The sequence below is a fragment of the Cololabis saira genome, chromosome 14 (assembly GCF_033807715.1).
Source record: "Cololabis saira isolate AMF1-May2022 chromosome 14, fColSai1.1, whole genome shotgun sequence".
NCBI classification, from domain to species: Eukaryota; Metazoa; Chordata; class Actinopteri; order Beloniformes; family Belonidae; genus Cololabis; species Cololabis saira.
Genome location: NC_084600.1, coordinates 8,013,771 through 8,079,546, shown reverse-complemented (window position 1 = coordinate 8,079,546; position 65,776 = coordinate 8,013,771). Strand labels below are relative to the sequence as shown.

The following is a 65,776-nucleotide window of genomic DNA, read 5'->3' as shown; positions in this document are numbered from 1 at the left end:
CGCCTCCCTAGGGAGGAGTTCCAGGCATGTCCCTCCTCCCTAGGGAGGTGTTCCAGGCATGTCCCTCCGGGAGGAGACCCCGGGGAAGACCCAGGACACGCTGGAGAGACTATGGCCCTGTCCCAATACTCCCCCTACCCCTCGTTTTCATCCCTACCCTTAAATTTTGCGCGTTCCCGTGAGGGTAGTGGTGTCCCAATTCCTCTTTCCACCTAGGGGGAGTGGAGAAAACGAGGGGTAGTGACTATGAATTGTCCCTACGTAGCAAGTGTTTTGCGATCCTCACTAGTTTTCTAGGCACAAAAAAATTTCCCAGAATGCTTTTCGTCGTCATTTGCAGACTGAATCCAAAAAAAAAACATGGCGGACATTTCTTATTGTTTAGTGAATAAAATAAATATATTGAGTTAGTTTCTGCATAAAAATGAGTTTTGATTACATTTCTAGCGAGAAATATATATTTTACTTTCATAATATTCACTCAGTGAATATACATAATCACTTTTTTGCCCGTTTTTTGCAACCTCGCCATAATAAAGGCTGATTTATGGTTCCGCGTTACACCAACGCAGAGCCTACGGCGTAGGTTACGGATTAGCATTTAACACGGAACCATAAATCAGCTCCCGAAACCGGCAGGCAGGCAGGCAGAAATCCCGAAATTTTCGGAGCAAATTTCTTAACAGGCATTCATCTATTAAACCAACATTTATCTTCCTAAATGATTTATTTCAGCAGCGGTAAGTCCACAGAGCTGCAGGGTTCTCCCCGGGACGACGGCGCAGGTTGACCTGGCGATCACGTCTGTACGTGATCTGCTGCTGCTGCTGCGCCCCGGTCTCATCATCGCTGAAAACATCAGATCAAATTTCTTAATAGTATTAATTTTTTTTTTTATTAATAATTAATAATATTTGGATAAACTGAGCCCAGGGGCAGCACGGTGGCTTAGTGTTTAGCACTGTTGCCTCACAGCAAGAAGGTCCCCGGTTCGACTCCCAGGCCCGGCAGGGGCCTTTCTGTGTGGAGTTTGCATGTTCTCCCCGTGCTTGCATGGGTTCTCTCCGGGTACTCCGGCTTCCTCCCACAGTCCAAAAACATGCATATTAGGTTAATTGATGATTCTAAATTGCCCGTAGGTGTGAGCGTGAGTGTGATTGTGAGCATGGTTTGTGTGTCTATATGTGGCCCTGTGATGGACTGGTGACCTGTCCAGGGTGTAACCCCTGCCTCTCACCTAAAATGAGCTGGGATAGGCTCCAGCAGACCCCTGTGACCCCGCAAGGGATAAAGCGGGTAAGATAATGGATGGATGGATGGAGCCCAGGTTGGGGATCTTAACGGTTACTTTTACGCCTGAAAAAATATAACTTAATAAAATGTCATATTAACAGCGCTACAGCTGAAATTAAAACAGCTTTTGGCTCTCAGCTTCCTGATTAGGAGTAGGGATGAAAACGAGGGGTAGGGGGTGTATTGGGACAGGCCCCTGGGAAGATTTCAAGTGCCCTAAAATCTGTCCCTTCTTTTTTAGGGGTAGTGAAGAAAAGAAGGGCGAGTGAAAGAAAGTAGGGCTAGTGAAGAAAAGTAGAGGGTGTATTGGGATTGGGCCTATGTCTCTCGCCTGGCCTGGGAACGTCTCGGACTCCCCTCGGAAGAGCTGGAGGAAGTGTCTGGGGTCAAGGTCTGGGCATCTTTGTTGAGACTGCTGCCCCCGCGACCCGGGAACGGATAAGCGGACGAAGATGGATGGATTGATGGATGGGTTGCAGTCTAACACTGAACACGCCTGCAGTGTAATGACTGGGAAAACCTTTCTTGCTACCTGTTGGTAGCAAGAAACATGCTTTGTTTTACATTTTACATGTCTTGGTGACCTCAGATTTTCTGTATGTGATCAGAGTTGCAGCACCAAAATGTTTTACTTGCAGGGATGGGTATTAAAGACAATACTTTCTTTGAAATTTGACTGTAGAATTTATTTTTTTACAATGTTTCTCCTACAGTTCTAAATTCTAGTTGTTTATTGGCTTTAGATCCCTGCTTAAATAGCAGGGAACTTTTTAACACTGTATTTAAAAGTCCTATATAAATAGTTTATCATTATTATTATTGTTATTATTATTATTATTATTATAATAACCTAAAAACTCAATATTGTCAACTTTTACGTCAGACCAGTTAAGCATTTGCTATCATGTGTAAAACCTGTTCTAATATGTGTAAATATATCACAATGTTGACAAAATAGGTAGGTGTTAGAGGCAGTATTATGGCTGACAGTGACATGGTCTTACCGATGTTTATCAAAGATGGGAGATCAGTGTTTAGTTTTTTTTTTTTTTATATATATATTTTATCCTGGTTTTTTCCCCATTTCATCACCCAGTGCTCCTACCTAACAGTCCTGTGCATTGCCATCCTCTACCAACCCCGGGAGGGCCCCGCACTGAGCTCAGGTCCCGCATCTTTTCACCAGACAGGGTGGGGATTCTCCGGCCGGACGTAGCGCGTAGCGTGGAAGGATCACGTTATTCCGGCCGGATCCTCCCCACCCGGCGCCCCGGTTGGCCAGAGGGGGCATGTACTGTGTGCATGTTTTTGTGAGGGTAGCTCCCATTAGCTACCCAAGGGAACACGGGGAGAACATGCAAACTCCACACAGAAAGATCCTTTCGCCAACCCCACCCAGGGTGTGGGCACTGAAGTCATGGGGGAACTAACTTCAGCGCTATCATGGGGGAACTAACTTCAGCGCCCACAGCGTCCCCGGCGGGAATCGAACCCAGGACCTTCTTGCTGTGAGACGGCTGCACTACCTGCTGCGCCACCGTGCCCCTTAGTGTTTAGTTAATGAAGACAAAAAAACCTACAAACCAGATGCAGTCCAAATACGTCTGACCCCCTGAAAATGCAGGTGCATTGTTTAACATGGATGTTATTTCTAAATGCTAAATGACAGTTATTTGTTAAAACTCAAGTCTCTACTCTGATCTCATCTTGATTGTTTTACTTCAAATCCATTTTGATGGTGTATCGAGCCAAAATCCTAAAAACGAACTACTTCTAACGGCATATTAACAAATTAAATAAATCATGATGTGATAATAAACATGAATTAAAGCTGCAAGCAGCGATGAACGGGCCCTCGCACTCATGGCCACCGCCCCCCATAAGCATATCAGACATGACACCAGCCACGACTTCCTATGTCAAACCATTCAAAAGTTATAGCAGAAAATAGAGACAACCAATCAGAAGAAGGGGCGGGACTAATTCAGGCCAATGAAGGTCAAGGACCCAATACAGAGTCTGATGACACCACCCACGAGTCTTCATGTCAAACCATTCAAAAGTTATAACAAAAAATAGGGACAACCAATCAGAAGAAGGGGCAGGGCTAATTCAGGCCAATGAAGCCTAGCGTCGCCACGGTAACGCTTTTGAAAGAGAAAAGTAATGCGCGTAGTCACAGGATGGAGACGCACATTTTGATTTATAACACACCTGGGTGCACGTTACGGTTCGGGCCGTATTAATTGCCGAAGGAAGGCATACATTTCGCCAAAATGACACAATTAATTCAAAATGGCCGACTTCCTGTTCGGTTTCTCAACATGACGCCCAGAGACTTTTCTTTAAGTTGCGCCATGATACAGGTGTGTGCCGATTTTCGTGCATGTACGACAAACCGCATTGTGGGGCTTGAGGCACAAAGTTTTCCGGGGGGCGCTGTTGAGCCATTTTGCCACGCCCATTAATGCAAACCATTAAATATCAAATTTTTCGCCAGGCCTGGCTTGCGTGCAAAATTTGGTGACTTTTTGGGCAAGTTTAGGGGGGCAAAAAGGCCCTCCTTTCGTCAGAAGAAAGAAAAAAGAAAGAAAGAAAAATTCCTACACATACAATAGGGCCTTCGCACTGTAAGTGCTCGGGCCCTAATTATCTTGAGTTTACACTGTCAAAAAGAAAAGTAAAAGGTAATAGAAAGATCACTACTTTGTTTCTTTTCATATAATACAACAGTTTTTTTATTCTGGAGCTATGGATTTGATTTAAAACACATTATTTAAGATCAAGTGTTTCTGATGCAGTACACACCATCTCTTATGAATACATCACTTAATCACAACTAAATTCCATGTCTGAGATTATACTAGACATCTTCCCTGTACAAATAAGATTCTGAGTATTTATAATGTTTTGGTTTAAAGTGATAAACAATATTAACGCTAATGACACATTCAGTTTTGTTGCGTAAAGCGTCACTCTTGAAGCAGCGCAAACAAACACCTGAAGGAGAAGCGTCGGTGGTTGGGGACAGAGCTGCTGTCCTAGTCATCTGTCGTTACTGATGATGACAGACGTTCCTATGCATCGCGGGGTGTCCCTGGAAGTCGAGCCGGAGGACCCCAGCTGGTTACTGCAAGGACAGTGGTACAGCGTGAAGGGGCTGATGTTAACACAGTCATGTTTGTCCAGGACTGGAGGGACACTCATAGACATGGATTGACCTGGACCCACCCCAGTCCTGGTTGCCTTTGTTCTGTCCTCCTCAGCAAACTGAAGCTGCATCCCCCTAGCAGCTCCACACCACTGGAATTGGTCAGAAGATTGTGGATGTCCCACAGCTGGGTGACCAGAGGGAGTCTCCATCACACCGAACCTTCTCTGATCTACAATTGTCCTGACAGACCGATCTATAGTCTGGAACCAGCCATCCTGTGGACCTCCATCTTGAACCAAACCAGGGAGCACAGGGCTGACCAGGATCTGGGCCCCCTGAACTTCTTCAGCGCCACTTGTTTTATTTCTGATGGCCTGGTTTAAGAACTGATGTTCATTCTTGAAGGTATGACTGTGTTGACAAGATTCAGACTCCTTTCTGAGGATGAGCCTGCCCTGACCATGAGGTTCCTCCTTCAGACAGGTAGAGGGATGGTTCCTACCACAATCATCTGAGTACAGGGGGTCAGCTGCTGCTCCAGGCTCTAAGGAGAAAAAAACTGACAGATTTAGACCAAAACTGTTTCTGCTGCTCTGGAACACTCCTTATACACCACCATGAGACTACATACTAAGGTATTTGTTTTTAAATGAAATGTGATCTGATTTCCATAAGTCACAATAAAAGATTGCCACAATATGATTAGGAATGAGTTTTTTAGATAAACCCTTACCAATATATTTTTTGGACGCTGCAGAACTTTGGTTGCTCCATCCAGAGTTTTTGCTGAGCAGAGATCCCATGATCTGCTGAGAGGAAGCCAAGGAAGGAAGTTGCTGTTTGGAGGAGTGTTGGACGCTCGGGTTGTATGGAGAACTCCAGGACACCTGACCTGCTTCAGGAGCTAAGATCGAGCTTTTCTCTCTCCAGGATCCCATTAGATACATAGATCTCTTCTTCCCAGAGGAGAAGCTGGAGTGATCCGGCCGGAGGACGCTGGAGATCTGCTGATTACCAATAAACACACAAAAACAACTTCTTTCATTGATATTCTCAGAGTAGTCAGTTTCTTCTGGATCCAGTTGAGACTAGTTCCAGTTCAGAAGATTTTAAGACCCAGAAGAAATACATTTCTACTACATCACTTCTTCTTCCCATTATTCAGTGAAGTCTGAACTTTAATGTCTGCAGAGCATTAACAATACATAGCGCTCTTTTTTTCCATTCATCCACGTTCTTGACAGTTTGTCTCAACAACGGGGAAGTAGGAAATATTGCAGTTCGCCCACTCACAACAAGGATCTGGATCCAGACCTACTGTATAGTTCCTCTACACACCACTAGGGTCTGATCCAGGCCTGCAATTCATCAACTGGCCCCTAGGGTTTGGATCCAACAGAAAGTTAGCCAGAACTGGAACCTTTTTGGTGGAAAAGACCAACAGGATCCCAACATATTAGTTGGTCTACTGACGGAGATGTTGGTTGGTGACGAGTATAACAGTATAGCAGTTATTTTATTTACTCTGTAAATCTGTTGTGGAGAGTTTAATCTGCAGTCATCTGTTGGGGGGGGGCATCAGAGTCAGTTACTTAAAACTGAACAAACTGATAAAGAAGGTTGGATTTTTCTAGGAACTGTTCTGGAGCCTTTGGAGATGGTAGTAGAAGGATACTTCATAAAATGAAAAGCATCATTCATCCTTCCATCCATTTTCTATACCAGCTTAATTGTCTAAAACAGTGGTTCCCAACCTTTTTTCCTTGGAGCCCCCTCTACTTGTGTCTAAGAGCAGCCGGGCCCCCCGACCCGTACGTACTAGCACCAATAGAGTGAAGTGATTCGTTTAAAATCTTTCATTGAAAAAAATTAATATTACCTATGTTTTTTTGATACATTTCTCTTTGGTTTACCCTGTACAGATACAATTTTTTTTTCTCACCTACAAATATACATTTTGTGTAACCAATGTATAAAAAACAAACAAAACCATAAAATAATTTCTGAAAAATCTGTCTTTTAATATGAGAACAAAATATTTCAACGTTTTTTCTTCAACAACCTGTCAGAGTAATAGTATGAATAAATAAAATACTGAGTGGGTTTATACAGACTTGGATTACAGTATTCCATTAGGTGTGTTATGATTTTTTTATTTATTTAACATGCGCAAATATAATTTTTACAACTGCATATCTTCAAAGCAGACAAAGATTCGCGCCCCCCCAGAGATCTCTGGCGCCCCCCCAGGGGGGGCCCGGATCCCAGGTTGGGAGACACTGGTCTAAAGCACAGGTACTGGGCTCCAGTCCTGGAGGGCTGCTGCTCTGCATGTTGAAGATGTTTCCTTTCATCAACAGAACTGCTTCAAATTAACATTTAGCTCGTCATCAAGTAATGCACAAGTCTGTTAATGACACAGTCATTTGTATCAGCTGAAGAACCTAAGCCTCCATAAGAAGAACCCTGAGCATCATCTTCACCACACAGTGGTTTAGCAACAGTCTTCAGTCAGAAGCTTCATCAGATCTGCTGAAACACGGACCACTGTAGGAGATATTTCAGACCACAGCCAGAACTATCTAAAATAACTATTTGAAGAAACTTAAATAATGACAGTTGGTACAGCGGATAATTTCCCTTTAGGGTTAATAAAGTCTTATCGAACTGAACTGAATTTTTCCATTGTAGCTAGTCTATGAACTGGATTTGAGCAGGTAACTTACCTGAGGATATGGAGTTGCTCTAACTTTGGTCTTCAGCTTGAGGGATTTGGTTCGGAGGTGTTTCTGGTGGTACAGTGTTGAATTCAGACTGATAGCAGGTGCAGATGATCGAGTCTGGTCATCAGAGAGCTGCAGCTCCTCACACTCGATGTCGCTGCAGAAAAAATAGAACTCAGCTTTTGACTAGGTGAAACAGCTGAGGTCTGACAGGTGGAAGACCAGAAGGAGTCATGGACTCACGTCAGGACATAGTTGATACTGACGATGCAGTGAGGCCTGGACGACCGACTGTTGTTAACGATGGTTGCGTAGCTCTGCACCCACACCCAGCCCCCACGCTTGGATAACAGGCGGTAGTACTTGGTGGTGACCTGGCCCTTCACTAGTACTATTGTGAACACAAAAATCACATAAATGGTCACAACAGCCTTTAATGTCTTTGCATACTCTGAATTAGCCTATTAGCGTAGTATGTGGTAAATTCAACCCCATAAAACCTGTGAACATCCATCTTAGCTGCTTTCCATAGTCTTTCGTCCTCAAAAAAAAATCTCTCTGGATATATTAATTTAGCCATGCGTAAGGCTTGCTGTGAGGGTCAATGGCGAGTAAAATACTTTATCTGCGGTAGACATACTCGGTATGGAAGGACAGAATAAGATCACTGCCACAAAAAATACAATTATACTCTGCTAGCTGATAACTAAACCTAATGGAAGAATGTATTAAGAAGAATGTAACGGTCCAAGTCCAGAACCCTGTGGAACATCAGGACCACGAATTATGGGATTGTTATTATAAACTTCAGTGCTGAAGTGATTGAGCTGGTTCCACATTTCAATTCCAATTAAACCCTGAGCATCATTTTCACAACACAGTGGTTTAGCAACAGTCTTCCCAGCACTAAATGATTATTTTGCCAAAATGTTACAGTATGATGGTGATTTTGTGGATGTTAATCAACTGCGGAGGGTTGTTTTGTCATGAGTTCACATCTCATTCTAATGCAGCTACAGGTTTTTTTAAGCATTAGGGTTCTTTTTGTTTGTTTTTTTACTCACCATTCTGGTTTTTCTTTGACCTTCTAGTTAACCTTATACACATGTGTTCCTTAATTAAAGGCACATTAATTAAGACAAATGCAGTAGAGACGTTTTTTGTACAAGTTTCACTTAATTGTATTTAGTGAATTGTAATTAATTATATTTTAATTAATTGGTTCCACATTTCTGACGTCTTAATGGGTCTTCATGATTAGTTAACATATTCATTTTTACAAAATGACTGTTGTAGGCATGCAGTCATCAAGAGTGACCTGTTAAAAGTGTTCAAACTCTTAAAAATTATAGGAACTTCTATATCGAGTGCCTCAGCTAAAGGTCATTCCTTTTTTTTAAATGAGTGAAAACACACTTGTGTAACATATGTAGACATGAAAAGCTGACAAAAGAAATCCAGACTCAGAAAGGGAAAACCCCCAACTCTACATACATTTCCATTGAAGGATAGACTTGTTCGTTTTTATATATATATATATATATATATATATATATATATATATATATATATATATATATATATATATATATATATATATATATATATATATATATATATATATGTATATAGATCAAGGACCGCTACGTCGCCCGGATCTGCGTCACCGGGGCCCCGCCCTGGAGCCAGGCCTGGGGTTGGGGCTCGTAGGCGAGTGCCTGGTGGCCGGGTCTTTGTCCGTGGGACCCGGCCGGGCTCAGCCCGAAACGGCGACGTGGGCCAGCTTTCCTGTAGGCCCACCACCCGCAGGAAGGACCGTGAGAGGCCTGAGCCATGTGGACTGGGTAGCAGTCGTGGCGGGGCCTCGACGACCCAATCCCTGGACCGAAACCTTCGCAGTGGGGACATGGAATGTCACCTCGCTGGGGGGGGAGGAGACGGAGCTTGTGCGTGAGGTTGAGAGATACCGGCTAGAGATAGTCGGGCTCACCTCCACACATAGCTTGGGCTCCGGAACCCAGCTCCTTGAAAGGGGCTGGACCCTCCACTACTCTGGACTTGCCCAGGGTGAGAGGCGGCGAGCTGGTGTGGGCTTGTTTATAGCCCCTCAGCTCAGTCACCATGTGTTGGAGTTCACCCCGGTGAACGAGAGGGTCGTTTCCCTGCGCCTTCGGGTCGGGAAAAGGTCTCTCACTGTTGTTTGTGCCTACGGGCCGAACAGCAGTGCGGAGTACCCGACCTTCTTGGAGTCCCTGGGTGGACTACTGGATAGTGCTCCAACTGGGGACTCCATTGTTCTACTGGGGGACTTCAACGCTCACGTGGGCAATGACAGTGATACCTGGAGAGGCGTGATTGGGCGGAACGGCCTCCCCGATCTGAACCTGAGTGGTGTTTTGTTGTTGGACTTCTGTGCTAGTCACAGTTTGTCCATAACGAACACCATGTTCAAGCATAAGGGTGTCCATCAGTGCACGTGGCACCAGGACACCCTAGGCCGGAGGTCAATGATCGACTTTGTTGTTGTTTCATCTGACCTTTGGCCGCATGTCTTGGACACTCGGGTGAAGAGAGGGGCTGAGCTGTCAACTGATCACCACCTTGGTGGTGAGTTGGGTGTGATGGCGGAGGAGGAGGTTGGACAGACCGGGCAGACCCAAACGGATTGTGAGGGTCTGTTGGGAACGTCTGGCTGAGCCCTCTGTTAGGGACATCTTCAACTCCCACCTCCGAGAGAACTTCTCTCAGATCCCGGGGGAGGCGGGGGACATCGAGTCCGAGTGGACCATGTCCTCTGCCTCCATTGTCGACGCAGCGCTAGAAGTTGTGGACGCAAGGTCTCCGGTGCCTTGTAAAAATAAAAACATGGGGGCCATCCTTATATTTCTCAGTGGAAAATGCATTATTTTAAGGTAATTTTGACATATAAAAGCATTCTGATCATATTTCTAGTGAGGAATGTACATTGAAATTTCACAATATTTGTTCAGTTGCTGTATATGATCTTTGGTTTGTTAGTTATTACGATGAATCTTTCAGGTCTAAGGATAAAATTGTTACAGTTTTAAGTTTTCTGTCATTGCTATTCAATTCAATTCAGTTTTATTTGTATAGCGTCTAACACAACAGATGTTGTCTCTAGACGCTTTCCAGAGACCCAGAACATGAACCCCCGAGCAATTATTACATAAAGAATGGCAGGTAAAAACTCCCATAGTGGGAGAAAAGCCTTAAGCCAAACAGTGGCAAGAAAAACTCCCCTTTAGGAGGGAAGAAACCTTGAGCAGGACCAGGCTCATAAGGGGGGAGACTGGGGGGTCGGGGACGTCAGCAGCACACAGCAGGCATGTGGAAGCAGCAGTGGGATGACCAGAGGGGGGGGGGGAGGGACCGCAGGCAGGTGGAAGCTATGCTGGTTGCTAAGTGCGCCGCTATGGACGAAACCAAGTGGCTTGTATGCTATTTGATTTATACTTTACATTATGTAGTTATATGAGCTGTTAAGATATTTGTGTTATTTTGTGTAACTGTTGATAATATTATTACAATACTAAATACTAAATACTAAATAAAACTGATTTTAGTGCCCAGGGGATTACACATTTATCCTTCTTTGAATTTCGCCCCCCCTGTGTTTTTGTGAGAATGAGTTGCTTCAGGATGAACCTTCAGGTGCTTAGTCTGTAAGATTGTTGGGTTTAAAAGCTTGACTTTTTGTTACTTTGCTGAAATATTGTTCACTTTTTGTTTTTTTGTTTGCATGGCCGGAGCTGTTTGCAGGCTGGAGCTTCAGGAGCTGCGTGCTAGCCTGCGGGCCCCACCGCTGAATTATGGTTCTGTGTTAAATCAACGCAGAGCCTACGCTGTAGGGTACGCGGGAGTCTCTCCGTAGCCTACGCCGTAGCCTGACATGCACCTCCCAAAAAATGTAACTACAGGCCTCGAACATGTTCGAGGCGATGCAGACCCAACGTAGACCGAGAGGGGTGTGATTGGTTTGCTTGGTAGCAACGCATTTCCGGTTCCAGTTTGTGAAGCAGTAGTGAACTTTCTCTTTTCTTCGTGTGTGTGTGATTTTTTATATTTTTTGGGTTGTTTTCGTTTTTTGCACATTAGTTGTCCTTATCTCTTTGATTCACTGTGACCGGAAAAGCCGGAAGTTAAACAAAGTATCAATTAGAGCTCTGGGGGGGTACTGCACCGTGGCGAAATGGAGTGACAGAGAAGTCTGAAGGGTTCACGACGGCGTCACGGCAACGGCGTAGGCTCTACCTTAAATCAGGCTTTAGTTTCATCTGAGTTATCATTTGGGGGAGGGAGGGGGGGCATTTCTTCCTGTTATAGCACTGTGGGTAATGTCTTGCCTGATACAGGAACACGAGGTTGGGACCACCAACTAGTCCACTAACCCATCTTATTATCTTATCATTATCATCTTATCCCATCTAACCCATCTTATCATTAGAGATATATGGGACTCACATAAATGGTGAGAATAGCGTAGATGAAAAACATCACAAGTGTGAACGTGATGGTAGAGGGTCTTCTCGATAAGGTCCTGAGGCTCGTAGCCCGTCAGCTCGGCTACCCTGGATCCAACACACAAGAGGAAGGGAACAAGTTTGGAGGTGTTTTTAAATAATCTGCTGAACCTTAACACTTAACATATTATTATGTAATATTCATACAGTTCCAACCAGAAGTTCAGATACTGTTAATTAAAGGAAACACTTTATTTTTCCTCCATGTCTAACTGTAAGGTTGAAGGAATTGTCCTGATAGTGGTCAGATTCCCTATGTTTTTTATATGTAAATTGTCAGAATAATAAGAGAGAACATGTTAGAGAGTTTTATTTTTTACTTTTTTTCAAAACCAGCAATTACCATGTCCATGTGGTAGAATTAACTTTATACCATTTAACTTGGCTCAAACATCTTGGTTAGCCCTCCACAAGCTGGACTTTTGATCTAATCCTCCTGACAAGCTGATCTGACTCCGGTTTATGGGTCTTCTTGCTCTCTTGTGCCTTTCTTTGCCAGATTGAACTCAGGGCTTTGTGTTTCCACACCATGTTGTCCTTAACTAGTTTGGAGGTTTGTTTGGATCATTGTCCATGTGGAAAATCTGCCCACACCCTTAATTGTCATGATGCTGACTATCTGGTGAAGTCCACCAGTCTGTCCTGCAGCAAAGCAGCCCCACATCATGATGCTGCCACCTCTGTGCATCACAGCTGGAATCTGTGTGTGAGGTCTGTGAGTGTCGCTCTTTGTTCTCCAAATATAACAATGATAATTATAAACAAGAATTTTAGGTTCAGTGTCACCAGACCACAAGACACATCTCAAAAAGTCCAGATCGATACTCATTACAGCTGTACACTGTCTTCTTTCTGGCAGTTCGGGAAGCAGTCTCTCCCTACCTGGTCTTTCAGCTCATGTCAGTGCAGAATGTGTGCTACTATGGATAATGATCCTCTCCTGGTTTCAGCAGCATCTTGACTTTGGTGGTTGTTCTGGGGTTCCATTCCACATTTCACACCAGACCTCGTTCATCTCTGGGACCGAGATGTTTCTCCTTCCTGAAAACCATGATGGCTGTTTGCTGCCATGTTTTTGATTTGAACAGACATCTGAAAACTTTACCCAAGGATGAACCAGACTGGTGGAGGCCCACCATTCTTTCCCTTATGACTTGACTGGTTTGGACTGGTTTCTTTTGATTTTCCCATGCTGACATGTAAGGAGGGCCTTGAGTTTGATGGGTGTGCCTTAAAAATGCATCCATAGTTGTCTCTGGTTACCTCAGATAATGTCAGTAAGCTTATCAGAAGCTCCCAATTCCAAAACAGCATCATTTGGACTTCTCCAGTCTGCTTAAGACCACAGTCATCTCAGTGGATGTGAAGTTCTAAATTTGAGGAGGGTCATAAAAAATATTCTCTGAACAAATTAAGACTCATTTCCTGACATTTTACCAATTAAAAACGTATTAAGGAATCTTAGCTGACCTAAACCAGGAATGGTTTCATCAACTATGTTAGCCTCCTCAGGATGCAAATTTTCTTTCTGTTTCTTAAATATTATGACATAGACAAGAAAACATGTGATGTCCACATATGTGTACACCAGGTTAATGTTACTGTATTGTTCGGCATAAGTAACTGATTACATTGAAGACTTTTAAGATTTATCATTTCCACATCAAGACAATGTTGCTATCATGGTTCTCTTCCATCGTTTTCCCTGCTCAGTCAAATGTGTCCTACCTCATGTCCAGAAAGATGAGTTTCAGATCCAAGCTGGCCCGAAACATGAACATGTTGCTGTGGAGTTTGATCTCAGTGATCCCACTGGGAGGCAAAGAGTGGCCGACAGCCACCAGACCCACAGTCTGGTAACAGGACTCATACAGTGCCACATCCATCACGTACTGGCGTATTTTCAGGTAGCCACTGCAGTGGATAACCTGGGAACAACATAGGTACAAAGTCATTACATTCAAACCCCTGATTCCAAGATTTTACAAATCTAACAGCAGTGGGTTCAAACCACAGTCCATCGAAGAAGAGTTATTCAAACCACCGTGATGTCACCTGCAGGGCTCTGAAGAGGGCTTTTGGAGACTCGTTTTTGGTCATACTGCACAATGGCACTTTGCAAATGAGTAGAAAAACAAGTCTTTTTCAGTTACAGTTAGTTGTTGTAGCTATTTCCATCCATGCAGTCATCATTTTGACCTGTTTACTCCTGTTCAGGGTTACAGGGATCCGCTGGAGTCTATCCCAGCTCTCTTCAAGTGACCTCTACAGGTACACTTGGACAGGTCAAGAGTCTTTGCCATGGCAACAGGCATCGCTATAGACAGGCAACCATATGACCATGAAGAACAACTCAGACCCAAAGAATACAACTAATAAACACAGTTCAACATACCTTATATCCTCCACAGGTCAATCCTGCATTTCGTTTGGCAAGAACACACTTCATCCTCAGGAAGAATGAGCGCTCAATTTCATACTCTGTTGAAGAAAACAAATGTCACACAGGTCACCGACATGTCATAGATATGCACTGTTACGACCATGGGCCACAGTCATGATCATTCCTTCTATGCCAAGAGATGGACTCTCCAAGGATTGTATGGTCTGTATTGCAGCTGGCGTCCATGTAAAGCAGGTGTTTCAGCGCTGGTTTGGGATTGGCTCCTCCTGTTGCTGCCTCCTGCCAAGTGATTGGAGGCTGTCCTGTGCTTTCACCAAATGTACCCACAATTCCTATGAGCTGCATCCTTTCTAAAGGATGCCTTCATGACGCTGTCATTCACGGACAGCTGTCTTTTACGCAACAGCTTGTTCTTTTTGCCATGAACGTTTTCTGTTAGCTTAGCACTCCTGTTTTGTGATTTGTGTTAAGTTTGTTCCTTTGAGGTGTACCTCTGAGTTTCGATTGCCTGGGTTGTGTTATTCTTTACCTTTTTTTAAATAAAACACCCCATCTCAAGATTTTACATCTGTTTTATCTATTTTTTATTTACGTTGCAACCTGTACTGTAAGTCCTACCTGAGCCTGAGTCACAGATGTCTGACCCATCACAGATGTCTGAAACATCACAGCCATTGCTGACACGTAACATATACAACTGCTACATCAGACATCACACAAATGTTACAGACATTACTGAAATGTCATTGACATAAGATGGTAAGATGTTTTACAACATCTTACCATCACATGGTAAAGAGTCTTACCTCTGGATCCCAACAGGAGCGGAAGCATGCCACTGTGAATCGCAGCCGTTCTAGTAAATGAGAGGGGTCCCACCTGAAGTGCAGCATTGCAGTTTAGAAGTATCCCGGAAGCAAACAAGCACTCTGCTTGGCTAAAACTATACACATAGGGCCGGATTTACTAAGATCCTAAATAAAGAGTACTAAATTGCGTGTGCACTGAAAAAGTTTGCACGTGCTGTTGTTGTGTGTTTTGCGGGTGATCAACTAAGAATGCTTGCGCAATTGATAACAGGTGCAAACCGCAGTATTTAAATGAGGTGTTTTACGGTTTTTGCCATGGAGAGTCTGGATGGAAAGCAGGATAGTCGCAAGCGCAAAATGAAATTTGACGAGTTGGAGTTAGAGATATTAGTGGAAGAGGCAAATAAATACATTCATGAACTACAGCAAAGAAATTTAAACATTACCAAAAGAAACGCAATATGGGAGAAAATCTGCGATAGAATAAATGCAGTTGGTAAGACAAAAAGAACGGCAGATGAGGTTAAAAGAAGGTGGCAAGATATAAGGCGAAGAACTAAAGAAAAAATGGCCTTTAATAAAACTTGTGCAACCATTTTTAAAATAGCATGCAGCAGAATAAAGACTCTCTCTCTGCGTATTCTTTGATTTTGGCGATGTCGCCTCCTTGCCACAATAACAGCAGCCATCGGTCCGTAATGCTGGGCAGATTAGCACCTTCCTTTCAAACGTATTAAATACAGACGCAATCACAATCCCCGCAATAACTTTCAGGCTTGGTAAATCTCATTGCGTGTGGTAAATGAACCTATTTGCATTTTCCCCTCCCAGTATTTAGCGCTTTCTGGCGGGTACGCCCCATATTGATTATTTATCAGGGCAAAAGTACTAAATGAACAGCGTGTGCTATTTTGCTCATTTGAGAGGCGCAGTCCTCTTTGCACACTGTTAGTAGATCAGCTTGCACATTGGTTTGCGGGTGATGTCAAGTTTGCACACGTTTTTACGCACGCAAACCTTTAGTAAATCAGGCCCTTAGTCTGCTCAGTGCTGAACCACAGATAAGCTGTGTCAATTTTGTCAGACATGAGTGTTAGGATTTTATGAAATTGTTTAAGAGTTTGAAGGGTCTTTCTACAAGATTCTACACTGGTGGTTTTTCTCTATTTGCAGAGTCATCTCCTATTCAGGAGTTCAGCTATAGTTCAGCTGTTTTCTCTAGTCCCAGAGTCAGCCCCTGTTTTATGGCTAGGCTTTTTTCTCTAGTTGCAGGGTTTATGACTATGCTGTTAAAATAGTTAAGATATTTACTCTTCGTTAAGCGAAGACAATGAAGAGAAACAGATATTTTGATACTGATGGGTCTCACCCCTTATCTGGGTTGACATCCTAAGTAGGAAGCAATGAACAGGGACACTAAAGGTCTGATATGTTTGGCAGATGGGGTTCACGTACAAAGAACAACTCCCTTTTTAGTATAAATAGGGCTGGATTGATGACCACCGTGTGCATTTCTCTCCTGCCTATGTGGTTTGAGAGAAGTATACCTGCGGTCGGAAAAACATTGTGCATGATATAGTAAAAGCTTGTAATAACTTTGATTCTGTTCACTGGTTTTCTTATGGTGCACCAGACAAACAAACACGAAGGATCTTTCATGAGAATAGCATTGACAATGTAGTGGATTTTCAATATGAAGCACACAAGTGGGCTCATAACCATGTTAACCTATGGAGGCTGTTGGTAAAAAAGAGTTGTTTTAGAAGAGATTTGAACCATTAATAACACTAGACTCTCAGTTATCCAGGTCACGCTATCTTAAAGGCTTGAATATAGTTAAATAGACTACTTCTGCTTTTGTTCTTGGAGAGGTTTTTCATTCTATCCTGAAGATGTCTTTGTTCAGATAGTCTGCTGTGGATTCAACACTGCTCAGTTTGTGCTTTGGTGTTTTGTCTTCCAGAGGAACCAGTTTTTGGGTTGAATGGTGGCTTGGTGGTTAGCACTGTTGCCTCACAGCAAGAAGGTTCCCGGTTGGACTCCCTGGCCTGGCGGGGTCTTTCTGTGTGGAGTTTGGATGTTCTCCCGGTACTTGCGTGGGTTCCTGCCGGGTACTCCGGCTTCCTCCCACAGTCCAAAAACATGCATAGTAGGTTAATTGATAATTGTAAATTGCTCGTAGGTGTGAGTGTGAGTATGTCTGGTTGTCTGTCTCTATATAAAGCCCTGTGATGGACTTGCAACCTGTCCCCCTGTGGACCCCTGCCTCTCACCTGTTATTAGCTGGGATAGGTTCTAGCAGACCCCTGTGACCCTGCAAAGGATAAAGTCTCTTTTCTGTTTAGTCCTGTAGTGCATGTTCTATTTCTTAGCTTAGGCCCAGTTTGGATCTCCATAGGTTTCAAGTTCTGTCTTGATGTTCTTGCATTCCTTTTCTTTTTCCTCTGTCTTACAGGAATATTCTTAGCCTGATGGTGTACAGTAGACCTCTCATGACGTTTGTGTTCCAGAGGGTCGTTTGTCTCAAACCTAACATGTTGTTCTCTGCTTCCTTTTTTGGTGAACTATTTTGGAGCATATTTTACGAATTTTTAAACCAGGAATCTGGTTAGCTGGTCTCTCAATGCAATTGACCAAATGTTCTCGAAGAGAAGACTGGGCTAATCGTGCTACGATGGGATGTTTGCCGCCGTATACACAATGGACACTCCTGGTGGAAGTGGAGGGTCATGTGTCTGTCCATACTTACGGCAGAGGATGTTGAAGATGTCTACATTATTATTTTTGATAACAGGATTTCTGCTTTTTGGAGCTGGTGGTTACCTGGTATATTGACAAATTCGGAAAACTGGCTGCGTGGCCTGGGTAAGGGATGCGTGCTATCAACACTCAGACTCAGACATTGTCTGAGCAAAAACGTAAATTGGATGTGATTGTTGAAGAAAATCGCAGTCTTGCTGCTCATTGGCTCTGTTCCTAAAGCTCTCCCACAGGGGCCTAAGGATGATCCCGAACTATGTGCCTCTTCTTCCAGGGGACCCAGGGGTCAGTCAGCACCCATCTGAGCTGTGAAAGTCTTCTTTCTCCATGACGCCATGTTAGAAGTGGTCACAAGACGCCAGAAAACATATGCATTGATAAGAGTAGAGCTGAGACAGTTTCAGGTACCTCCAGAGAAGTGACGGTGTGGCTGCCTTTGTAGACACAAAACAGCTGTCATCTCATCATGGTCTGATGGATGGATGTACTCAAAGATACTGTTTCCTGTCAGCTCCACCTGAAAATCACACATTTACAGCAAGTGTGCGATGAGACAGAGAAACCTGCTTAATCCACATGGAAATCATCTTCTGTCCACCAGTTGCAGCTGCAACAGCCTTCATGACTGGTTCAGATGAAGTCACCTGTGGATGATCTGGAGCACCTGACAGAAGAAAGTCTTACCTGGGACAGGCCGAGGAGGACAGATGCTGTTTCTGAGATGTAAATTATTTTTCCATCAGACGCGATGACAAAAACAAAGCCTTCCAGAGTCTGAGAACAGAGAAACAATGATCCAGTTTGCAGATGTTAGTAAACAGAGTTCAGTCATACCTAGAAGATGTCCTGTTCTGACGGCTCCATGTGTTTCTATGGTTACTAAAGAAAATTTCTGAGAATTTTCAGACTTTTAACGGCAAATAGTTCAGATTTATTAATATTTAGTTTATATTTACAGCGTCAACACTCCTTCTAAACTTCCACAGTTCACTCTGACTGCTGAAAATCAATATTTGGAATAAATCCTGATTGATGGAAGTCCATTTTTGCTGTATTAGTGCATTTTGTGTTGTGATTGAATCGAATCGAATCGAATCGAATCGAATCGAATCGAATCGAATTGAATTGAATCCTCAGAAGGAAACAGTCCTGGAGCTAGCTGGTCACTCGTGAAGTTCCAGTATCAGTTTCCTTCGTCGTGACGACATCCACTGCCAATCCAGGAAAGGGGAACACACAGAGACACACGTCAAGCACTGGATATCTGCAACAAAAAAAACACAGACAATACACGAAACCGGCACGGAGCCGACCAAAGCACGAACAGCAATCGACCCAAATCTTGAGATCTGATCGCAGTCTGAGCTAAGCTACCGCTACCGCTACCTAACCCCAAAAACTACAGAGCAAGCATGCAGGTGAACAAGCCAGTGCGTATGTCTATGTGTGTGTATGCGTGTATGTATATGATCATGCGTGTGTGTGTGTGTGTGTGTGTGTGTGTGTGTGTGTATATGTGTGTGTGCGTGCGTGTGTTTGTACATGTCTTTGTGGCTATGTGTGTGTGTGTGTATGTATATGTTTGTGTGGCTGTGTATGTGTGTGTATATGTATGTGACTGAGTGGCTATATGTGTGTGTGTGTGTGTGTGTGTGTGTGTGTGTGTGTGTGTGTGTGTGTGTATATATGTCTGTGTAGCTATGTGTATGTATGTGTGTGTGTGTGTGTGTGTGTGTGTGTGTGTGTGTGTGTGTGTGTGTGTGTGTGTGTGGGGGGGGGGGGGGGGGGGGGGTAATAAACCAAACAAAGCTCCACCTGAAGTGTATCTATAGTGGGGGAGGGGGGGAGCAACCCCGCCACCCTCGAGACCAGAGGCCGACAAGGAAGAACCCGGAACCCAGGCCACCAGCAACCCCACAGAGGGGAGAAGTAGGAGGGAGGCAATCCACCGCCTGCGAGCCCCCCCCCCCCGGCGGCAGCTGAGGGGGCCCGCGGGCGGGGACCCCACGGCGCGGGAAGAAGCAGCCAGAGATCCTGCGGCGGCGGAGCGCGACCCAGGCAATCCCCGGCCACCCGGTCCGGGCCGGAGACGTGGCCAGGAGGCCCTCACCCTCCAGGCCAATGACCCCCCACCTGGCCCCCTGCCCAGCCTGCCCGGAGAGACAGACAGCCCCGGCCGCCGACGTGGGCAGGTGCACCCGCCCCCACGAAAGTGGCCCTCCAAGACCAGAGGGGCGCCCCGCCGCGGAGGCAGCGGGGGGGACCGGAGACGGGCCCGGAGAGAGGGAACCCCCCAACAGGGCGATACCCGCGTGGGCCCGACAACGGAGGGCCCCAGACCCAGGCATCCCATTCATTCATCCATTCACCTATCCGATACCTATACTAATAATAAGATATACTATACATAATAATAATAATAATAATTAAAGCTGCAAGCAGCGATGAACGGGCCCTCGCACTCACGGCCACCGCCCCCCATAAGCATATCAGAAATGACACCACCCACGACTTCCTATGTCAAACCATTCAAAAGTTATAGCAGAAAATAGGGACAACCAATCAGAAGAAGGGGCGGGGCTAATTCAGGCCAATGAAGGTCAAGGACTCCATACAGAATCTGATGACACCACCCACGACTCTCTATGTCAAACCATTCAAAAGTTATAGCAGAATATCGGGACAACCAATCAGAAGAAGGGGCGGGGCTAATTAAGGCCAACGAAGCTTAAGAACTCAGTACAAAGTCCCATGACACCACCCACGACTTCCTATGTCAAACCATTAAAAAGTTATAGCAGAAAAAAGGGACAACCAATCAGAAGAAGGGGCGGGGCTAATTCAGGCCAATGGAGGTCAAGGACTCCATAAAGAATCTGATGACACCAGCCACGACTCTCTATGTCAAACCATTCCAAAGTTATAGCAGAAAATCGGGACAACCAATCAGAAGAAGGGGCGGGGCTAATTAAGGCCAACGAAGCTTAAGGACTCATTACAGAGTCCCATGACACCACCCACGACTTCCTATGTCAAACCATTCAAAAGTTATGGCAGAGAAAAGTATTCTAGGGGGCGCTGTTGAGCCGTTAGGCCACGCCCATTAATGCAAACCATGAAATATCAAATTTATCGCCAAGTCTGTCTTGCATGCAAAATTTGGTGACTTTTGGAGAACTATCAAATATGGACCAATCAGATTTCAAAATGGCCGACTTCCTGTTCGGTTTCGGCCATGGCTCCAAGAGACTTTTCTTTAAGTTGTGCCATGATACAGGTGTCTAGCGATTTTCGTGCATGTACGTCAAACCGTATTGTGGGACTTGAGGCACAAAGTTTTCCGGGGGGCGCTGTTGAGCCATTTTGCAACGCCCATTAATGCAAACCATGAAATATAAAATTTATCGCCAGGCCTGGCTTGCATGCCAAATTTGGTGCCTTTTGGGGAACTATCAAATATGGACCAATCAGATGAAGGGGGGGTGCGCTTGTTGGCGTCTAGCGTCGCCACGGTAACACTTTTGAAAGAGAAAAGTAATGCGCGTAGTCGCAGGATGGAGACGCACATTTTGATGTATAACACATCTGGGTTCATGATACGGTTCGGGCCGTATTAATTCTCGAAGGAATGGCATTTATTGCTCTAAAATTACGCGATTAATTCAGAATGTTCAAAATGGCCGACTTCCTGTTCGGATTCGGCCATGGCGCCAAGAGACTTTTCTTTAAGTTGCGACATGATACAGGTGTGTACCGATTTTCGTTCATGTACGTCAAACCGTATTATGGGGCTTGAGGCGCAAAGTTTTTTCTGTTTGAACCAATCAGATGAAGGGTGGGCGCGCTTTTTGGCGTCTAGCGTCGCCACAGTAACGCTTTTGAAAGAGAAAAGTAATGCGTGGTGTCAGAGGATGGAGATGGACATTTTGATGTATAACACACCTGGGTGCACGTTACGGTTCGGGCCGTATTAACTGCCGAAGGAAGGCATACATTTCGCCAAAATGACACAATTAATTCAAAATGGCCGACTTCCTGTTCGGTTTCTCAACATGACGCCCAGAGACTTTTCTTTAAGTTGCGCCATGATACAGGTGTGTGCCGATTTTCGTGCATGTACGACAAACCGCATTGTGGGGCTTGAGGCACAAAGTTTTCCGGGGGGCGCTGTTGAGCCATTTTGCCACGCCCATTAATGCAAACCATTAAATATCAAATTTTTCGCCAGGCCTGACTTGCATGCAAAATATGGTGACTTTTTGGGCACGTTTAGGGGGGCAAAAAGGCCTTCCTTTTGTCAGAAAAATAATAATAATTAAAGCTGCAAGCAGCGATGAACGGGCCCTCGCACTCACGGCCACCGCCCCCTATAAGCATATCAGAAATGACACCACCCACGAATTCCTATGTCAAACCATTCAAAAGTTATAGCAGAAAAAAGGGACAACCAATCAGAAGAAGGGGCGGGGCTAATTCAGGCCAATGAAGCTTAAGAACTCATTACAGAGTCCCATGACACCACCCACGACTTCCTATGTCAAACCATTAAAAAGTTATAGCAGAAAAAAGGGACAACCAATCAGAAGAAGGGGCGGGGCTAATTCAGGCCAATGAAGGTCAAGGACTCCATAAAGAATCTGATGACACCAGACACGACTCTCTATGTCAAACCATTCCAAAGTTATAGCAGAAAATCGGGACAACCAATCAGAAGAAGGGGCGGGGCTAATTAAGGCCAACGAAGCTCAAGGACTCCATACAGAATCTGATGACACCACCCACGACTCTCTATGTCAAACCATTCAAAAGTTATAGCAGAAAATCGGGACAACCAATCAGAAGAAGGGGCGGGGTTAATTAAGGCCAACGAAGCTCAAAGACTCCATACAGAGTCCCATGACACCACCCACAACTTCCTATGTCAAACCATTCAAAAGTTATGGCAGAGAAAAGTATTCTAGGGGGCGCTGTTGAGCCGTTAGGCCATGCCCGTTAATGCAAATCATGAAATATCAAATTTATCGCCAAGTCTGTATTGCATGCCAAATTTGGTGACTTTTGGAGAACTATCAAATATGGACCAATCAGATTTCAAAATGGCCGACTTCCTGTTCGGTTTCGGCCATGGCTCCAAGAGACTTTTCTTTAAGTTGTGCCATGATACAGGTGTGTAGCGATTTTCGTGCATGTACGTCAAACCGTATTGTAGGGCTTGAGGCACAAAGTTTTCCGGGGGGCGCTGTTGAGCCATTTTGCCACGCCCATTAATGCAAACCATGAAATATCAAATTTATCGCCAGGCCTGGCTTGCATGCCAATTTTGGTGCCTTTTGGGGAACTATCAAATATGGACCAATCAGATGAAGGGGGGGCACGCTTTTTGGCGTCTAGCGTCGCCACGGTAACACTTTTGAAAGAGAAGAGTAATGCGTGTAGTCGCAGGATGGAGACGCACATTTGTACGTATAACACATCTGGGTTCACGATACGGTTCGGGCCGTATTAATTCTCGAAGGAATGGCATATATTGCTCCAAAATTACGTGATTAATTCAGAATGTTCAAAATGGCCCACTTCCTGTTCGGTTTCGGCCATGGCGCCAAGAGACTTTTCTTTAAGTTGCGACATGATACAGGTGTGTACCGATTTTCGTTCATGTACGTCACACCATATTCTGGGGCTTGAGGCGCAAAGTTTTTTCGGTCTGAACCAACCAGATGAAGGGTGGGCGCGCTTTTTGGCGTCTAGCGTCGCCACGGTAATGCTTTTGAAAGAGAAAAGTAATGCGTGTTGTCGCAGGATGGAGACGCACATTTTGATGTATAACACACTTGGGGGCACGTTACGGTTCAGGCCGTATTAACTGCCGAAGGAATGGCATAAATTGCGCCAAAGTGACACGATTAATTCAAAATGGCCGACTTCCTGTTCGGTTTCGGGCATGACTCCAAGAGACTTTTCTTTAAGTTGCCCCATGATACAGGTGTGTCCCGATTTTCGTGCATGTACGACAAACCGTATCGTGGGGCTTGAGGCACAAAGTTTTCCGGGGGGCGCTGTTGAGCCATTTTGCCAGTCCCATTAATGCAAACCATAAAATATCAAATTTTTCGCCAGGCCTGGTTTGCATGCAAAATTTGGTGACTTTTTGGGCACGTTTAGGGGGGCAAAAAGGCCTTCCTTTTGTCAGAAAAATAATAATAATAAAAAAAAAAATAATACAAAGAATTCCTGCAAATACAATAGGGCCTTCGCACTGAAGGTGCTCGGGCCCTAATTAAAGCTGCAAGCAGCAATGAACGGGCCCTCGCACTCACGGCCACCGCCCCCCATAAGTATCAGAGATGACACCACCCACGACTTCCTATGTCAAACCATTGAAAAGTTATAGCAGAAAAAAGGGACAACCAATCAGAAGAAGGGGCGGGGCTAATTAAGGCCAACGAAGCTTAAGGACTCATTACAGAGTCCCATGACACCACCCACAACTCTCTATGTCAAACCATTCAAAAGTTATGGCAGAGAAAAATATTCTAGGGGGCGCTGTTGAGCCGTTAGGCCACGCCCATTAATGCAAACCATGAAATATCAAATGTATCGCCAAGTCTGGCTTGCATGCAAAATTTGTTGACTTTTGGAGAACTATCAAATATGGACCAATCACATGAAGGGGGGGCGCGCCTTTTGGCGTCTAGCGTCGCCACGGTAACACTTTTGAAAGAGAAAAGTAATGCGTGGTGTCGCAGGATGAAGACGCACATTTTGATGTTTAAACACACCTGGGGGCACGTTACGGTTCGGGCTGAATTAACTGCCGAAGGAATGGCATAAATTTCGCCAAAATGACACAATGTATTCAAAATGGCCGACATCCTGTTCGGTTTCGGCCATGGCTCCAGGAGACTTTTCTTTAAGTTGTGCCATGATACAGGTGTGTAGCGATTTTCGTGCATGTACGTCAAACCGTATTGTGGGGCTTGAGGCACAAAGTTTTCCGGGGGGCGCTGTTGAGCCATTTTGCCACGCCCATTAATGCAAACCATGAAATATCAAATTTATCGCCAGGCCTGGCTTGCATGCAAAATTTGGTGACTTTTGGAGAACTATCAAATATGGACCAATCAGATGAAGGGGGGGCGCGCCTTTTGGCGTCTAGCGTCGCCACGGTAACACTTTTGAAAGAGAAAAGTAATGCGCGTAGTCGCAGGATGGAGACGCACATTTTGATGTATAACACATCTGGGTTCACGATACGGTTCGGGCCGTATTAATTCTCGAAGGAATGGCATATATTGCTCCAAAATTACGCGATTAATTCAGAATGTTCAAAATGGCCGACTTCCTGTTCGGTTTCGGCCATGGCTCCAAGAGACTTTTCTTTAAGTTGCGACATGATACAGGTGTGTACCGATTTTCGTTCATGTACGTCAAACCGTATTATGGGGCTTGAGGCACAAAGTTTTTTCTGTCTGAACCAATCAGATGAAGGGTGGGCGTGCTCTTTGGCGTCTAGCGTCGCCACGGTAACGCTTTTGATAGAGAAAAGTAATGCGTGGTGTCGGAGGATGGAGACGCACATTTTGATGTATAACACACTTGGGGGCACGTTACGGTTCGGGCCGTATTAACTGCCGAAGGAATGGCATGAATTTCGCCAAAATGACACGATTAATTCAAAATGGCCGACATCCTGTTCGGTTTCGGGCATGACTCCCAGAGACTTTTCTTTAAGTTGTGCCATGATACAGGTGTGTACCGATTTTCGTGCATGTACGTCAAACCGTATCGTGGGGCTTGAGGCACAAAGTTTTCCGGGGGGCGCTGTTGAGCCATTTTGCCACTCCCATTAATGCAAACCATAAAATATCAAATTTTTCGCCAGGCCTGGTTTGCGTGCAAAATTTGGTGACTTTTTGGGCACGTTTAGGGGGGCAAAAAGGCCTTCCTTTTGTCAGAAAAATAATAATAATAACTAGAAAATTTCGGGAAATTTTGATATGGGCATGCCCTACCGCCCATTCGTCCCCTCTCGCCGCTTTGGTTTGGGGCTGTAGTGGTTGTGTTTAGGGTGGTTCTATGTCAGTTTGAGGTGTTTTTACGCTTGTATTTCATTCATTCCTGTGCTCCCAATAGTTATTAATGGGGCGCGCTTTTTGGCATCTAGCGTTGCCACGGTAACGCTTTTGACTGAGAATAGTAATGCCCATCGAGGCAAGATGGAGACGCATCTAACGATGTATGCCATGCATGGGTGCACGTTCCGGTTCAGGCTACGTTAACGGATAGGTTTTTTTTTCACCGTGGTAAAAAACCCCATCTGAATGAATGGGGCCATTAGGCCTGGATTTTGACATAAAATTTCCTTAAATCCCAGCTTCATGAAATTTGAGTATGTTGAAGTCCACAGCGTGCCGAGTCAGGAGACATTTGTACGATATCTCTACGATAACCTGTTGCCTAGCAACAAGCGTCCAAATTCAAACAGAAATAAAAAAAAAAATGAAAGGTCAATATCGCAAAAACTGTAATAATTAGCATAATGAGGTTGTAGGGTCCGTTAGTGCCAATTGGGCCGAGTGTTTAAAAGTTTCAACCATGTCTCTACGATAAAGTTCGGCCGAGCAATAAGCGTCCGAATTTTCGCCTTTTTTTTTGGCTTTTTGGCATCTAGCGTTGCCACGGTAACACTTTTGACTTAAAAAAGTAATGACCATTGAGGCACGATGGAGACGCATCCAACGATGTATGCCATGCATGGCTGCACATTGCAGTCAGGGCAGCATTAACAGATTGTTTATTCACATGGTCCCCCATACAAATGCATTGGTTTTTGTTGCCATGGTAACAAGCCCCATAGGATAGAATGGGACAATTTGGCTTTAATATCTCAAAAGCTGTAAACGACAGCGTAATGAGACCTCAGTATGTTGTAGTCCACATCAAGCTGAGTCTTTTAACGTTGGAACCAAGTCTCTGCGATACCGCGTTGCCGCGCAACAAGCATCCGAAGTTCCGTTAGCATCAAAATGAGCAATGTGGAATATCTCAAAAACCATAATAGTGAGCATGACGAGACTAAAATATGTTGCAGTACAAAGCGTCCCGGGTTGGTCAATGTTGTAATGATGTCTGTACGATAAACCGTTGCCTAGCAACAAGCGTCCAAAATAAAAGGGATTTTTTTTTTAAATTGAAAGTTAAATATCGCAAAAACCGTAATAACTAGAATGATGAAGTTGTATGGTCCTTTAAAGACTATCGGGCCGAGTGTTTCAAAGTTTGAACGATGTCTCTACGATAAAGTTCGGCCGAGCAATAAGCGTGGGAATTTTCGCCTTTTTTTTTGCTTTTTGGCAACTAGCGTTGCCACGGTAACCCCTATTACTGAGAAAAGTAATACCCATCGAATCACGATGGAGACGCTTCCAACGATGTATGCCATGCATGGGTGCATGTTGCGGTTCGGGCCGTATTAACGGACGAAAAAAAGTGCGGAATAAGAATAATAAGAAAAGGGAAACCTTTTCTGTATACCAATATATCGCCTTCATTTTCATGTTTTTCCTCATTTTTTCGGCGTGTTTTAGTTTTTGGAGATTTTTTTTTTCCACATCAGAGCGGGGTCATGCTGTACACCCGCTGGTGTGACGTGGGACTTTTGCGACTTTAGCTTGTTAGCAAAATGCTAGCAACATTGCCCTTTGGGCCATTCTGGACGATTGCAATATGGTCATGCCATTACTTGGCATGCCCATAATTAAAGCTGCAAGCAGCAATGAACGGGCCCTCGCACTCACGGCCACCGCCCCCCATAGGCATATCAGAAATGACACCACCCACGACATCCTATGTCAAACCATTGAAAAGTTATAGCAGAAAAAAGGGACAACCAATCAGAAGAAGGGGCGGGGCTAATTCAGGCCAATGAAGGTCAAGGGCTCCATAAAGAATCTGATGACACCACCCACGACTCTCTATGTCAAACCATTCCAAAGTTATAGCAGAAAATCGGGACAACCAATCAGAAGAAGGGGTGGGGCTAATTAAGGCTAACGAAGCTTAAGGACTCATTACAGAGTCCCATGGCACCACCCACGACTTCCTATGTCAAACCATTCAAAAGTTATAGCAGAAAAAAGGGACAACCAATCAGAAGAAGGGGCGGGGCTAATTCAGGCCAATGAAGGTCAAGGGCTCCATAAAGAATCTGATGACATCACCCACGACTCTCTATGTCAAACCATTCCAAAGTTATAGCAGGAAATCGGGACAACCAATCAGAAGAAGGGGCGGGGCTAATTAAGGCCAACGAAGCTTGAGGACTCATTACAGAGTCCCATGACACCACCCACGACTCTCTATGTCAAACCATTCAAAAGTTATGGCAGAGAAAAGTATTCTAGGGGGCGCTGTTGAGCCGTTAGGCCACGCCCATTAATGCAAGCCATGAAATATCAAATTTATCACCAGGCCTGGCTTGCATGCAAAATTTGGTGACTTTTGGAGAACTATCAAATATGGACCAATCAGATGAAGGGGGGGCGCGCCTTTTGGCGTCTAGCGTCGCCACGGTAACACTTTTGAAAGAGAAAAGTAATGCGCGTAGTCGCAGGATGGAGACGCACATTTTGATGTATAACACACTTGGGGAAACGTTACGGTTCGGGCTGAATTAACTGCCGAAGGAATGGCATAAATTTCGCCAAAATGACACGATTAATTCAAAATGGCCGACATCCTGTTCGGTTTCGGGCATGACCCCAAGAGACTTTTGTTTAAGTTGCGCCATGATACAGGTGTGTACCGATTTCCGTGCATGTACGTCTAACAGTATTGTGGGGCTTGAGGCACAAAGTTTTCAAGGGGGCGCTGTTGAGCCATTTTGCCACGCCCATTAATGCAAACCATTAAATACCAAATTTTTCGCCAGGCCTGGCTTGGGTGCAAGATTTGGTGCCTTTTGGGGAACTATCAAATATGGACCAATCACATGAAGGGGGGGTGCGCTTGTTGGCGTCTAGCGTCGCCACGGTAACACTTTGGAAAGAGAAAAGTAATGCGTGTAGTCGCAGGATGGAGACGCACATTTTGATGTATAACACATCTGGGTTCACGATACGGTTCGGGCTGAATTAATTCTCGAAGGAATGGCATATATTGCTCCAAAATTACGCGATTAATGCAGAATGTTCAAAATGGCCGACTTCCTGTTTGGTTTCGGCCATGGCGCCAAGAGACTTTTCTTTTAGTTGCGACATGATACAGGTGTGTACCGATTTTCGTTCATGTACGTCAAAGCGTATTATGGGGCTTGAGGCGCAAAGTTTTTTCTGTCTGAACCAAATAGATGAAGGGTGGGCACGCTTTTTGGCGTCTAGCGTCGCCACGGTAACGCTTTCGAAAGAGAAAAGTAATGCGTGGGGTCGGAGGATGGAGACGCGCATTTTGATGAATAACACACTTGGGGGAACGTTACGGTTCGGGCTGAATTAACTGCCGAAGGAAGGCATAAATTTCGCCAAAATGACACGATTAATTCAAAATGGCCGACTTCCTGTTCGGTTTCTCGACATGACGCCAGGAGACTTTTCTTTAAGTTGCGCCATGATACAGGTGTGTACCGATTTTCGTGCATGTACGTCAAACCGTATCGTGGGGCTTGAGGCACAAAGTTTTCAAGGGGGCGCTGTTGAGCCATTTTGCCACGCCCATTAATGCAAACTATTAAATATCAAATTTTTCGCCAGGCCTGACTTGCATGCAAAATTTGGTGACTTTTTGGGCACGTTTAGGGGGGCAAAAAGGCCTTCCTTTTGTCAGGAAAATAATAATAATAATTAAAGCTGCAAGCAGCGATGAACGGGCCCTCGCACTCACGGCCACCTCCCCCATTAGCATATCAGAAAAGACACCACCCACGACTTCCTATGTCAAACCATTCAAAAGTTATAGCAGAAAAAAGGGACAACCAATCAGAAGAAGGGGCGGGGCTAATTCAGGCCAATGAAGGTCAAGGACTCCATAAAGAATCTGATGACCCCACCCACGACTCCCTATGTCAAACCATTCCAAAGTTATAGCAGAAAATCGGGACAACCAATCAGAAGAAGGGGCGGGGTTAATTAAAGCCAACTAAGCTTAAGGACTCATTACAGAGACCCATGACACCACCCACGACTCTCTATGTTAAACCATTCAAAAGTTATAGCAGAAAAAAGGGACAACCAATCAGAAGAAGAGGCGGGGCTAATTCTGGCCAATGAAGGTCAAGGACTCCATAAAGAATCTGATGACACCACCCACGACTCTCTATGTCAAACCATTCCAATGTTATAGCAGGAAATCGGGACAACCAATCAGAAGAAGGGGCGGGGCTAATTAAGGCCAACGAAGCTTAAGGACTCATTACAGAGTCCCATGACACCACCCACAACTTCCTATGTCAAACCATTCAAAAGTTATGGCAGAGAAAAATATTCTATGGGGCGCTGTTGAGCCGTTAGGCCACGCCCATTAATGCAAACCATGAAATATCAAATGTATCGCCAAGTCTGGCTTGCATGCAAAATTTGTTGACTTTTGGAGAACTATCAAATATGGACCAATCACATGAAGGGGGGGCGCGCCTTTTGGCGTCTAGCGTCGCCACGGTAACACTTTTGAAAGAGAAAAGTAATGCGTGGTGTCGCAGGATGAAGACGCACATTTTGATGTTTAAACACACCTGGGGGCACGTTACGGTTCGGGCTGAATTAACTGCCGAAGGAATGGCATAAATTTCGCCAAAATGACACAATGTATTCAAAATGGCCAACATCCTGTTCGGTTTCGGCCATGGCTCCAGGAGACTTTTCTTTAAGTTGTGCCATGATACAGGTGTGTAGCGATTTTCGTGCATGTACGTCAAACCGTATTGTGGGGTTTGAGGCACAAAGTTTTCCGGGGGGCGCTGTTGAGCCATTTTGCCACGCCCATTAATGCAAACCATGAAATATCAAATGTATCGCCAGGCCTGTCTTACATGCCAAATTTGGTGCCTTTTGGGGAACTATCAAATATGGACCAATCAGATGAAGGGGGGGTGCGCTTGTTGGCGACTAGCGTCGCCACGGTAAGACTTTTCAAAGAGAAAAGTAATGCGTGTAGTCGCAGGATGGAGACGCACATTTTGATGTATAACACATCTGGGTTCACAATACGGTTCGGGCTGAATTAACTCTCGAAGGAATGGCATATATTGCTACAAAATTACACAATTAATTCAGAATGTTCAAAATGGCCGACTTCCTGTTCGGTTTCGGCCATGGCGCCAAGAGACTTTTCTTTTAGTTGCGACATGATACAGGAGTGTACCAATTTTCGTTCATGTACGTCAAACCGTATTATGGGGCTTGAGGCGCAAAGTTTTTTCTGTCTGAACCAACCAGATGAAGGGTGGGCGCGCTTTTTGGCGTCTAGCGTCGCCACGGTAACGCTTTTGAAAGAGAAAAGTAATGCGTGGTGTCGGAGGATGGAGACGAACATTTTGATGTATAACACACCTCGGTGCACGTTACGGTTCGGGCTGAATTAACTGCCGAAGGAATGGCATAAATTTCGCCAAAGTGACACGATTAATTCAAAATGGCCGACTTCCTGTTCGGTTTCGGGCATGACGCCAAGAGACTTTTCTTTAAGTTGTCCCATGATACAGGTGTGTACCGATTTTCGTGCATGTACGTCAAACCGTATCGTGGGGCTTGAGGCACAAAGTTTTCAAGGGGGCGCTGTTGAGCCATTTTGCCACGCCCATTAATGCAAACCATTAAATATCAAATTTTTCGCCAGGCCTGACTTAGGTGCAAAATTTGGTGACTTTTTAAGCATGTTAAGGGGGGCAAAAAGGCCATCACTTTGTCAGAAGAAAAATAATAATAATTAAAGCTGCAAGCAGCGATGAACGGGCCCTCGCACTCACTGCCACCGCCCCCATAAGCATATCAGAAATGACACCATCCACGACTTCCTATGTCAAACCATTCAAAAGTTATAGCAGAAAATCGGGACGACCAATCAGAAGAAGGGGCGGGGCTAATTTTCACCAATTATGGTCAAGGACTCAATACTGAGTCCCATGACACCACCCACGACTCTTTATGTCAAACCTTTCAAAAGTTATGGCAGAGAAAAGTATTCTAGGGGGCGCTGTTGAGCCGTTAGGCAACGCCCATTAATGCAAACCATGAAATATCAAATTTATCACCAGGCCTGGCCTGCATGCAAAATTTGGTGACTTTTGGAGAACTATCAAATATGGACCGATCAGATGAAGGGAAGGCGCGCTTTTTCGCGTCTAGCGTCGCCACGGTAACACTTTTGAAAAGGAAAAGTAATGTGCGTCGTCGCAGGACAGAGACGCACATTTTGATGTAAAAAAAAAAAAAAAATTGCTGACAAAATTTTCGGCATCCAGCCAGGATCGAACTCCCGACCTCTGGCACCAAAGACCGATATGCTCTGGGTGAGCTATGTCTCAGCCATTCCTTTCGCTTTGACTTACTGGGTTACGAGAGACCAACATAGCAATAAAATGTGTGGAACTTTTTTTCCTAATTTTTAAATATTTGTAAGGTATAAATATTAGTAAAACACTACAATTTCATTTATTACTCTTTCTGTAACCAAGGTTCTAACCGGGCTGAGCACGGGACTATTTCTGACGTCACCACATTACAACAGCTGATCGGTCGGGGGGCGGGGCCGTCATCACCCTACTCGCCACTGATTGGTCGGGGGGCGGGGCCGTCATCACCCTACTCGCCCCTGATTGGTCGGGGGGCGGGGCCGGCAGACGTTTGAATCAGGAAGCGGGAGTCAAACCATTAAAAAGTTATAGCAGAAAAAAGGGACAACCAATCAGAAGAAGGGGCGGGGCTAATTAAGGCCAACGAAGCTTAAGGATTCATTACAGAGTCCCATGACACCACCCACAACTTCCTATGTCAAACCATTCAAAAGTTATGGCAGATAAAAGTATTCTAGGGGGCGCTGTTGAGCCGTTAGGCCACGCCCATTAATGCAACCCATGAAATATCAAATTTATCGCCAAGTCTGGCTTGCATGCAAAATTTGGTGACTTTTGGAGAACTATCAAATATGGACCAATCACATGAAGGGGGGGCGCGCCTTTTGGCGTCTAGCGTCGCCACGGTAACACTTTTGAAAGAGAAAAGTAATGCGTGGTGTTGCAGGATGTAGACGCACATTTTGATGTATAACACACCTGGGTGCACGTTACGGTTCGGGCTGAATTAACTGCCGAAGGAATGGCATAAATTTCGCCAAAATGACACAATTTATTCAAAATGGCCGGCATCCTGTTCGGTTTCGGCCATGGCTCCAAGAGACTTTTCTTTAAGTTGTGCCATGATACAGGTGTGTACCGATTTTCGTGCATGTACGTCAAACCGTATTGTGGGGCTTGAGGCACAAAATTTTCCGGGGGGCGCTGTTGAGCCATTTTGCCACGCCCATTAATGCAAACCATGAAATATCAAATTTATCGCCAGGCATGGCTTGCATGCCAAATTTGGTGCCTTTTGGGGAACTATCAAATATGGACCAATCAGATGAAGGGGGGGTGCGCTTGTTGGCGTCTAGCGTCGCCACGGTAACACTTTCGAAAGAGAAAAGTAATGCGTGTAGTCGCAGGATGGAGACGCACATTTTGATGTATAACACACCTGGGTTCACGATACGGTTCGGGCTGAATTAACTCTCGAAGGAATGGCATATATTGCTCCAAAATTACGCAATTAATTCAGAATGTTCAAAATGGACGACTTCCTGTTCGGTTTCGGCCATGGCGCCAAGAGACTTTTCTTTAAGTTGTGTACTGATACAGGTGTGTACCGATTTTCGTTCATATACGTCAAACCGTATTATGGGGCTTGAGGCACAAAGTTTTTTCTGTCGAACCAACCAGATGAAGGGTGGGCGCGCTTTTTGGCGTCTAGCGCCGCCACGGTAACGCTTTTCAAAGAGAAAAGTAATGCGTGTTGTCGCAGGATGGAGACGCACATTTTGATGTATAACACACCTGGGTGCACGTTACGGTTCGGGCTGAATTAACTTTCGAAGGAATGGCATAAATTTCGCCAAAATGACACGACTAATTCAAAATGGCCGACCTCCTGTTCGGTTTCGGGCATGATCCCAAGAGACTTTTGTTTAAGTTGTCCCATGATACAGGTGTGTACCGATTTTCGTGCATGGACGTCAAACCGTATCGTGGGGCTTGAGGCACAAAGTTTTCAAGGGGGCGCTGTTGAGCCATTTTGCCACGCCCATTAATGCAAACCTTTAAATATCAAATTTTTCGCCAGGCCTGACTAGGGTGCAAAATTTGGTGACTTTTTGGGCATGTTAAGGGGGGCAAAAAGGCCTTCACTTTGTCAGGAAAATAATAATAATAATAATAATAATAAAAATTCCTGCAAATACAATAGGGCCTTCGCTCTGAAGGTGCTCGGGCCCTAATAATATTAATTAATAAAAATTCCTGCAAATACAATAGGGCCTTCGCACTGCAAGTGCTCGGGCCCTAATAATAAAAATTCCTACAGATACAATAGGGCCTTCGCACTGAAGGTGCTCGGGCCCTAATAAAAAAAATAATACAAAGAATTCCTGCAAATACAATAGGGCCTTCGCACTGAAGGTGCTCGGGCCCTAATAACGCGAAGAATTCCTACAGATACAATAGGGCCTTCGCACTGAAGGTGCTCGGGCCCTAATAACGCGAAGAATTCCTACAGATACAATAGGGCCTTCGCACTGAAGGTGCTCGGGCCCTAATAATAACCATCTTTGTATAATATAATATTGATAAATTATTAAGTTTTGTTGTCCTGCCAAGGCTCAAATCCTCCATGGCAGGACCCTTCCACACCACATTCTCACCGACACAGACACACAGTCATGCACCGTTTCCCCCTCCCCGGGGGGGTCCAGCACCGCCAGAATGCACCCCAGGTTGCACGGCGAGCCCCGCCAGGCCCGGGCATCACAACCCACCTATCCCAGGCCGGCGAGGGAACGCGGGTGATGTGGGACCCCCTCTCGCCCCTGGTGTTGAGTGCATGTGATTAATGCCATAAAAACAGGGCCAGGAGGGCCAAGTATCGATTTGAAACCGACCCCCCCCCCCCCGAACTACGTGTCCTTGTCAAATGTATTTATTAAGTGTTGAATGTGCAGTGTCTACATTGCTGTTAAAACTGTGAGGCGGGGAGTGCCGGGCCACGCGAGACAATGCCCCCCACGACCCGGACCCCCCGCCCCTTCGCCTATGTGCGTATGAATCGTGTAGGGGGGGAAGGAGGGGGAGCCAGGAAGCAGGACCAGCAGAGCCGGCCCTAGTAAGACACCCACGTTCCCCCACCGGCCATCCAGTAGACCCACCGGCCATCCAGTAGACACGAATGACGAATGACTGTTTCCATGAAGTCTTTTCAGCTGCAGATCAGTGATATACAGTAATATATTTCATATGTGAACAATTTTCAACACAGTTGACTGTTAGAAATTCTGCTTTTAAAGTTCAGACAAACCTGAGCTTTGGGAACTTCAGCTGTCATTTAGGATCTTACGTCCTGTCTCTTATCTAAACTTTAACCTTTCATAAACTCTATTTTATCTACTATTTAAGATTCTTCGTGTTTTAGTTTTAGTTCACACAACCTGTTTAAGTTAAACCTGTGAACTTACTCTAATTCAAATATGGGGACTGTAAATACATTCAAAATCTTGTCTTCACATCAAAGGTATAGAGCTTGTAAAGAGTGATCTGCTTTACAAAATGTCACCCAAACAAAAGAACTATTTAATGATATACTTATTAATTTTATGTAACATCTTTTCACACCATATTTATTGCATTGGGATCTCCTTTTGCTTTTTTTTGCTGGTCCTTCTGTGTTGTAGTCTGGTTCCATGGTTGTTGCGGTTTGGGTTCCCTCAGTGGTCCACACTTGGCGTCCCTTGGTGGCGGAGCAGGGGCAGGGTTCTGGGGCTCCTCTGTGGTGATGCTCAGGGTTTGGCTCGGTGCTGTCCGTCAGTCTTTGTCACTGCCAGGATGTCTCCACTGCCTGGTGGGGGTCTGCCTGTGCTGGGCGCCCCCAACCCACGCCAGGGGTTGCAGGGAAGTCGGCCATTTTGAATTAATCGTGTAATTTTGGCGCAATTTATGCCATTTCTTCGGCTGCTTCTTTGCCCGAACCGTAACGTGCACCAAGGTGTGTTATACATCAAAATGTGCGTCTCGATCCTGCAAATATGGGCATAACTTTCCTCAGTCAAAAGCGTTTTCTGGCATAACTTTTGAATGGTATGACATAAAGACTTGTGGGTGGGTTTCATCGGACTCGGTTTTGAGTCCTTGACCATAATTGGTGCAAATTAGCCCCACCCCTTTTTCTGATTGATCAATATTTGATATTCCCTATTCTCTGCCATAACTTTTGAACAGGTTGTGATAAATACATGTGGGTGGTGTCATCGGACTCGGTATTGAGTACTTGACCTTCATTGGCCTGAATTAGCCCCGCCCCTTCATAACTTTTCTCAGTCAAAAGCGACGTGGCGACGATAGATGCCAAAAAGCTTGCCCCCCCCCCTTTTTCTGATTGGTCAATATTTGATAGTCCCTATTTTGTGCAATATCTTTTGAATGGTTTGACATAAAGACTCGTGAGTGGTGTCATCCGTTAAAGCCTGATTTATGGTTCTGCGTCAAATCGACTCCGTGCACACGCCGTCACCGTGACGCCGTCACTGTGACGCTGTTGGGAACCCTTTGGACTTCTCCGTCACTCCATTTCGCCGCGGTGCAGTACCCCCCGTGACCACTAATTTGTGATCTTTTCCTGAATGGTTTATCCGACTTTTTCCGGTCACAGTGAATCAAAGAGACAACTATTGTGCAAAAAAACTAAACAAAACATACACATCACACATACACAAAGAAAAGAGCGCTGCAAGTTCACGACTGCTTCAAACCGGAAACCGGAAATGCGTTGCTACCAAGCGAACCAATCACAGCCCTCTCCGTTTGCGTGTGGTCTGCGTTGCCTCGACGCGTAGTTACAATTTTCGGGAGGTACGCGTCAGTGACAGCATGTGGTACGCGTCGACCCGTACCCTACGTCGTAGGCACGGCGTCGTTTTGACGCAGAACCATAACGCCCCCCCCTTCATCTGGTTGGTCCATACTTGATAGTTCCTACTTTCTGCCATAACTTTTGAATGGTTTGACATAAAGACTCGTGGGTGGTGTCATCAGACTCGGTTTTGAGTCCTTGATTATAATTGCTGCAATCGTGGGTGGTGTCATCCGTTAAATGTCCAGGCCTTAAGACATCTACATGCAAGTCATACAAGCGCTTCCACTGCAGTACGCCTGAACGTGCACAAGGGTGCGAGGGCCCGTTCATCGCTGCTTGCAGCTTTAATTTTTATTTGTGTTTGAAATTAGGATAAGATAAGAAAAAGGCACAAAGCATCAGGTTGATTCAGCACATAGCAACATATCGATCAGAGCTTTCACAGGAGTGAGTGGAAAGGTTTACTGAAGTGTACTGACTTGTAGAAGTTGGGATCCTAGGTCCTTTGCTAAGCTGTCCACAGGACTGATCCTGGCTGACTGACCCCATCCGTCACCCAGACCTGCAGAGAGAGATGTTTTGAGCCTTTAAATCATTAGGTAATATTTGGTTCATAAACAGTCAGTAATGGCACCTGTGAGAATAACATCTTCTGCAACTATTGTTGGCCACTCTGAAGAAGAAGGCATTGGTGGGAGGAGGGAAGCTCTGATCCTTCAACCAGAGTACTGATGAGGATTAGGAGGAGGGATCATAGTATTTTAATTTAAGTTTCTTTTCATTGTCTTCTTAAATCCAGGAAAGAATTTGAAATTCTTCTTTTTAAGTCCTCGAAGACCCACATCATTCTTACCTTTAAGACCTCATAGTTCCATCTTAGGTATCTTGAATCATCGATTTAGGCCTAGACAAGGGGTGTCCAAAGTCTCCTGCAGGACCACTCTCCTGCATGTTTTAGATGTTGTCTTGGATCAACACACCTATTTGAGGATCGACCCCTGGCCTTGACTGTAGGCCTCCCATTAACCACTAGGCTCTTTCCTTTTTTTTTTTTACCTTTTCTGCACACATATTAATGGTTGATACCATGCCGGTAAAGACCTAAGCCTAATATGTGCATTATTACATTATTTAATATATATACATATATATACGCATACATACGCATACACATACATATATATACACATACAAACCCAGTAACTTTTTTTTGTTTTTTTTTGGGGGGGGGGGGCATCCACTGCTAACCCAGGAAGCAAGAACACATGGAGGCCTCACGTTGAGCACTGGAAATCTACAACAAAAACCCCACACGAAACTCAAAACTGACACAGAGCCGACCAAAACACAAGCAGCAATCGACCCAAATCTCGAGATCTGATCACAGTCTGAGCTAAGCTACCGCTAACTAACACGCTAACTGTGTGTGTGTGTGTGTGAGTGTGTGTGTGTGTGTGTGTGTGTGTGTGTGTGTGTGTGTGTGTGTGTGTGTGTGTGTGTATGTGTGTGTGTGTGTATACGTGCGTGTGTATGTACATGTCTGTGTGGCTATGTGTGTGTGTGTGTGTGTGTGTGTGTGTGTGTGTGTGTGTGTGTGTGTGTGTGTGTGTGTGTGTGTGTCTATGTGTGTGTGTGTGTGTGTGTGTGTGTGTGTATGTGTGCATGTATGAATATATGTATATGTGTGTGTGTGTGTGTGTGTGTGTTTGTGTGTGTGTATATGTGTGTGTGTATATATGTGTGTGTGTGTGTGTGTGTGTGTGTGTGTGTGTATATGTGTGTGTGTGTGTGTGTGTGTGTGTGTGTGTGTGTGTGTGTGTGTGTGTGTGTGTGTGTGTGTGTGTGTGTGTCTATGTGTGTGTGTGTGTGTATAAGCACTAGGCTCTTTCCTAACTTTTCTCTTTACTCTTCATCTTCATACATGTCATGTTTATTTCTCATTCATTTATATTAGCTATACCCGGATACCCTCCCTGGTTGTGATTTATCAAGCACCAACAATCCTTTCTGGTGCTCTCAGATATCTATTATATCTTTTTTTTTTAATTTTCATAATACACTAAAATTGTTCATCCACCCATCCATCCATTATCTATACTTCATTATTTAACTCAGTCAGGTGAAAACTAGTCAGGTGAAAACTAAGAATTAACCCAAGGTGATATGTATATATAATCAACTCAACTTGATAAAGAGAATGCAAAAAATGGTTTTGACTGAATGTCTTAATTTCTTCTATTTTATGAAAATACTTTCACTGTTGTTCAATAATATTCAAAATATTTAGATAATAAAAATAACACCTTTACAGTGGTTACGGAAGAAGATAGGAAAATTATGTCTTCACCAAAATCATATTCTTATTTACTCGCCAATTATTTCACAATATTGAATTTTGGAAATGCAATTAAATGTATTTGTTTTCAAAGAAAAGATGACATCAGGCACTACATTATAGTTTGGCTGAAGAAACATGAATGAACATGGCTGGAATCGCATCCCTACATGTAAAAAAAGGATGATGTCACCCATCATCTGACCAAAGAATCGGTCACAATTATTCAGTCTGACATTAACATGGTAATAATATAATTTAATGTAATAACAACATGGCAATATCCCTACAAACCTCGCATCATCTCTGGACTCACTGACTTTCTCTCCAAAACATCTAACATTTACAGGTTCTCATTCCTGATCCTTCCTTATCACTCCCAAAAAACTTCATTTTGACTTCTGCGGCTTCCAACTCTGCCGGCCTTTTATCACACATTTGCTGACACTTTTCTCCAGCCATTCCAATCTGCTTGAACACATTTCTTCACCTCTTCTCAAGACTCTGTTGCTCTGAACTGTTGATCTTAAGTACTTAAAATCTTCCACCTTCTTTATTTCTGCTCCCTGTTACCCTACCATTCCACTTGGGTTCCTCTCATTCACACATGTACTCTGTCTTGCTGCAGCTAACCTTCATTCCTTTCCTTTTCAGGGCATACCCCCACCTCTGAGCTAATCCTCCACCTCCACCTTTAACACCTCTGTCACACATACAGCACAACTCACCACTGTCTTACAGCCCCCTATATCCTGCACCATACCACCATACTTCTACCACCATACTTCTCTGCCACTTCAGACTTCCTCATAAAATACCAAATCTCCTCTGGTCTGCTCTACCCTGTCATATGCTTTCTCAAGATGTACAAAGACACACGTTTATATAGTCATCTCTGTTGTACATCCACGTGTTAGTGGATGTACAACATCACTCTTAACATAAGTACACAGTCAGTACACAGATCTCTTAGTTCTCCAGCTAATGTTAGGAAATTACCTGTTGAAAGAAATTACCTGAGTTTAGCAATTGTCTTAAACTGGAAAAGAGACTAAACATGTTTGACCTTAGCATCAAAACTAATGTTATAGTCAATCAGGTCATTCCAAAACCTTGATTATTTTATTTTTCATGTTGAATATCTCATGTATGAAGATCAAAAGGGGGAATCAGTTGAATAAAATAATTCATAACTAAACTGCATATGTTGATCAACGTAATATGTGTATGTGCTAAGCTTGCTTTGAGTTTACTCTGAATAATACTGAAAGGAACAGGCTGTACCAGGCGAGATAACAGGTTTCATCCTCCTGACCTTGAAAATGCAGTAAAGCCTAAGTCTCTCCCACAGAGTGGCCAGAACTCAGCGGGGCGGGCTGATTCTCCCTCTGCAGAGGCCAAACTGTATTCTGAGTCTTCTGTTCTCCTTTAACTTTTCCAGCTCGATCAACAGATTCGGGGTGATCAGGTTCGATCACAACATTCATTATTCTGATGTAGATTTGCTGCTATGTTTGGGATCATTTCCTGTCACATGATCCAATTTCAGCCAAGCTTTATTTGTAGGACAGATGTCCTCACATTTGTCTCTAGAAGACTCTAGACTCTAGACTATAGAGATAATGCTCAATGACTGACAGGCATAGGCGTTTCTAGTCTGTTTTTGGGGGTGGTGCAACACCCCTAAAACAAAAGATTTTGGATGTATGTCCATGAATGTCAAAACCAATACAGTATGTGGTTTAAACATAATATTTTAACAACAAAGTACAGCAGCACCCCCCATGCTTCCAAAATGGTTTGATCCATCCCATCCCTCCCACCTTCCCCTGTCCCCTGTGCACTTCAGAGAGCGTTAGCAGCATTTTTCCAGTGTGAGGTTGAAGTTACCTGGCCTAAACCAGGATAATGTGACATATTTCTTTACTTTTACCACCAAATACCAACACGTTATAATCGTCACCAGTCTTTATTGCTGCTGCATTTAATTGTAGATCACTGTTTATGTTGTTAGGTAGGAGTTAGCTGATGTTGTTTCTTGCTAGGAAATGTTACAGGTGGTCAGGCAACCACTGTCCTTTAACTGATCAGCTAACTGACTGAACTGAACTGAACAGTTATACCTATTATATATGTTATACTATTATACTGTGTGTGTGTGTGTGTGTGTGTGTGTGTGTGTGTGTGTGTGTGTGTGTGTGTGTGTGTGTGTGTGTGTGTGTGTGTGTGTGTGTGGACAGACAGACGGAAAGCCTTATCCTTATATATATATATATATATATATATATATATATATATATATATATATATATATATATATATATATATATATATATATATATATATACAGAGTTCTAAATTCAGAGGAAAAGAACATGTGTTTTCCTTTTTTATTTAGTAATGCAGTATGTTGATATTTATAAACTTTATTACGATAACGTTTTTCAGAAAGTTTACCTCGTAAAACTGTAAATTAAGGTAATAGAGTGATCAGAATCCATTGATTACATAGAAGGTAACGAAAAGCGAAAAAATGATAACTCAAGCTGTTAATGCTTTCTCCTCTGTTACTTATTTCCAGTAGTGTTTTATGACTGTCAGTTACTTCGACCAATAAACTCTGATTTCAAAACTCTGGTTTGTTTGACTTCTGTGGCAAGAAGTAACTAGATTTCATCTTTGATTTCATCAAAGATAATAGGTGTTGTTAAAATTGCTTTAAATCAATGATTTGGTTGGTTATATAATGTGTGCATGTCATTAACGATAAAGGAGAGGAGAGCAGCAGAACAGACGAGATGGAATCATAATGAAACATCTGACAGATGAAGCAATGAGCAAGTTTGCCTCAAAAACAGCAAAATAAGCAAAGTACTTGCAACAAAACAGTCAAGCATGTAACTGCTTTATTTCATTTAGTTATGCCATTCATTTTTTGAAGTTACTCAGTGTGCAGGGCCTGATATCTGTTACTAATTTGTCTCTACTAAATTAAGAACTACACAGTTCAGGAGTGAAAATCCAAACTTCTTTGTTTAATTAAATGTATTTAAATGTAATTTTGTGGGAATAATTTAAACTCGTTATTCTCATTATTTCATGCTATTTCATTTTCTTTACAGTTATTTGGAACAACAATGGACTGATTATGAGTTCCAAACTTTATTAGAGTGGAAGATCAAAATATATTTTCTATAAACTTCTGTTTAATTTCAGACATGTAGAGGTAACTTTTAGGAACAAACCAGAGGTTGGTTCTCCACCGGGAAAGGGTGGCATGCCTTCTCCGGGTGGGTGGAGAAGTCCTGCCTCAGGTGGAGGAGTTCAAGTATCTCGGGATCTTGTTCACGAGTGAGGGAACGATGGAGCGGGAGATTGACAGATGGATCGGTGCAGCGTCCGCAGTTATGCGGTCGATGTACCGGACCGTCGTGGTGAAGAAGGAGCTGAGTCGAAAGGCGAAGCTCTCGATTTACCGGTCAATCTACGCACCTACCCTCACCTATGGTCATGAACTTTGGGTAGTGACCGAAAGGACAAGATCGCGGATACAAGCGGCCGAGATGAGTTTCCTCCGCAGGGTGGCTGGACGCTCCCTTAGAGATAGGGTGAGGAGTTCGGACACCCGGGAGGAGCCGCTACTCCTTCACATTGAGAGGAGTCAGCTGAGGTGGCTTGGACATCTGTACCGGATCCTCCTGGACGCCTCCCTAGGGAGGTGTTCCAGGCATGTCCCTCCGGGAGGAGACCCCGGGGAAGACCCAGGACACGCTGGAGAGACTGTGTGTCTCGGCTGGCCTGGGAACGCCTTGGACTCCCCTTGGAAGAGCTGGAGGAAGAGCTGGAGGAAGAGCCGGGGAAAGAGCTGGAGGAAGAGCCGGGGGAAGAGCTGGAGGAAGAACTGGAGGAAGAGCTGGAGGAAGAGCTGGAGGAAGAGCTGGAAGAAGAGCTGGAGGAAGTGTCTGGGGTGAAGGAAGTCTGGGCATCTCTGTTGAGACTGCTGCCCCCGCGACCCGGCTCCGGATAAGCGGCGGAAAATGGATGGATAGATGGAACCAGAGGTATGATCCGCTTTTAGACTGAAGAGTTTTAATTTAAGAATTTTCTGTTCAACTCAGTCTCAGACTCAATGTAAAGTTTTTGTAACTACAACCGATCCCCTGATCCTCCTGAAATATTAAAAGTGATAGAGTGAAAGAAGATTTGATCTTCTCTCATGTGGTAAACACCATTATAATCATCATCATCAGTAAAATAAATACAAATGTGTGTGTGTGTGCTGTGGGTATCAATGTGAGGATGTACGTGAAAATGACTGATTTTTAAGCATGAGTCAGTGAGTTTTTACATGTCGATGTTGATTTTGTTATGTAAAGCACTTTGCGTGATATGACTAAAGTTTGATTTGATAGGTTCTGCTTCTCTCTTCATGTTGATCATTGTTTATCAAAAACGTATTTTTCTAATCTGTTCCATCAGCTGATCATTAACTTCCGTTCCGTCCATGATTAATATAAATATCTGTGATCATCACTTCAAATCAGCAGTGTGTCTTTCTCGGCCCTTCTTTAATGTATTTGTTTATTTGTTTACCTACATCTTGATCATGAAAAAAATAACGTAAAATCTGCTGAAATGTCCACAGATTTAATTTGTTTTTGGACATTTATTTGTTTATTTCAGTTCTGATCATTTTTAACACGCACAAAAAAAACATTGTTTCATGAAACTTTTAGTTTAGTTTAGATTATTGTAAATTTGTTTTTTATTTAAGATATCATATTATGCCTTCATTTCTTTTAAAACAAAATAAAGATATAATCAAAATGTTGTTTGTGTGTGTGTGCGCACAGGATTTATTTTGCGGTTTTAAATAAATCCTGAAATTTTATTAAAGACAATTTTATTTATATCCTTATTGAACTAATGTAAGATAATAACTTTTTTTGTCATTTCTCACTCATTTTTATGTTCATCATTTCATGTTGTGAATTGGGAATAATCGGATTCTCATTGGTATTATTAGAGCTGTTTTTCAACTCTGATCCAGTTCAGCTTTTAACTGATTACTGGGGTCTTAATATTAGCTTTATTTTTTTGCATTTTATTTTATTTTAATTTATTATGCCCTGTTTTGTTTTAAACTGTTTTTTAAACTGTTTTGTTTTATACAGTTACATGTTGAAATGGGCCTCCTCTGTTCCTGGTTTAATAATAATAATAATAATAATAATAATAATAATAATAATAATAATAATAATAATAATAATAATAATAATAATAATAATAATAATAATAATAATACATTTTATTTTTAGAGCGCTTTTAAAAGATCTCAAAGACGCTTCACAGACACAGATATAACATCGAGATCCAGAAAATTAAAATGAAAAACTACAGCATAAAAAAGATAAGAGATAAAAGATAAGATAAAGGATAAGAAAGACAAGATAAAGGATAAGAAACACATTAAAAGCTGTTCTGAAGAGGTGAGTTTTGAGATGCGGTTTGTTTAGGTTTGCAATCTTTTTTAACAATTAATTCTATAACCATTTTAACGGCAAATATTCATAATCGTTAATGTTTGTAAGTGGATGTTTTTCAGCCTTTTATTATTGTTATTAGCTGTGATATTGGCACCTGCCGGCTGAGGGCCCGCAGCCGGCTCGGGCCCGCGCTCGCCGCGGCTCCTACCGTGCGGGAAGAGAGCGCGCATCCTCAGGTAGCTGCAGGTCAGTCTGATGACAGAGGCCTTGTCCAGCTGCGAGCTGATGGCCACCGGCAGCGGCAGCAGCCTCGACAGCTCCTCCAGCTGTGTGTTCTCCTTCTCTCTGCGCGTCCTCGCCGCGTCCCTGGACCGGTCCTTCATGTCCGGAGGTCAGGGCCGCGCAGGGGCGGCCTGTAGCCATAAATCAGAAGTGTGATCACGAAGAACGATCAAAAGCACAAGAAATAACCATGGTTTCTTCAGGAGAAGTCGCCACCCGTCCTCGTGTCTTTCAGATGGTGAAAGCCGAATTTATGAAAGTTCTGCTCTCATCAAAAGAATTACTCATCCATTGATTGGTCCGCTGCGGAGCACCAGATCACTCCAGTAACCAACTGCTGCAGACAGATGCGTGTTTCTTGGGGCTGAGTAGAAATGTTTTTTTCATATTCTGTCAGTCCTCATGTATCTGGATGTCCAGAGGGGGCATGTTTCCCTCCGGAATCTTCAGGCAAAATTAACTTTAGGATTAAAGTTAAAAAAACAAACAAACTGAATCTTAAAAAGAGACTTGCAGTTGTTGTAGATGCTGAGATGAAATGAGGAAGAGCTCTGAGACAGAACTGAGGGATCTGCTGTGCCCCCCCCCCCCCCCCACACACACACACACACACTCACTCACTCCACCCACTCACACTATGTTTATGTATGTATGTATGTATGTATGTATGTATGTATGTATGTATGTATGTATGTATGTATGTATGTATGTATGTATGTATGTATGTATGTATGTATGTATGTATGTATGTATGTATGTATGTATGTACACTGAAAAAAAAAGTCTTTTGGATTTACATTAAAAAAAAGATGTACATCGGTTGCACACATTAAAGTTATGTTTACCAAAGTTGATATATTTATGTGCTGTACATTAAATTATTATTTATTAAAACAACATGACTTTCTTACATAAATCAAAAATATTTATTTTATGTTAAATCAACATGACTTCCTTACATAAATCCAAAATATTTATTTTATGTTAAACCAACATGACTTTCTTACATAAATCCCAAATATTTATTTTATGTTAAATCAATATGAGTTTCTTACATAAATCCCAAATATTTATTTTATGTTAAATCAATATGAGTTTCTTACATAAATCCAAAATATTTATTTTATGTTAAATCAATATGAGTTTCTTACATAAATCCAAAATATTTATTTTATGTTAAATCAATATGAGTTTCTTACATAAATCCAAAATATATATTTTATGTTAAACCAACATGATTTTCTTACATAAATCAAAAATATATATTTTATGTTCTATATATTAGATTTTATGCTAAACTGACTCATTTTTATTATGTTAAATGAACGTGTTTCTTTAACGTGTTATAATTACTTTAAAAATGTGGGGAAAATTCTGTCGTAGTTGAATTTAAAAAAAAGAGACTTGCACAGTAAACAAAAAACACCCCGAACTCTAAAAATGTGGGGAAAATTCTGTCGTAGTTGAATTAAAAAAAAAAGAGACTTGCACAGTAAACAAAAAACACCCCGAACTCTAAAAATGCGGGGGAAAATTCTGTCGTAGTTGAATTAAAAAAAAAAAAGACTTACACCTGCCCTAAAGAAAAGTCCAACTTGAAGAGGTAGGTGAAATAATGCATACAGCAATTGCAAGCAATCAAGCTGGAGAGCCTGGATAAAGTTCACTGACAAAGTCTGTTCTTCAGGACTTGGGCTTTTTTGGACAGTGTATTGCCTTCAAGCTCCATGACCACCTTCTGCAGCACTTCAAAGGTGTACTTGAGTTCAGCAGGGTAGTTTAAGTTCAAAGAATAAATGAGGCCAAACAACATGGCAGCAGCCAAGGGAACATTGTCCAAATCCTGCATCACAATCTGGGACTCAAGTACAATGCTGATGTCCTCTGGATTTTCACTGGCATCTCTGCGTTTCAAGACATATATACCCATGGTGGTTTCCTGGATGGATTCCTGGAGGAGGGATTCATCAGCTGCCTGTACAATGAACAAAAACATAAAACAAGTGGGATTATACTACAATGCCACATGCATATAGGGAATACTGCATATGTATCGTGTAATTTATTAAGATATCAAATCAAACTTAATTTATATGGCACTTGTCATACACAAAAGTAAGACAAAGTGCCTCACATTGGCTCAAAACCACAGACAAACACACTTTGATATTAAGATCACTACCATATTATCTTACAACTTAGCTGACTGTGAAGTAATTACAATGAGTAGATGTTGTAAAACTTATACAAATTATGAAAGATAACACTTCAACATAGTAAACCTAAGTAATACTTACCACAAACTGTCTTAACAGATTATCTGTGTCTTCGTTCAGGTACACACAGAGTCCCTTTATGACACATTCTCTTCCTAGATTGACATCATCCTCCTAAGGCAGAAAAGCAGAAGCACAAGTTGTTTTGTTTGAGTTCATGTCTGTTTAAATTGTCATTTGTCCAGGTAAAAGGGATTTTTGTCTTGAAGACAATCAATTGTCACACCCCCACCTCAGAGAGTATACTTACTTCATCCATGGGTGCAATGATGTCTCCTAGGCGTCTGCCTATCTGTCCTCCTCTGTTTTTAAAAAGTTTGATCAGTTTCTCAGAGTGAAAATCTAATTGAGAGAGAAATCTGGACTGCAGGGGCATTGTTGTGATCCGCTTAAATTCAGCATTAATCTGAAAAGGAGAATAACGACATCAACATGTGATATGGCAGTAATTTTGAAAAGCATCAATTAAAAAAGAAAAAAAAAGTTTAATGGGGACCTACTATGAAAAACACATTTTTTTTCTTGCTTTGACATACAGGACTGTCTCAGAAAATTTGAATATTGTGATAAAGTTCTTTATTTTCTGTAATGCAATTAAAAAAAAAATCATACATTCTGGATTCATTTCAAATCAAATGAAATATTGCAAGCCTTTTATTATTTTAATATTGCTGATCATGGCTTGCAGCTTAAGAAAACTCAAATATCCTATCTCAAAAAATTAGAATATTCTGGGAATCTTAATCTTAAACTGTAAGCCATAATCTGCAATATTAAAATAATAAAAGGCTTGCAATATTTCAGTTTATTTGTAATGAATCCAGAATGTATGACATTTTTGTTTTTGTAATTGCATTACAGAAAATCACAATATTCAAATTTCCTGAGACAGTCTTGTATATAAAGTGGTCTCCCCTCAGCCTGCCAACTCAGAGGAGGAAAGCAACCAAACTCTGCAGTGTCTGTACAGCCGCCTGGATGAGCCATCCAGTGTGATCTATGAGCTGTTCAGATTCTGCTCCCGTCGTTACGTAACGATGGGAGCGATGCGTGAAACCACGCCCACAACTAACTCTGGCCAGAACAACTCCTCCAACGGCCGGAGTTTCCGCCATTTTCTACGAGTCATTCAGGCAGCTAATCAGCACAGTTCCTCATTATCATAGCCTCCACGCTCACTCCGAATGCCGCATAGATGAGGTTAGAGAATGGGATGCTAAAGACATGGCTCGGAGGTTGAATTTCTAATTTATTTAGCAAAAAAATCAAAAGCTTGTTTTTAAGACATTCAAAGCCTGTTTAAACGAGGTATTAGATGCCATAATAGGTCCCCTTTAAGTAAGTTTAAAGTAAAATATTTGTACAGGAACAGAATAATTCAAAAAACTCCTTATTTTATTGCTTTATTTTCTAGTTGTCATGATCATACTTATCCCTCATAAAACATACCTCGTCTACTTGAAAAAGTGCTGGCCATCTTGCCTGGAAGTCTTCAGTAATATTAGTGTGGATGCATGAATGGTATGATATAAGGCAGGGGTCAACCTTTTTTAGCCCAGGGATCCTTGGATGAGAAAAAAACAGAGCAGGGATCCCCGACGTGGAAGGAGTAACGTTAGGCCGAGCTGTAACGTTACAATCTCCAGCTTTAGGCTTCGTTATTGTCACAAATGTATCCATCAGGTCTAACTAGCGTTAAATAGGAAATAGCCAAGTGAATTTCGCAACAAATTTTCTTTTCTTAAACAGCTAGCTAGCTCGTTTTTCCGCTCTAAAATTGACATTAGTCACATGACTCACGTCATGGGAATCATATATGTAGAGTTGTAGACTAAATAGTTATTGTCAAAAGTAGATTATCGCATGTTAATGGAATTTTCTCAATCATATATATGTGTATATATATAGAGAGAGCCTATATATTTTAACTCTCACAAATTATTTTGGTTAAAATTGCCTTTATTAGGGCCCGAGCACTTACAGTGCAAAGGCCCTATTGTATCTGTAGGATTTTTTTTTTTCCTTCTTCCGACGAAATGAGGGCCTTTTTGTTTATTTTCATATTTTTTATGATGGTTCTTTTTAAATCTTAAATTTTAATTGGTATGAAATATCTTGGGTTCAGCTGACACATGAAAAAGAAAGATGGTCCATTAAAACCATGAGGCTGCTTCCAAAATAAAACTAATGATTGAAGCTGCAATTGAATTCACATGAAGGTCAGTGGCTGGGATAAAAGTAAATCTGACAATGGTTGAAAACTCCACTAATCACGTTTTGTTTATTAATAAATAACTGTTTCGATGATAAAGGTGACAAATTGTCAACTGTTAACATTAAACAGAGCTGGAAAGTTCACGCCAGACCATTGATTCTGATTTTCTTTTGCGATATGTCACACATCTTACTAAAATACGTTTAAAGCAGCACAACGTAACTTTCAGCTTTTGTTGAGTTTGGCGGCTCCTATGGACAAAAGCGGTAGTGCTTTACCAGAAAGAACACTACGTTTCCCATGAGCACCAGCGCGTACTGCCGGAAAACTCCTGTCCCCGTCGCGTGCATTTGTTTTGATGAGAGAAGACGGGACGGACTTTCAAAACTACTTTTCTGTTTTCAGCGGTCGTTTGCAGGATGGATACCTCTTTGCTATAGCAATAGCAAAGAGGTAATGTATCTATTTTTGCCTAAACAATATAATATGACGATGTTGAAAAACACTAAGTTCAACTTGGTTTTATTAAGTTGTTTCAGCGAGATAATGCGCCCTACAAACTCATACGCTCTGCACCTTTTTCCTGTCACGTTTTTTAGAGGGACTTGGTCATAAATTAGTAGTCCAACATACTTAATGACAAAATAAAAAAATACTTTATAACCTGTGAATGTTATGCCCATTCCCTATATTTTGCAGATCAGCCCTGCACAATTTTAGTTCTCAGGAAAAATACTAGAAATGTTCTATACATTTTCTTTGCATTGCATTATTTCCTCTAGTTCTGTAATTTTATTCAATTGTATTATTATTTTATAAAGCTTCCTCATTGCGAATTACACAATTTTATGATCACTATTATTATTCTATGTGTCTGTTGTTGATATTGTCAGTAATTTTAGAATTACCAAAACCCAAGACGAATCCCCTGTATGTGAAAACATTCTAATTTTGATTCTTATTGAACATAGAACTCTACATTTCCATTTGTATCATAACAATTATGTCTCTTGTTTTATCATGAATCTGCTTTTCCTGAGAAACCTCTACTTCTGCATCATCAGAGTTTGAACCCCTACAAAGACAGAACCGACACGCAGCATATCGCCAGTTTGTGCTCTGGCAGCATGGTGTTTGGAAAATAAGAGACACCTTTCCAGACCCAATGGGACAGTATACTGGTTTCAGGGTTTGCCGTGTTCTGTAGAATGGAACCTTTATGAGGATTACTGCAAATATTTTGATATTGATATTTGATATTGATATTTGATATTTTTTCCTGTACAGTTGTTTTTGTGTGTGTTTAAAATAAAGACATTTGTGCAAAACAAGACAGACTTTTATTTACACACCTTTCAGAAAATAGAAAAATTCTTGAACTTTGTCATTTGCATAGTGACAGCTGTTATCCCGTACATTATTATAAACAATAAGTAATCTGTATCACAGTAGCAGTAATGAACAACTGTGTAATGAACACAGTGTTACTGTGAATAAAGTAAACAAGTGTAAATCGAGTAGTAGAAAAATAAACTAAAAATAATGAACTGATAATAAAAACTGAACTATGAAACAGTGTAAGAAGTTACTGTAAATAAATACAATGACTATAGTAGCAGTTGCATCTTGTGTCCATCCTTGTTTCGTGCTGGGAGAGTCCGCGTGCGATTCACTGCTGGAGTGTAGGAGAACCGATTCCCTGCATGAGGGTGTGATTCTGGAAGTTTTCCAGATCCGATGTAGTCCTGCAGAGTGTGAGAATAAAGATACAAAAACATTATGTCTTTCTGATAATTACTGACCTATAAATCAATCAACATATTTTGTTGATCACAAGTTTGAATTTTTTTCGTTGTTGAAGTCACTGTAATTACGCAGACAGTAAAAGCAAGTAATGTATAGAACAATTTGAGAAATGTATATATTTATACACTCACAAGATAAAACTACACATTATAAACACCATATAAGGTTTATTTTACTACCCTTGTTATTATTTTAATATAATTCCAACAAAGTAGATTTATTTTATATGCTTACATGGTGTTTATATGGTATTCTTTTTATCTGGGAGTGTATACTTTGCCTATATATTTCATTTTTCTGGCTATATTTTACTATATCTACAAATGTGTTGCTTTTACCATCAGTGTATAAATATATGTATATACAGACCTGCAGAGTCAAATTGTTTACATAGATATTGACATTTGATACAGTAGCAACACTTACACCAGCTTCGGCCATGATACCAGCTCCGCGTTCAGCTCACCACCAGCTTGTCCTGAGCTCTGCGCTCCACGCCCCGCCCAGCTTTGGTCTCCACTACGAATCGGGAAGGAGGGGGAAGTGACGTATGCCGTAAAGCAGTCAAAGCCGTAAAAATGTGTAGTTTTTTAGTGTGGAAGGGTTCCTACCATGCTCCTCAAAGTTACATAGTGCCAGTGGGTACAGACCCCTCAGACCATGACAGAGGTGTCATTAAACCTGTTGGAAGTTGATGTTCCATCACAATGACTCTGGAAATATGATATTAAGGTTGAAAAGTTACATATTGCTGCTTTAATGTCCTCTCAACCAAATGAACTGAAATTAGATTATTTATTCTCCAACCAAACTGTTTTTAACAAATAATATATGCTCTCAAATAAATTCTCAACATCCTCCCCCCCGATAAACTACAGTTTATCTAAATTTCCAAAGGATACAACAGCTGGATGGGTCTCCGCAGTACAGTCCCTGAAGCAGAGGTGTCAAAAGTATTCACATTCATTACTCAGGTAGAAGTATAGATACAAGAGTTTAAAAATACTCCTCTAGAAGTTGAAGTATCAACTCAAGTTTTTTACTCAAATAAAAGTATAAAAGTACTGGTTTCAAAACTACTTAAAGTATAAAAGTAAAAGTAATGTAAGGGGGAAAAAAGCCATTAAAGACAAAATCCATTGAAAATGAATGCAAATATATAAGATATAAGAACCATATATGTGTACTATTGAGCATTAACATGTGTTTCAGAGAGCAGAAGATATGATGACTAGTTGCCTATAAGTATTGTAATGGTGCAAAAAGTCAAACTTCAGAGGCATGTTATCATTTATCTTAACCTTTATTGGAATGTACATCCAAGTTTAGTTGCAGGAATCTGAGGGCAACGGATGTAAGAACAAAACTGGACAAGAACATCTGTGCCACAACCACAACCAAATTCACTCTATCCGGATGGAGCAATTTAACTGGATAGTTTTTTTTAAAGGCCGAAATGAAATAGAGTAACGAGGCTGTTTTTAAAATGTAAGGAGTAAAAAGTGCAGAAAATTGCGTGAAAATGTAAGGAGTAAAAGTAAAAAGTCGTCTGAAAAATAATTACTCCACTGAAGTATAGATAACCAAAATTTCTACTTAAGTAAGGTAACGAAGTATTTGTACTTCGTTACTTGACACCTCTGCCCTGAAGTAGTGTGAACTGCACAGGACCTCACCAGGCCATCACGACCTGGAAACAGCTCCTCCATTCTTCCCAACTTCCAGCTTTGCCTTGGAGTGTTGTCCTCTCCGATTGCAACATGCCCGACCTTCAGTGGCCAAGACCGTGGGCTGTCACAGCGATGTGCTGACTTCAAGTCCAGAAGATATTCTCTCCTCCATCTGTTCCAGAGGTTGGTCATAAGTCTTTGTCTGTACCGCCACCTCCTGGTCATCTGCTCCTTGTTCGCTGTTGGATGATTAGCATCAGCTGGAAATGACTTAGGAGCAGTACTCGAGTTGTAAAAAAAAATCAGGGGGGATGGTGGATTTGATCATATGGGGACAGATAATTTGTGCTGATTACAAATAATATATTAAATTACAAATAATAGCACTGACCAAAACACCTGCAGAAATACTGCAGGAATGACATAGCAGCAGTTAAATGCTGCCTTCTGTAAGCTTTAAATATCCACTGGGCTTACATCAAATACATCAAAACACAACAATAAAAAACTGTTTTCTGAACTTATCAATATGCCTCTGTCCTTCACAGGATAAGTCAAATGGATCACTGCAAAAACTCCAAATCTTAACAAGAATATTTGTCTTATTTCTAGTTAAATGTCTCATTTTAGTAAAAAAAATCTCATTACACTTAAAACAAGACTCATCACTGGAAAAAACAACAATTTTCACCTGTTTCAAGTAGATTTTTTTGCTTGTAATGAGAAGATAAATCTTGTCCCACTGGCAGATTTTCCTACTTATTTTAAGTGAAAATTTACTTGAAACAGGTGAGAATTGTCAAATAAGTTATTTTTCTGGTGATGACTCTGTGGCAGGGTGGAGGAGCGGCAGTTTTACAGGGGGGATGATTTGGACCGTTTTTATTTCAGGGGGGGATGATTTGGACGTTTTTATTTCAGGGGGGATGCCATCCCCCCTCATCCCCCCTCATCCCCCCTCAACTCCAGTACTGCATTGGAGGTAGGCAAGTCAGTCTCTGACCCACTAAGAAATGAGCAGTTGTCAGTGGCTGCAGCTCATCCACATCATTGTGGACATAAGTGAGTGGTCTTCAGTTAATTGTGGCCTCAGCTTAAGTCAGAATGGTGCACATTTCTTCAAACCTGAGTTTCGCTCTGCCAAGCATCTTCCTGAGAATGATTTTGATTGACCTTACAAGATACTGAATTTCAGTCACCCTGTTGGATACAAACTGTTTCCACTTGTTAGCAGAAGTACGAATCCAGTGTAGAACTATCATTGAGTCTGTCCATAGTCTGAGTTGTGTTCTGTCCAGCTGCAGTGCTTTGATGAGTGTGCTCCCCAGCCAGCTGCTATTACAGCTCCCATCAGTTCCAGGCGTGGCAGCGTCATCCTCTTGAGTGGGGCCACTCTGGACTTGGATGCTACCAGGCTTGCAGCCACTTCTTTGTTTCTCCCTGCAGATAAGCCACTGCACTGTAAGCCCTTTCACTTGAGTCACAGAACACATGCAGCTTTAAATCTTGACTGTTCTGCTGCAGCATGTGTATCTTGTACCACCGTGGGATTGACAGCTGGTGCAGTTGGGGGAGCTCTGAGCACCACTGTTCCCATTTCTTTGTCAAATCATGTGGCAGTTCCTCATCCCACTTGAGCCCTCTCTCCCACATTTCCTGGAACACGCACTTTATCCTGATGGTGAAAGGACTCAAGAATCCTAGAGGATCAAAAATGCATGCAGAAGACTGCAGGAGGCTCCATTTTGTGTTCTTTCTTTCTTTAAGAATATCCAGCAGCCCCCTGAGGTCGAAAACAAAATCATTGGTTACTGGTCTCCAGACCAGACCCAGAACCTTCAGCACTGACCCATGGGTTTCTAGCTGTGCAGTGCACTCCCTGAATACAGCGTGATGAGGGGTTTGTGTGCCTGTATCCTAGGAGCTATGTTGTTGGGGGCATTACGCCCCTGATAGGGTCTAAGGGCCTAAGAGCGGTTCACAAGCTTGTCATGAAGAAGAAGACATCAAGAACCGCTACGTCACCCGGACCGGTGTCACCGGGGCCCCTCCCTGGAGCCAGGCCTGGGGTTGGGGCTCGCTGGTGAGCGCCTGGTGGCCGGGTCTTTGCCCATGAGACCCGGCCGGGCTCAGCCCGAAACGGCAACGTGGGCCCACCTTCCCGTAGGCCCACCACCCGCAGGAAGGACCGTGAGAGGCTGGTGCATTGTGGGCTGGGTAGCAGTCGTGGCGGGGTGCCTCGACGACCCAATCCTTGGACCAAAACCCTCACAGTGGGGACATGGAATGTCACCTCGCTGGGGGGGAAGGAGCCGGAGCTTGTGCGTGAGGTTGAGAGATACCGGCTAGAGATAGTCGGGCTAGCTTGGGCTCTGGAACCCAGCTCCTTGAAAGGGGCTGGACCCTGCACTACTCTGGAGTTGCCCAGGGTGAGAGGCGGCGGGCTGGTGTGGGCTTGGTTATAGCCCCTCAGCTCAGTCGCCATGTGTTGGAGTTCACCCCGGTGAACGAGAGGGTCGCTTCCCTGCGCCTTCGGGTCGGGAAAAGGTCTCTCACTGTTGTTTGTGCCTACGGGACGAACAGCAGTGCGGAGTACCCGGCCTTCTTGGAGTCCCTGGGAGGGGTACTGGATAGTGCTCCAACTGGGGACTCCATTGTTCTACTGGGGGACTTCAACGCTCACGTGGGCAATGACAGTGATACCTGGAGAGGCGTGATTGGGAGGAACGGCCTCCCCGATCTGAACCCGAGCGGTGTTTTGTTGTTGGACTTCTGTGCTAGTCACAGTTTGTCCATAACGAACACCATGTTCAAACATAAGGGTGTCCATCAGTGCACGTGGCACCAGGACACCCTAGGCCGGAGGTCAATGATTTCATCTGACCTTCGGCTGCATGTCTTGGACACTCGGGTGAAGAGAGGGGCTGAGCTGTCAACTGATCACCACCTGGTGGTGAGTTGGATGCGCTGGCAGGGGAGGAGGTTGGACAGACCGTGCAGACCCAAACGGATTGTGAGAGTCTGTTGGGAACGTTTCGCTGAGCCCTCTGTCAGGGACATCTTCAACTCTCACCTCCGAGAGAACTTCTCTCAGATCCCGGGGGAGGCGGAGGACATTAAATCCGAGTGGACCATGTTCTCTGCCTCCATTGTCGACGTGGCGGCTCGAAGTTGTGGTCCCAGGGTCTCCGGTGCCTGTCGTGGTGGCAATCCTAGAACCCGGTGGTGGACACCGGAAGTACAGGATGCCGTCAGACTGAAGAAGGAGTCCTACCGGGCTATGTTGGCCTGTGGCACTCCTGACGTAGTAGATAGGTACCGGCAGGCCAAGCAGGCCAAGCAGGCCGCGGCTCGGGCGGTCCTGGAGGCAAAAACTCGGGTCTGGGAGGAGTTCGGTGAGGTCATGGAGGAAGACTTTCGGTCGGCCTCGAGGAAATTCTGGCGGACTGTTCGGCGCCTCAGAAGGGGGAAGCAGTACTCTGCCGGCACCGTTTATGGTGTGGGTGGGGAGCTGTTGACCTCGACTGGGCGTTGGACGGTGGAAGGAATACTTCGAGGATCTCCTCAACCCGACTGACATGCCTTCCACTGAGGAAGCAGAGAGTGGGGACTCGGGGACGTGCTCATTCATCACCCAAGCCGAGGTCACTGAGGTGGTTCGTAAGCTCCTCAGTGGCACCGGGGGCGGATGAGATTCGCCCTGAGTACCTCAAGTCTCTGGATGTTGTAGGGCTGTCTTGGTTGACACGCCTCTGTGACATTGCATGGAGGAAGGGGACAGTACCGCTGGAGTGGCAAACCGGGGTGGTGGTCCCTCTCTTTAAAAAGGGGGATCAGAGAGTGTGTTCCAACTATAGGGGGATCACACTTCTCAGCCTCCCCGGGAAAGTCTACGCCAGGATACTGGAGAGGAGAATACGGCCGATAGTTGGACCTCGGATTCAGGAGGAACAATGCGGTTTTCGTCCCGGTCGTGGAACACTGGACCAGCTCTACACCCTCCGCAGGGTGCTTGAGGGTTCATGGGAATTTGCCCAACCAGTCTACATGTGTTTTGTGGATCTGGAGAAGGCATTTGACCGTGTCCCTCGTTCCATTCTGTGGGGGGTCAGTGAGTATGGAGTCCGGGGCCCCCTATTAAGGGCTGTCCGGTCTCTGTATGATCGGAGCAGGAGTTTGGTTCGCATTACCAGCAGTAGATCAGACTTCTTCCCGGTGCATGTTGGACTCCGGCAGGGCTGCCCTTTGTCACCGGTTCATAATTTTTATGGACAGGATTTCTAGGCGCAGCCAGGGGCCGGAGGGGATCCGGTTTGGGAACCTCAGGATTTCATCTCTGCTCTTTGCGGATGATGTTGTCCTGTTGGCTTCATCGGACCGGGACCTTCAGCATGTGCTGGGGCGGTTTGAGGCCGAGTGCGACGCGGCAGGGATGGGAATCAGCACCTCCAAGACCGAGGCCATGGTTCTTCATCTGTAAAAAGGGTGGCGTGCCTTCTCCGGGTGGGTGGAGAAGTCCTGCCTCAAGTGGAGGAGTTCAAGTATCTCGGGGTCTTGTTCACGAGTGAGGGAACGATGGAGCAGGAGATTGACAAACGGATCGGTGCAGCGTCCGCAGTTATGCGGTTGATGCACCGGACCGTCGTGGTGAAGAAGGAGCTGAGTCGAAAGGCGAAGCTTTCGATTTACCGGTCAATCTACGCACCTACCCTCACCTATGGTCATGAACTTTGGGTAGTGACCGAAAGGACGAGATCGCGGATACAAGCGGCCGAGATGAGTTTCCTCCGCAGGGTGGCTGGACGCTCCCTTAGAGATAGGGTGAGGAGTTCGGTCACCCGGGAGGAGCTCGGAGTCGAGCCGCTGCTCCTTCACATTGACAGGAGTCAGCTGAGGTGGCTTGGGCATCTGTACCGGATGCCTCCTGGACTCCTCCCTAAGGAGGAGTTCCAGGCATGTCCCTCCTCCCTAGGGAGGAGTTCCAGGCATGTCCCTCCTCCCTAGGGAGGTGTTCCAGGCATGTCCCTCGGGGAGACCCCGGGGAAGACCCAGGACACGCTGGAGAGACTATGTCTCTCCAGCGTGTCCTGGGTTGGCTGGCCTGGGAACGCCTCGGACTCCCCCCGGAAGAGCTGGAGGAAGAGCTGGAGGAAGTGTCTGGGGTGAAGGAAGTCTAGGCATTCCTGTTGAGGCTGCTGCCCCCGCGACCCGGGAACGGATAAGCGGAAGAAGATAGATGGATGGATATATATATATATATATATATATATATATATATATATATATATATATATATATATATATATATATATATATATATATATATATATATATATATATATATATATATATTTAAAACAGAAATAATTATTATCTGAGCACATTACAGTCAAAGAGATCAAAATCCTTTCCCAATTCCCAGGTGAATATGACAAGGTAAGTCTTATAATTATGTTGATATATAAATGATTTAATTCATTATTTCTTGTTGTGGGTGGAAGGTACTGGAAAAGGTCACTGCTGATTGTTCATGACCCCACAAGTGAACAGGAATAACAATGGTCTTTTCTCAAAAGAATAAAATCAAATCAAACTTTATTTATCCAGCACTTTTCATACAATAGTAATGCAAAGTGCTTTACATTATAAAATCAACATTTAACAAAGAAAAATACACTCATGGTTAAAAACACATACCGACTCCCCAGTGCCCCCGAACAGGCCGATCCCCACAGCAGCGACCCCAAAGGCCAAGTGGGCATAGTCCCCGGTGTGGAAGATCCCCATGAGGAAAAAGCACTGGAGTTAACCTATTCCAAAGTAAAAACGACATTAAACTAAACCTATATCCCAATGAGGCAGTTTGTCCATCTCAATGTGGCACAAACACATGGACACCAAGCACACAAGCTTGGAATCAATGCAGCTCCCAACTGACTGATGTACAGGGGCGGATTGGCCATCTGTGCAATCTGGAGAATCACAGAACGGCCGGTACTCCAGGACGGCCGGCGGCCGGCCACAGTGTTAGGACTCGGCCAGGCGGGGCTTTATAAATATATGGGCTTTACAAATTTATTAAATATATGAGCGCGGAGTCGGCGTGGCGAGGAGCTGCGCGGCGGACAGTGAGTCGTGCTGTGAAGCCTGATTTATGGTTCCGCGTTAAATCGACGCAGAGCCTACGGGCGCAACATACGGCGCGCGTATCCGCGTAACCTACGCCGTAGGCTCTGCGTCGATTTAACGCGGAACCATAAATCATCCTTAAACCACCTGCAGCCCGTCATCAGGAGGAGAGGTTAAGGAGCAGGCTGCGAGTTGTTCATTGCTGGTTCGTTTTGTTAACTCTGAGCTTTGTTGCTTTGTTTGTTAGTTTGCTGTTGTTTTTTTTTCCTCTCTGTGATTTTTTTCTGTGAGTTCCCTGTGGGAGTTTTTCTGTGTTTTTCTATTAAACTACGCCTCGTTTAACTTTCGTTATTATTATTGGGCTGCTAACCTGCGCTGCCTTGCATTCTGGTCCTTCTACTGCGACGGCGCTGACCGCCCTGACTGGGTGGCGATGGAGTTACATCCAACTGATGACCTGTCAATTCCTGCCCTACTCGGCTCCTCACTTCCACTTCCTTCACTTAAATCAATCAAAAACCCAGTGGTTAAACATTCTCTTAGAATTTGGGCCCAATTTAGGAAGTTTTTTGGTTTTCACAGCTTCTCTCTTCTTAGCCCCATTGCATCAAATCACTTTTTCAAACCATCCCGTGAGGACCCCACCTTCCAGGAATGGCACAGGAGGGGTATAATTCGTTTTAGAGATATGTTCATAGACGGCACCGTGGCATCTTTTGAGCAGTTAAGTAGTAAATTCAGCCTTCCAAAACCACATTTCTTTAGGTATCTTCAGGCTAGACATTTTGTTCTTTCCCAGACACCCAGCCCTGGTGTATCAATAGGCTTGACCACAGTTGACAAAGTTCTTGCCACAGACCCATTCAAAAAGGGGCTCATTTCATCTTTCTATGGCATGTTGCTGGATCTTGGATCTTTTCTCTTCATGAGAAAATATGTTTCTTTGTTTTTCTTTTGTGAGGGGGGAGCACACAGTCACAAGAACACCATGCTTATGACCACAGAGAAAGACATCCTCATGTCCTTTGACAATGACAGAGTTGCAGAAAAAAGTGACCTGTTGAAGAAACTCCTTATCCCTAAACATTGAGAAAAATGGCATTGCTGATTTGTTTTTTTAGGTTAACATTCAACCTTCATTTCTATGTGAGTATTCAAGTTAAACTTTATATTTACACCCTCTTTACATTGTGATTTATCATAACTCATACAGTGTTGTGTATTTCAGATACCTGTTTTGTATTGGTTCAACCAGAGGGACTGCAGTGAGACCTTAATTTCTATGTGAGAGTATTCAAGTTAAACTAGAATACTATGCTCTTAACACATCTAGTCAAATCAGTGCTATTGCTATAATTTGGATGGTATAGTATCATGAGCCACAATAAAGTATTGTGACACTCATGCCAGGCGTTATTATTGTTGAGTTTCCACGCGCTGATTGCTTTGGGCCGGGCCTAGTCAAAGTCCAGGGCCGTTTTTTAGTCCCAGTCCGTCCCTGAACACAGGTAATTGGTTTGGTGAGTCCAATAATGAAAGGAGTTACTCAAATCAACTATATAGACTCCCTCCTTCAATTTTCTGACGTTTTCAATAGCTTGCCTTAAAAATCAGAAGGTTAAACAGTGTTATCACAGAAATCCGCTTTTTGGCTGTTTCTCAGCGAGAAACAGTTATTTTGAACCTGAAACACAGGTCTGCAGGAGGGAATTGCAGTGTTGTCTGCCCGGGAGAAGTTCCTTTTTTTGGCCACAAGATGGAAGCAGAGCTCCATGGATGAATTTAGCTGCACTCAGTTGGAACTTTGAAAACTTTCTAAGTGGTTTGGTGAGTCCAATAATGAAAGGAGTCACTCTTTCAATAGCTTGCCTTAAAAAATCAGAAGGTAAAACAGTGTTTTCACAGAAATCCACTTTTTAGCTGTATCTCAGCCAGAAACGATCATTTTGAACCTGAAACACAGGTAAGTGGTTTGGTGAGTCCAATAATGAAATGAGTCACTCAAATCAACTATATAGACTCCCTCTTTCAATTTTCTGACGTTTTCAATAGCTTGCCTTAAAAAATCCGAAGGTAAAACAGTGTTTTCACAGAAATCCACTTTTTAGCTGTATCTCAGCCAGAAACGATCATTTTGAACCTGAAACAAGTGATTTGGTGAGTCCAATAATGAAAGGAGTCACTCAAATCAACTATATAGACTCCTTCCTTCAATTTTCTGGCGTTTTCAATAGCTTGCCTTAAAAAATCAGAAGGTAAAACAATGTTTTCACAGAAATCCGCTTTTAGCTGTATCTCAGCCAGAAACGATGATTTTGAACCTGAAACACAGGTAAGTGGTTTGGTGAGTCCAATAATGAAATGAGTCACTCAAATCAACTATATAGACTCCCTCCTTCAATTTTCTGACGTTTTCAATAGCTTGCCTTAAAAAATCAGAAGGTAAAACAGTGTTTTCACAGAAATCCGCTTTTTAGCTTTACCTCAGCCAGAAACGATCATTTTGAACCTGAAACACAGGTAAGTGGTTTGGTGAGTCCAATAATGAAAGGAGTCACTCAAATCAACTATATAGACTCCTTCCTTCAATTTTCTGACGTTTTCAATAGCTTGCCTTAAAAAATCAGAAGGTAAACCAGTGTTTTCACAGAAATCCGCTTTTAGCTGTATCTCCAACCCAGTATCATAGGAAAACGTGGTACAGGCTACGTTGGTCCACATTGCAAAACGTTGCCAATGTTACGATTTGCCCTCCTAAAACGTGAGATGTGAACGCGTTCCGTGGCCCATTCATTTTAATAGGTTTCGTTAGGTTTCGTTTCTGTCACGTGACTTTCAAGTTTTCGGTTGTGGAAAAATAAAATTGCTGCCATTTCTTTGATTCTCGGTCTAAATTGCAATATTTTAAGATAGTTTCGCCATTGGGGAGGAGCTGGGGGGACCCATCACCTCAGGAGAGGTCCACCAAGCCATTAAAGCCCTTACTGCTGGGAGGTCTCCGGGGGGTGATGGGTTCCCCACAGATCTATATAAGACGTTCTCAGATCTGCAAGGCTTCTCACCGTATTTCAGGATGCGTTCCAGAGGGGGAGTCTACCAGAAAGTATGCGGGATGCAATAATAACGCTGATTCATAAAAAGGGTAAAGACCCACAAATGTGTGGGAGTTATAGACCAGTGTCCTTGATAAACGTGGACGCAAAGATCTTGGCCAAGATTTTAGCAACAAGGCTAGAGAGGTACCTGCCAACACTGATCCACCCAGATCAGGTAGGATTTATCAAGGGCCGGACATCAGCAGATAACTTACGTAGATTGCTGCATCTCACATGGCAAACAAGAAATAGTGCAGAACCGGTGGTGGCTTTCTCTCTGGACGCACAGAAAGCGTATGATAGAGTGGAATGGGAGTATCTGTTTGCAATACTGGAACGGTTTGGGATTGGTAGCTCATATGTTAAATGGGTAAAGCTGTTATATAGATTTCCAAGAGCATCTGTCCTCACAAATGGGAATATTTCTACTCCTTTTAATCTTTTACGTGGGACCAGGCAGGGCTGCCCCCTGTCCCCTCTGATCTTCGCCCTGGCCCTGGAGCCACTAGCAGCAGCCATCAGGGGCCACACTAATATCGAAGGCATAGTTTCAGGACAGAAAGAACACAAATTGCTTTTGTATGCGGATGACGTTTTGTGGTTATCAAATAACCCAGAAACTGCAGTTCCAAAGGTTCTGTCATTGATCGGCTCTTTCTCGCGTATATCAGGCTATAAGATCAATTGGTCTAAATCCGAAGCCATGCCCTTGTCTAAATTGTGCCCCCCGAGTATTCGAAGTAACTGGCGATTTAAGTGGCTTCCAACCGGACTGGTTTATTTGGGTATTATGATTACGCCTGGATTGGAAAACATAATGAACGTGAATCTGCTGCCCCTTATCCAAAAAATTGAAAGTAACTTATTAAATTGGGCTAAATTGGGTCTGTCACTGATAGGTAGGATAAATATCTTAAAGATGATTATAGTACCACAGATGAATTATGTAACATATATGCTACCTCTGGAGTTTCCGCCCCCACTTCTTGCTAGATTTAACAGAGCCATAAGTAGTTTTCTATGGGCAGGCAAGAAACCCTCTTTTAATAAGAAGAAACTGTATGCATCAGTGGGGGAGGGGGGACTTGGGTGTCCAAGGATAGATTGGTATCATTATGCATTCTCACTAAGTCAGCTGTCCAAATCAAATATGTCAGGTGCCTGCGCTCCTGCATGGGTAGCAATGGAAAAAGAGCTAGTGGAGCCCTGCTCAATACAAGCTTTTCTTACTCAGACAGGAGGGGAGATACCTTATAGAAATCCTGTGCTGGCATTTGCTAGAGATAGTTGGAGAAGAGCTCATCAGATTTGTAGCTCGAATCCCCATTATACCAAGGGGTCATCAATATGGTATAATAAGTCATGGAAAATTAATAAGAAGTCTATCATGTGGGAAAATTGGGTGAGAGCAGGAGTAATGCTAATGGAAGACCTGTTCGATGGGAAACACTTTCTCTCCTTCGAGCAGCTGGTGTCCAAATATGACATACCTCGGAAGGATTTCTGGAAATATCTGCAAATTAGGAGTTGCATAACAACAGCAGATAGGAAGAAACATGTTGCCCCTGTCACTGATATTCAGGAGTTGTGGCGATCGAGCTGGAAGCTTAAAGGAGGGACGTCCAGGTTTTATAATAAGTTTAGAGAATATCAACTACCAAATTATGTGGGTGTCAAACTGGCTTGGGAAAAAGATTTGGGAATAACTATTCAAGGGGATAGCTGGAGGAAGACAATACAATCGTGGTATTCCACAGCCCGGGACATGCAAACACGCCTAATTAATTTCAAGATAATAAATAGAAATTACTGGACACCAGCAAAGATGTCGAGGCTGGGACTAAGGGAGGACGACAAGTGTTGGAGGTGTGACAAGGGGAGGGGTACATTGATCCACATGTTGTATGAATGTGAAATGGTACAGGACATTTGGTCAGCGGTTGTTAGGTGTATTAACAATATATTGGGAACAGAACTCACGGAGGATCCAGCACTATGTGTATTAGGCATCATACCAACAGAAGCTAACTTGTCTGCACATAAGTGTTCTTGGGTGAAACTGGCCCTTTTAACAGGAAGCAGGATAGTACTTAGGCATTGGAAGTCAAGAGAGAAGGTCAGTTTTAAGGAATGGAGGGATGAGCTGGCTAAAATAGCTTCATTTGAGCAGCTTATTCACAGAGTTAACAACAGTATAAGTGTGTTCAGAAAAGTCTGGGAACCATATCTGCAAATGATGAGTGGAGAGGTTAGCCATAATAATTGAAATCTTTGTGTCATATCCCTGAGGTATGTGTATCAAATAATGTGTGGTAGATGAATGTGAAATGCAATTTTGTAGGAGGAAATGCGGTGTTGCATATGGTGTCAAGAGGAATGTGCATTTTCTTTGTTTTCTGTTTTTTTTTTTTTTTTTTTTTTTCTTTGTCTTTTCCTTTCTCGTGTTCACAGCTTGGTTTTGTATTGCTGTAAATGGCCATATTATGGACATGTGATGTGCTTGATCGAGTGATGGAAAACCAATAAAAAAAAGTTTAATCACAAAAAAAAAAAAAAAAAAAAAAAAGATAGTTTCGGCATGAAAAGCAGATTTTATCATATTCATAGCAAGAAATATATTTCGGTTATTTTACCCTCATTTAATGGATCTTATTGACGGAAATGTATGAACCATGTTATTGTTTTACTTCCTTTGAGTAATAAAACCACCAATTATCTTGCATGGCCCCGTTATTAAAATATATGCCAGGCTTAATTTGTAAAGTGGGAGGTCCCGGAGCGCAGAGAATGAGTGGCTCCGTTGCGAGAGAAAAAAAAACACACACACACACACACACTGTTGAACTGTCCGTTTTGACGTTAACGGCGATTTTCACAATGATATCTGCAACATTTCTTAAGGCAGAAACACCATTGTATCCTTGTTAATTACACAACATTAGTGGGTTAATTTCCTGCACATCAATTTTCATGTTTTTCCCTTCCCCGATTGTGAGAAATGAATAGTTGTTTTACGCTGAGAGCATCATGCCAGCCAATCAGAATCCTGGAAAAACATCAACAAATGACACGTGTAACTTCCAGGCTGATTTATGGTTCCGCGTTACACCGACGCAGAGCCTACGGCGTAGGGTACGTGGCGACGCACACCGTATGGCGCGCATCGCCGCGTACCCTACGCCGTAGGCTCTGCGTCGATTTAACGCGGGACCATAATTCAGGCTTTACTTCCAAGACGGAACGAGTCTTTCGTTTGGAGTGACAGAGAAGTGGAGTTACTTTTAAGTGTGACTTTAGAATATTAAACAGGTAAAATACAAGAAAATATTGACGGTGGCCAAACTAATTGTAAACACAGGTCGTACACATGACGCTGGTGAAGTTTCTGTTGCATAATGTGACGTTCTGAAGCCTAAAGAGCATCATGCCAGCCAATCAGAATCCTGGAAAAAACATCAACAAATGACACGTGTAACTTCCAGGCTGATTTATGGTTCTGCGTTACACCAACGCAGAGCCTACGGCGGAAGTGATACTAGTAGCTGATTGGCCGATATGTGATCATCATCATCATCATCACCACCACCATCATCACCATCCTTATCATCATCTTTATCATCATCATCATCATCATCATCATCATCATCATCATCATC

The 65,776-nt window shown here is 43.4% G+C and overlaps 1 protein-coding gene across 1 annotated transcript; it reads right to left on the bottom strand.

Annotated features, from left to right (window-relative positions):
* Positions 1-6,970: 6,970 nt before the first annotated feature.
* LOC133460162 (single-minded homolog 2-like) lies at positions 6,971-45,030 on the bottom strand. The gene is made up of 10 exons (XM_061740725.1): positions 44,856-45,030; positions 37,306-37,388; positions 18,369-18,458; positions 18,093-18,201; positions 14,107-14,192; positions 13,440-13,639; positions 11,653-11,759; positions 7,414-7,561; positions 7,174-7,327; positions 6,971-6,979 (listed from the first exon to the last, which is right to left on the bottom strand). The coding sequence occupies exons 1-10, from the start codon at positions 45,028-45,030 to the stop codon at positions 6,971-6,973; spliced, it is 1,161 nt and encodes a 386-aa protein (XP_061596709.1).
* Between the last annotated feature and the right edge of the window lie 20,746 nt (positions 45,031-65,776).

Coding starts and splice junctions, on each gene's coding strand:
- LOC133460162 (XM_061740725.1), bottom strand. CDS start 45,030: ATGAAGGACCGGTCCAGGGACGCGGCGAGGACGCGCAGAGAGAAGGAG. Junction 7,562..11,652: donor ACGCTATTCTCACCATTTAT/GTGAGTCCCATA, acceptor TGTTCACAATAG/TACTAGTGAAGGGCCAGGTC. Junction 7,328..7,413: donor AGTATCAACTATGTCCTGAC/GTGAGTCCATGA, acceptor TTTTTTCTGCAG/CGACATCGAGTGTGAGGAGC.